We start from the raw sequence: 72,089 nt of genomic DNA, 5'->3' as shown, positions 1-72,089 counted from the left end.
CGTTTTGTAATTTTTTGTTTCTAGTGTTTCTTGTTTTTGCTAGAAAGTTGATCTTTTATATAAGCTTGTTTAGTTAGAAGGACTAAATGATAAACATGCATAAAGAAGTTTGAAAATAATTTCCTTGGCTTTTCATGGAAGAGATCGTAACCTGCCCTGTTATGTGTGCCACACTCCAAAAGAACTTGTGCATTTCATGAAGCACCAGCACAGGACTGTTTCAGTGACTGCACTCCGGTGGTTGTGCCAAAACATCACTAAGAGGCAAATATTTTTGTTTCTTTGGTTAAAATCACACTTGGGTGCAAAATGTTATACAATTGTTCACAAAGTTACTCAGATTAAGAGATGATAACGAGACTTTGAATAAATCCCTGACTGAGCGTTTAAGTTCAGGACCAAAGGCACTGAGAGATGATTAGTGGTGCCAAGACAAGGGAGCTGAAAGACAGAGAATTCGAAGCACAGCACAGGAAGGACGGAGATAAAGCAAACAGTGGTGAGCAGGTATACTTTGTGCAATAAAGCTGCACGTATTCCCCTGCCTTGATTTTACAGTCTTTCTGCCCTGCTTTCCAGATTTCAGCAGCATTCCCCTCCAGAGGGATCCTCAGGCAAGGGCAAGATGCGCACAGACTATGCTCAGGTGAGGAAAAAGTGCAGACCTTTATTTTACTACTATGCCTATTTGTGCATGTATTTGACGAATTAAACTCGGATTTAAAATGCAGTCATTCAGTATTTGCAGGATGTATTTCTGATCCCAGTAGCAAAACTTCTGTTAATGTCAGTGGAGCCTTAAGTCTTCAGTTCAAAGCAGTGCTTTCAAATCTTTGTTTTCTTTAAGTGTAACATAAAGAAAAGTTCAACGAGCAGGGCTTGTCACTTTACTATACCTAAGGGTTTTGGCTGTAAATGCACTGAGTTCAATTTTCTTTCTTTCTTATAGTAATTGTTCTCTATATGAGTGCTTTCAGGGTAAGAATACAGATATCAATGCTTATATCTGTAACTATATAAATAAATGCACTTTTAACCACTTAATTTTTTTTGAAAAAATCATTTGAAGGATTAGAATATAAATATTTTCTAGTTGTATGCCAAAAATCTCTTTTCTTTCTTCTGATGATAGCCTTGTTGAACTAATAGTTGTGGTCAAACTTACAAGTGATCAGAAAGGGGAAAAGCCAGATTAGGTTCTTGTCTTAACATGCATGTCTCAGCCATCTGACCCAGGCTTTAGAAATGACATATGTGTCAGAGTTACTGGGCAGGCTTTCGGTACTATAAAAAATGACACGGTGGTGTCAGTCACTAAACTGAAAAATATGACTAAGTTGTCTGACCCAGCATTGGCCTGAAAAAAATTTTAGGGTTAGAATTCAGAGAAAGAGAAAGCCTAGAGGCGCTGTTGGAGTGGGTCTGGGCAGGGGCTACTGCCAAGAGACCTGTCTTGTAAGGAGTTTTTCATCTAGGCATAAAATGGAGGTCTTAGACTAAGGATTGGCCTGAAAAAAACTTTTAGGATTAGGGTATGATATAGGGTCGTAAGAAAGACAAAGCCTAGAGGTGCTGTTTTAGTGCCTTTCGGTCTAGGGCCGATTTTGCTATCAGTAGGCATTGACTGATATCAACATAGATACCTCTTGATATCAAGAGACGTCAATGCCTGTTGATTTCCATATCTATCAATAGTCATCAATATTAATAGATATATCGACAGGGACTGGTATTGATAGGTAAGGAAATGGGCAGGCATTGAAGAGTCTAAAGTTGGGACGCATCGATATCGATACAATTAATGCTGCAAAGAGCAAAATCGACCTGAGAGCGAAAGTGCTAACACCTCTCGAGATTGGGAGGTATTGATGGCTATTGGCAGGGACCAATATTGATAGTTACTGATACCTAAAGCTCTTGATCAATACGAGTAGGTATGGAAATCAACAGGCCTCAATGTATATTGAGATCGAGAGGTGTTACTTTGTATGGAGAGGGATCGACATCTGTGGATGTCACACCCTAGCCATATGTATGGAAATCAATACTAATCAAGGCCTGTCGATTTAAAAAATGGTCAATGTCGATAGTCATCGGTGCCTATCGGTAGGGTTCAATTCCATTCTATTGATAGGTATGTAATTGGACAGGCATCGATGCTGCTTGGTGTCAAGAGGATTCGATGTCAATAGCATTCAATGCCTACTAAGATCAAAATCGGCCTGGGAGTGAAAGCACTAGATGCCTGTCGAGATTGAGAGGCATCGATGGATATGGAGATGGATGGATAATTATGGATGTTGTGCCGTATTGACACATATAGTAATTGATACTCATCAGGGTCCCTCGATATTGAGGATGGTCTTCTCTGTGATCCCTCTATTTACAAATTGTTATTTAAAATACCTCTTCTGAAGGTATAATTAATGCAAGAGATTGGTGAGGGCACGGATATAGGTTTTTCTTAGAGAGGGCTGACTTGTTTAATGGTTTTGCATGGCCCTTAGTGTGCTTAACAGATATAGGAAAAGAATCACTCCAAAAATGGCAAATTCCATTACTACTGATTTATACTACTTTAAGACCTGACTTCATTGGGCTTCTTTTCTACTATCAGAAAAACTTGAGTAAAAGAATTTTCCTTTGTCTAATTTTTTCTAACTGTGGGCTACAGTTGAAAGGACCATCAATTTCTGCTTGTGTCGTGCTCTGGTCTCAGAGCAGGCAGCTGGTGTTTCCAAACACCACAGTTATAGCTATAACAGCATTAATGCCACCTAATTAATTAATTTCCTTGGCATCTAATAAAGCAATATATCTGTAAATGTATTTTCTGTTTTTTTAATAACATAAGAATGGCTGATGTCAACTCAAACTGTACAGAAATTTAAAAGAAGCATCTGCAAATTATTTTGAAGCATTTTTGTCTCTTCTTTCTAAGGGAAGTGTCCATGGTTACTCTGCTGCTGCCAGTCATGCCAAGGTTTATTATCTAGGTCTGACTGTTGCAGTTATACATAATAAACATGATTATGCTTGTGAAGGTTTATCAGTCAAAATTATATTTCAGCTGAAAGGTTTACTAAAGACGAACTGGAATTTCACTTTGCATTAAACAGGAAAGAGCGTGAAGGAAAAATTATTATTACAATAACAGACAATGCTCTGTGTGTAACTTTAGAAATTTGACCCTAATTTTAGAAATGTATCTCTAATCTTGCTGTGCAAGCACCACACGATGCACAACAATAGCACAGCCAAAACAGCAAATTTTAACAAGTGCACATCGAGTATGGCAGACTTGCTTGGAAATGATCTAACTTTTGTGGACTGGGAGTCAGAGGTAGGTAAATATTAAAAGAAGACATGTTTACTGTGGAAACTGTATTTACCTCCTTTTAGTGTTGTACTACTATATCTCCTGTTTTTTTGTGAGTTTCTGAAATTTCCACTGAGACAAATTATATGGACAGTTAACCCGTTTAACTGTCCATGACTGTTGCTGGGCAAGTGGGTAATCTTGGGAATTAGCTTAAGTACATTCCTATGTTGCTAGGAGGTCATCTGGTTGTCTTTGATGCTTGAATCTTTGGCACTTCTCCATTCGTATGAAATCCGAATGCCTTGCAGGTTTTAATGCACCTATCCTCAAACTGCTTCAGTAAGGTAGGGTACTGCACAGAGAAAACTGAGGGCTAATTCCCTTTGGAGATGTGAGAATTTTATACTTGCAGATGAGATACCTAACTTTCAGGCTCCCTGACACCCAATTGAATCGATACTTCAGGTTTCCTAAATAGTTTACAAGTGCTTAAGAACAGGATTCCTAAAAGCTAGTATGCTTGGAGACACTTCAGGCAGCCCCTGGAAAATGCCCTTTCCATCAGGCACATGGTTTACTCTGTGCTGTGGGCAGGTGGCTTTATGCACCAAAGGCCCCAGTGAGGTGGAATGAGGCAGTGGTGTGGTTCTTCTTGCATGCCCCTCATCGTTAGGGTGCCAACCTGGATGAGAGACCAGGATTCAAAGCCCTCTTCTGCTAGAAATGCAGCTGTCCAGCCAATCTCACCACACTGTATAGAGCAAGAGGTATAATGGGCAGCATTAATAAAGACATGGGTATTTGAATTATAACGTCTTACTGTGCCTTGTCAAATCATATTCGTTTTGCTCTGAAATCCTCTAGCCTGCAGGGTGTTCATTCCTGGGAAGGGCATTCTCAGTCTTGCTTTCCTTTTCCTATAACCTAATTAAGTATTATTTGAAACAGGAGGAGGATGTCCATATTAAATGTATGACTGCGGTAATCATGCAACTTCCTTGAAATTAAAGGCAAAGATTCCTGTTCCAGTTGCAGGCAGTGCCATGGATACCAAGATATGTACAGTCCAAATTTAGTAATGGGTAATAATAGTGCAGCAGCAGTTAAGTTACAAGTACTAGTCAGTAGTAGTAATGCTGTCTCTGGCTCAGAAAGCAGTAAAGTAGTTTGTACCAAACTGTTTCAATAGAGGAGATGAAAGTATGTCTGCATCGTGCCGTGGAAGGGGTAGTACAGAGACACATAGCTAGTGGCATTCAAGCTGCTGCAGAAAATAGAAATAATGTATTTGCATCAGCATGTTGCAAATAAGATCTGCCAAGAGGACTGGCATCATTATCTAATCTAGTGATTATGGAGCTTAGCCAAGAGCGATGTGTTCTTGGTTCCAGTCTCTATGTCCTTGATTATTTCTGGCTTGTTTTTGTTTTTCAATCCAGATGCCATCTAATGTTAGATGTTTAAACACCCCAGGGAGCAGAAACTGGGTCCCAGGTCTCTTCCACTCAGATCTAAGGCTGAGCTTCTTTGGGGCTCTGTCGGGCCCAATCATTCCTGCATTTTCCTGCAGGAGATGGGAGCTGTAGTTTCAGCCCTCGTCAGCTGAGGTACACCTGGAACCCAGTTCTACCACTTCCTAAGCAAATACACTGCTCAGGTATTGCGCAAAATGTCATGGCTGTGAATAAAAACTTGGCATGCCTTAAGATTGTTCAGAACAGACCAAATAAATCAGACTCTTCAGGAGGGACAGCTAGTCTGTAAATCCCAAACAGCCTTTGTTGACAGAGAAATGCTTAGATTGTCAGCTCATCTTGGATTTTTCAAAAATCTAGTGCAAAATCCCTTTGTGTCTTCAGTTTTCATTACCCTCTGATCTGTGAGGCAGAGTATTCGTGTTTGGCATTCAGGATGAAGCGTAGTTCAGCTATTTGTCTGTCCGGGGTACCTATAGCAGCTGGGCCCCAGAGCCCTGTTAAAGGGTTTTGTGCCCAGAAAACAGGGGAGGAGTAAAGGAGGAAACAGTGCTACGGCTGTTTGCAGACACAAGCCTGGCAGCACGCAGGACCGAGTGAATTAGGATTCAGCACAAGGGTCTGGTGAATGTTTCGACAGGGAGAGTGCAACTAGATCCCGAGCCCGCTCATGTGTTCAAAAGCTGCTTATAAAAGGAGAAAAAAAAGGTTACAGGTGAAAAAGTTAATTAAAAAAATTACATGAGTTCAAATGGATGGTCTGAATTCAGCTCTGAAAGGAAATAGCCTCTTAATACATACATGAGCAGTTAACACCTGAACCTTCCCAGTTTCCTGATGCTTATTGCTAGCAAATTCAATGTGCTCCAAGTGGCTGTCCAGAGACTGGCCCGTACCTAAGCAGTTAGATAACTTAATAACAAGCAACAGCAGGTTCTTTTATGAAGCTATACTGCACGTGGCTAGCTGCTCAGGATGTCCTAGAAAATGATGTCTATTGTCAGCAGCATAAGTAAGACATTTCTCTAAGATGCATCTTGGTTCTTATTTCAGAAATGTGAGGTTGGAAAGCTTGACGTTAGCGTCCTGGCTACTGTTCACCTCCTTCTAGTCAGAAACTTCTTACTCTGTTGGCATCTTTTCCTGGACAGCATTAATTCTCCAGTTGAGCTACACAATGGTTTACATATGTTAAATCTAATTATGTGTTCATAGTATAAAGCTTGCCAGGCCTTATTTGCATTTGTGGTTTATAAAACCTGAACATGATTCCCTAAATGCATGATGGTGCCGTATATTGTACACCGATACGCTCTGAAAACCAACCTCCTAATGAGTTTTAGCCTATTCCTAAGGCTGCTTACTTTATTGTAATGTTGCTGAGTTACCTCTAACAGAGCCAGCAGATCACTATTGAGATTTCATTGCCCTGCGAGATGGTAAAGCAGCTCTTTTTCTCAGCTGCATTAGCTGTCTCACTACAGATAACTTGGCCCAGATCTCTATAGGTGTTGAACGTCTCAGCTGCATGTCCCAGTGGTTGCAAAAGACACTGGGGAGTGCTCAGCACTTCCTGAAAAATGAGACTATTCAGATTTCAGATTTACCAGTGCAAATTAGAAGAGTGAAAATTATGAGGCAATGAAGGATGGGATTTATTTGCATTCTCCTGATTCTAGCATACTGCTGTGACTACTAAATATGTTTTGAAATCTCCTGAGTGTTTGAGAACATGCAATATTTTTGTCTTAACAAGAAAAGGAAGAAAATCATGGATGAAATCAGACCTTACAAATTTTGTTTTAAACATGCCGTCACTGATTTGCATTTTATTTCTTCATCTAACTGGAGCAGGAAAAAGCAAGCGTTTTCAGCTCTGCAAATTCTATGATTACATGAGAACCCCTTGGAGAGCTGATAAAAACGAGTGTGACAACTCAGATAAATAATTGCTTCTGGCTAATTGTTTCCAAACTAAAGATGCAGTCATATCATGTCCAGTTCATGAAGCAGCTGTTTCTTATAGAAATGCTATGATTCGTTTTGTATTCCAGTCCATTATGGGCTCTTGTTGAATTTAATGCCATTAGGTGTAGAGAAAGATTTTTGTTTATTCTGAGGAAGGCACTGGAAAGTGCTGTTTTTCAACAGTGTGTTTCGGTGCTATACCATTTCCTCTCAACAAAAAGCAGCCAGAAAGATGTGTCGGAAAGACAGGTGTCTTTAAAAAGGCATGAAAGGTGGCACCCTGGTTTCAACACAATTCTGTGTCATTTTTAATAGTTTACTGTGATATTAACTGTTGCCTGTTCTATTTGGTACAGATGTTGAGAGGAAATAAGTCCAAAGCTTAGCAGTAGTATATTCTGAACAAAATCACTTGAGAGCAATTCTGATGGGCTGATACTTCTGGAGCAATAAGTAAACAAACTACCACACAAATAGAAAAGATTCTGATCATATTTGACTCTCCACCTGTAATAATGAATATGAGACTGAAGCTGTGGAGATCCTGACTCCTAATTTCCTGGGATTCCAGGTCTTACTTTCTTCCCTGTACAATAGGATCCTTCATTCCCTCAGAGAATCAATTAGGTTTTGTATCATCCTTTGGAACTATTAACTGAAGATTTCCTCTGTAGTTTTACCCACCTTCCTCTTTGTCCAGGTACTCTAGACTACACCAGGAACCTTTGTCTGAAAAATAATATTCGTTGTTTAGGAGCTGGTGGATGTAAAGCTGAAATTTTCCCTGAGAGTTTGGTAGAGAAGCTGAAACAGCGTCAGTAAAAAGTGCACCAGCTTGGTGAGTTTTATGTCCCTAAATTAGCACTGAAGAGAATAGGAAAATTTAAGAAGTAATTTAAGAAGTAATTTCACGGTAAAGCCTCAATACGCTGGTGAGTAGGAAAATAGAGTATTCTTCATCCATGAATCATGCTCACTCCTGGGGAGGAGAGGTAGATACTTAATCTACCTCTCTCTACATCTTGACTTTTTCCCTCTGGCCTGCTGTCTGAGGAAGAGTCATGCACCTATAGGCACATGTTGAAAATATCCTCTCTGCTCTCTTGAGCTGTTATAATGGTTAGAAAAAAGAGTTGTTGTGAAGGATTGCATTATTGTCACCATTTAATTTTGCAGGATGCCCTTTGGTACTTCTGCTGTGCTGTACAGTAGAGTTGTCCTGATTGATGCACACATCTGGTGGATACCAAAATAAGGCTGCTACTACTAAGAAACACTCACTGTGATGTCATGAATTAGGCCTCCCTCCGCTCCCCTCCCCCACCAAGCAAGGCAATAGGACCACTTTGGAAAAATGAAGTAGCAATACTTATTTATTTAGCAGCTACAGCACAGAAGGAGAGCACCAGAAGGCAAATAAAAAACCCCTAAAGTATGGGACTCTAGTGCTAGCATGCACCAGTTCACTGTTATCTCCTATGGTTACAGTTGGACGCAGCAGCAGGACTGTTATTTTCTCCCCGCATGATACGAGTTACTTCCATAGGAGACAATATGCAATCTTAAGAGCTAAGCAGTAGGTGTTTCATATTTTCTGAATCTCTTGCTTTGAGTCATTGATTTCTTTACATCGCATCTCATCTCTGGCCCAGTTAGTGAGCCATTAAGTGAGGAGTCTACTGTGTTGATGAAATAATAATTCTGTTTACAGAGTGCCTTCTCACCAAGGCAGTGGAGGTGCAGCACAGTAACTGCTTAATTCACATTCTTTTAATAATTAAAGCTTTTCTACCTAATGCCTTCATGCAAAACAGAATTCTTATGTTGTCTTCCACCAGAACCAATTGCAATGAGTCTATCTGGGGAACGGTTTCTAGAAGGTTGCTTAGCTGCTTAGTACAAGAGTATCCTCTCCTCTAGAATGAAGGAAGCGTTCCCTTCTTTTGAGGAAGATGCTCAGGCACAAGCAGGTCTGCTGAGAAGTGAAGTGCAGTGATAGTCCGCTATTGCTGTAGTTGTGTCTCCTTACGGACCAGCATATGTTGAAAACATAATTAATGTGACACCTGCATGTCTGTCTGTCCTTCTAAAAATTTGAGATGTGCTGAAATTATACATATCCCTCAAAGGATAAATTGGCTGATGTTAGCTGAATAAGATGCCAGAAACTCATTAAAAGTGAGAATTAGAACTTCTTGCCTCGTCCAATCCAGTTCAATCCAGAATGACTGGCACCATAGTGCCAGAATGGCAATATTTAGCTGAGAACTCCCTTGTTGGGTGTTCATACATAGTTTCAGAAAATCATTTGCTATCGCACTTACCCTTACCCTATTTTGATTCATGTGCAGTAGGGAAGGAAGGAGACAGGAAGCAGCTCAGATGTGCTGGCTAAGCAGCTGATGTGCTCTCCCTTAACATTAAACACTGCCGGCTTAATTATGAACAGTTCCTAGGTGCTTAGCTTCTAAGAATCCTTTGGGACACTTGCAAAACCTATCCAGGGATTTACTTCTGTGGCCCACTGAAGCACATTTTTGGATGCTCGGTGAATCTGACCCTGAAGAGAATAAAGATTTGTTACAAAGGCAAAAAAACCCACCACCACCACCACCAATAAAAAAACACCTTTAACCAGAAAGGCTTGATTCGCGCGCTCGCTCTCTCTCTCTCTCTCTCTCTCTCTCTCTCTCTTTTTTTTTTTAGTGAACATTCACAAAGTTCTTGTAAAAAGCCACATTAGGACTCTGGACCCACCTCAGGTAGGTGTAAAAGTAACGCAAAACAAAAGGCTGTGAAGGTACCATAGTCCTAAACTGCCATCACTAGTGATTTGCATCCCTAGATCTGCTCTTATGCTAGTACACTGTAATTAATTAGTTATATTGGCTGGATAAGCTGTGAAGTGACCATTTGCCACAGGATGTGAAAAATGAATCTGAGAAATCAGCTATGATACATGATTTTCGCACCTGGCTGATGTGACTTCCCTTGCCTGTGGAAAGGGCACCTAGAAGCTAGAGCAGTTCTTGCATCAGGGTTCAGGCTCTGGGTCACGTTCTCTCATGTATGAAATATACTTTGAGCAGGAAGAAAGGCTAGCAGGGAAAAGATGAATCTGTGTTGGTGTGAATGAATCAAATTGCCTCTTGTGCCCATGTGAACATTGGCTTCGGGAAGTGGTGTCCGTTCCAGCTGCCATGGTAGGTTTCTGGATGTCAGGGGATGACCTGCATGCTTAATACATTACTCTAGCTAGGTTGATACACTTTAGGAGAGTCCAGCGTGCTGTTCATGTGCTTGTACTTCTGCACCTGCTCTGCCTGTGTTTGAAAGGTGCAGGAATAGATAGTCATTTCCACAGCAATTCCATGCTGCATCCTCCTAAACACTTTTTCTGAAGGTAATAAGCTGCACCAGTAGATAAATCATTCTGGTGGTATTATCCCACTTCTGTGTAGTCTCTTTCATGAACACCATCATGTGTCATAGTGTCTGTGTCCTCGCAGAGGGCTCATGGCATAAGGGTTGCAAGAACCCCAGGAGAGGTGGAGGCTGAGAGTGGGCTGTTGTCCAAATGCTGCGCCCTTTCTGCACATAAGTGGCACTATTGCCTGTGTGAAGGCATGAGAGCAACTAAAACTTATAATCTCTTCAAACAATGCCTCTGAAAATATTTTCCTAAGATTTTTACTTTGCTTCTGTCACAAAGAGCAAGACTGGAAAATAGTTTGAGATAGTTTGAGAACTCTTTACGATAAATCCTTTTGTGCCTTTCCTACAGATGCAGGTAATTGCAGAGAGATTTGGGATCTGTCTAAGTCAGATCCTGCCCATTTAGAAATACATCTCAGGGTTGGATTTGACATGCAGTGTTGACATCCTTCTTTCTATAGTAAGGCAGATGATATGTTTAGCAGACAGCTACTTTGACAACTTCCCTTCTGAGGAGCTGAAGGAAAATGCTGAAAATTTCCTGTAGCTCTTGCTATTTTACGTGCTTGCTGGGCTAATCTTTACAAAATCCTGACACTGGGGAGGGGTCACACTTGCTGCTGCCAGAAGCAGATGCAACTCCAGACACATCAGTGGAATTGCATCTCATTAGAGTGGTGAAGCTGGACCTCCTTTTGAAGAAAATACTGGCTTTCCTTACATTCAGGGGAGAACAGACTCACGAGCTTCTGAGCTTCAATACCAATTCTGCAGTCTTCTAAGACTGTAGGACCTTTCCAAAACTATAAATTATTTCCATTAAGAGAATCACCTGCATAAACCTTTCAAGAAATTACCAAAAATTGTTTTTTCCTCCTAGTAGTTTGAATTACACTTTGAGTTATTCCCTATATGTTCGGTATGTTCTTTGCTTTCTTCCTTTCAGTTTATTATACTATTAACTACCTGCTGTATCCCAGTGCTAAAAGCCTGTATTATGTGAAAATGACTAACTCCAGAAGCAGACTATGGAACTGTTATGAAGAGCTACTGAACCAGACCTGAATTGCCAATGCTTTCTTTCCTTCAGAATAAGATGAAAACCAGGCTCGTGACTTGTAGAAAGAGTCCGTCTAGATTTTTCATTGTATCGCTTTCTCCTTTAATAGGAGATTCCCAGAGAGATAGCTCAGCATTTTTCTGGAAACCTTATGACTAGTTACTACGAATATATTTTCCAAAATCATTCTTTTCCACATGGAGAAATGGATCTAGTTTGTTCTCAGTTGTATTGATTTGACTCATATCAAGATGTATACCAGCTTTTTACTTGAATATCAGAGTAGAGTGTTTGACTTGGATATTTATAAAATTTTAAGGCCACGTGTAATGAAATGGCAATGTGTTTTGGCATAGTTGAAATGGAATATTTTTAGTGCATCTGATACCAAGCTGTCTGACGCAGTTACATTACCTTCTCTGAAAGTACGGTTAGGCAAAGAGGCTTCTTCCCATACAGTCAACCATAATTAAATTTGAATATATATTAGTGTACAGAGATGTCTTTTGTTTTGTTAAATGGCTTGGACAAGTTTGCCCTCTAGTGGTAGAGAGTTTACAAACTACGGACTCCCAGAAACCAGCACAGCAAAGGCACCTTACAAGGAACACAAGATAATGGATTTTATTTAACTCTTGTTGCTTGATTTATGATTCAGTCTATTTATCAGTCTCTTTGGTGAGCCTATAGTTCATGTATGTCCCTCCCTTTCCTGTTCAGGGAAGACTTTTTATTGCCTAGAGGTGAAAGAGAGACATGAGTAAGCATGCTTTCCTGCCTCTCCGTTCCCTAAAATGCCAGGACTGAAAGCAGATCACCAAGTCCCCTGTCAAGCAGGTAAGAAAGAGCAATAGCAGCGGGCAGGGGTGGTGGAGACTGCAGTTACGTTTCTGGGGTTTTGCTGCAGGATCCTGTTCAGTTTGTTGAAACATACTTGAGCAGGAAGTGCTGTCATTACAGCCCTGCTTTCTGGGTAACAAGGACAAAATAAGTCCTACAAATAGGATACTGAAGTATTCTGTCAAATAGAAGAACTTAAAGTAAGTCTGAAATTGAAGGATCTTCTGATATGAAGAAAATCTTCTGGGGAGGAAAGGGAGCGATAAAACCCAGTTGCTAGGAAATTGCAGTGTGATAACCAAGTATCCAACCTCTCAATCTGTTGTTCATAAAAGCTGTTGCTGTTTTCTGACCTGAGTCATTGGAATAGACTCTGTGCCATATACTTTGTTTTGCATGTGCTGTTTTAAATGATCTACCAACGTTTCTACAGCAGAGACTTTGTTATTTTTTTCTAGCATGTATGCTGATGTGGAGGAAAAAGGTAAAGTTCAATGACTTCAGTAGTGTTAATGCAGCTATTGAGGAAAAGATTGAAGCATGAGGATGATAAACTTAGTGCTTCTTCCAGTAAAACATGCAGTAGTTGTGGCTACATTTGTTTGCTGATACAACAGTGGTTCCCACCTGTTTTCATACAATGATTTAGTTAGCTGAGATCTGAGACTTTGTTTGTTTCTTTTTCCCCAGTTGTGTTTCAGAAGAGACAAGGTAGGTGTCAGAGCCTAGGAGAGTATTTCAGATATGGAATCCCATTCCCATGAATCTCAAAGCCCTGGAGAATGGCATGTGTATGATGACCTCTTCAGCATTTCCTATTGACTATCAGGTTAAAGAGGAAGATAGCTTAGATCCAACCTAAAGTGCTTAACTTTCATTAATGTAAGGAATGTAGTACCTCACTCTGGGAAGAAGATTGTACTCTGGGTTCAGATACATAAAAGTTAGATCTTGTAATACGGTGACTCATGCTATCAGAGACCATTGGGGTACTATGGAGCATAGTCTAGAGATTTCCAAATTAGGATCAGATGAAAGTAGTATAGCCACATTGCAAAGTCCAGTGAAACACCATTCAGAGATACCAGTATATCTGCATTGAGTCCAAAGTAATACAGACAGTCTGATGTCATCATGAGGTAAACATTCAGCTTCCAGTTCCAGCTCTAGCCTGAGCCTGCGCCGATCTCTAGTGCCCATAGCGAATCTAATGTGTGTTTCATCCCCAAAGTCTCTTGATCGTGAATAGATTTTGAATATTAGTAATTTTGTTTTGACCACATAAGCAGGAATGTAAGAAGAATTCTAATGCCAGCTTATTCGGCCTAAATTCTAAGCTGTGTTTTTTTTTGCTACAATTATTGTTTTATCAGCTTGCTAGGAAACAAAGCATCAAAGCAATTCTAGCTGGAATAAATTCTCAACCTCATGAGACAGATATGGCCACTATTAAACAAGACGTTTAAATATTATTTCATATAGTGTCTATAAAGAATGTCGAATTACTCCTACCTGTGAAGGTAAGAGGATACATAGAGAAAATCATGTGAAAAAATAATGGAGGTAGGTTTGAGGCGAGCTAGTCACAATATTTCATGCATTTTTCACCACTTACTATATTTTGAAATTCATTTCATTACCCAGAAGAAGATTTTGAGAGTCATGAAAGTGCCCTCAAGGTTCAGAACTGAAAGAAGCTGTGATCCATTTTCCCAGTGAGATAAAAGAAAGATGTGGTGAAAGCGCAAGGATTGTTATTTCAGCACCATGGTTTAGCATTATTTCTGTTATAGTAAACCTTACAGAGTTCATGCAGGACCTAGGGCTTCGCAGTGTGAATCTCCAATTACTATTCTTTCTCCAAAGAACTCACAATTTAAATAAAGGCAAAATGCGTCAAAGGCAATGGAGAGCATGGTTATCAGATAATAGGACCCAAATTTACTTGGACTAATGGTATGCACAACTTGATGGGCCCCAGTTAGCTGCTACTGTAAAGGTTTTGGTTTCACTTTGCCCTCATTATGCAGATATATGTGTATATATCTGCACTGATATGCAGATCAGTGTACTCCAGGATCAGCCAGAGAAGTCCTGGATGTTCAAACTCCTTCTGGGTCCTGAACTCCAACCTCGCATAACATCAGCAACCCAGCTTTAGCACAGCTACCGTGTCTTATACGGTCCCTGGCCCTTAGCCGGTTTGTAATCACCTAACAAGATTATTGCAGGTGGAGAGCACAGCGAGAGGGGAGAGAGCAAGTTTCCAAAAGTGCAAAAGCTGATGTTTTAACACAGGGTGCAACGTAAATTTTGAAGCTGCCCAAATGGCTCCTTGTCAGGGCACACCACAGGGTGCCCAGCGTACCGGTCGGGCGCTGGGAGTGATGTGTGTTTCTGCAGGCAGATTGAAGGTGCCCCGAGATGCTAGTGCTCATCCTGCTTACAGCTGAGCAGGCCGGTGTTCACGGAGAGATGGGGAAATGAGCCTGGGGTGACAGGTTTAAGGCAATAAAGGGAAGTGCTGTGACCAGATTGAGCTATATGTGTATATAACTCCTGCTTCCCAAAATCCATCTGAAAGAAAGCTTAATAATATTAGGACAAATAAGTGTTCACTATGAATTACAGCTAAGTGAAATGCTAGGGGGGAAAAAAGCAGGGAAACTAGGTTTTTTTGGTACTTTGAAATGATTTTAGGTACCAAAATAACAACCCCATGCTGACTGAGGAAGACGCATAAGCACTATTTTCAAACAGCTTTGGATTTTCTTAGTAAACTGTTCTCTCAGCTCTGCTTGCGATGTAATTACTTCCTGTCCAGCAATAACAGAAATGAGAATGTCTTAGGCAATGTCTTTTTCCTCCAGAGACAATGTGAAATGGTGTTCAGAAAGGTACAGAATTGTAATGTAGTCACAGGAAAAAAACCAGTAATCAAGCGTGGAGGTTAGAGGGGGAAAAAAACCCAAACCTTGATTAGAATGTGTATAAAACTGCCTAGAATGTATCAGACCTATAAATAAACCGGAGGAGAAAAATTTAAGCCATTGTTAGTAAACAAAGGAGCCAGTAGATGGCATGAGAGACCTCGAGATTCAGCACAAAGCTCAGACAGGGACTAATAGCTACCCTCCTCTGCTACCTTCTGTGCTGTCTCTGGTTTTAGGCCTAACTACTGTATTTGCTAGATTCCTGAGGTTTCTTATTCATCAGCTACACTTAGATCCACACAGTACATTTATTTTTAGGGACAACTAAAGTTCATTTAATAACTGATTTAAACACGCTGAGTAAAAGCCTAGCTCTATTGAGTTTAACCATTGATTTCAGTGGGGTTAGAATTGTACCCGTTATCTTTTTTGAATGCTCATACTGTGGAGCAGGCATTTCATTTCCAGGAGGGGTCTGATATTAATGGTTTTGTCCTTTCCTATCATACTGCAGCTCCTTTCTCTGGAACAGAATGACCATGCTTTCCTGAGAGTCACTGTGTCATTTAAAATTAGTGAATCAAAAGAGCCAGGTCTGATGGACAAAAGGTTTGTTGTCTTTGTCTAGAATACAAAAGACTCCGTCTCCAACAGCTTTTTGCCTGTTCCACTGTAATATCAGGATCCAATTCTAGACTTTTATGAATAATCTACTAGGGTTTAACCAAAGCTGACCGTGAACAAATTAAGTACATTGTTTTGATTTTTTCCAAATGTATAGTTATTTTACAGCTGGATGAATCTGAAAATGAAAACCTTCAACTTAGCAATAAAATACACTCGTGTGGTTAGGAGATCTAGTGGAAAAATTTACTTTTCATCTCTGGAATTGCTGAAGAACTTGCAAAAGACATACAAGACTATAAATTTATAAGCACTTCTCACTCTGTCAAGTAGGTAAGTATTCATATCCTCCTGATGCAGAAAACGAAGCAGGGAAATCCCAAGCCTCATGGAAAAAAGCCACATTACAAAGTTGCAAAGCCAGGATTAGAACTCAAGCCTGTCACATGCTTTGCACTATGTCTTTTTTTCTGACACTCATTTTTTCAAACAATACTGAAGTGCTATAATTGCAAGGTCATTTTCCTTGATTACTACAGTAAAGTCCGAAGTTGATTTATTTGTATCATTGAGAAGCACTAGTAAAGAAAAATAGAGTGCATAAAAGCTCAGACTGTGAAATACACATTTTAAAACTCAGTAGGCAGCATAACTTTGGTTTGCTTTATAAGATAGGGCAGGCATGATTTCCAAATGAGCTTTAAATCTGGACTCCAGATATCCTCCCAGATGGGTTAGAAATGTCTGTGTGGTATATTAGAAACTGCAGAATTAGCTTTTTCACACGTGTACTGTTAATGCGCCTCTTAGTTCCTTTGGCAAAGTGGGCTGTTTCTCAGTGTTTTCCTTTGATGTGCCCAGTGCCAACCTCAGGCTTTTCTGAGTTTCATTATATTTGGATTTTACCGCTGCAAAATCAGTGAAGTCTTTCAGTCAGTTAAATATATTCAACTGTCTCAGTAAGAGGGCACTAATGAACAGGAACCAGACAAAATGAAAGCTGCCCCTTCAAAATGGAAATAATATGAGATGTGTCTAACCTGTGCCCTGAACAGCCTGCTGAAATGAGTATGTCTTGGTTTCACTAGTGATTCTTTCTCATCTGGCTGAGCTCGCATCCTGAATGGGGACTGTTTTACTGTGTGCAGCGATGGTGAGTGAATCCCCTAGTCGTGGCTCTGACGTATCCCTCCTCTGAAGGGGCAGAGCCCCGGATCAAGATGGGGCCAGGTTGCTGGCAATTTCTGTGGAGTGGAAGCATTAAGGGAATTGCATGTCCGCTCTGTGAGTGAGCTTCGGAGGGGTGATTTGTTAGAACTGGAGTTGAATTCAGCTCCACCTCTTGAATTTTGTCTTTCCTTCCTTGTGTCTGGGACTGTGTGGGAACTCTGCATTTCTTTAGGATTGCTGGGCTCAAACCACCATGTCACCCTGCTTTAGGAGCATTAATGCCCAGCAAGCAGTACAGCTGACAGAAAGGGCTAACCGAGGTGGTTCTGTTGGGGGAAAGGCATACGCCAGTGGTTTTAGCATGAGCCTGATGCCTTTGTTCATCCATGACAATTTCGTAGAATCACAGAATGGTTGAGGTTGGAAGGGACCCCTGGAGATCATCTAGTCCACCCCCCCCCCCCCCCGCTCAAGATGATCTCCAGAGGTCCCTTAATTTAATAGAAGGAGATATGTAGGTATTCAAGGAGCTTTCCTGGTGGCTCCCTCTAATTGTTGGGGCACCGGAGGTGCCTTCTTGTCAGTGCAGAATCTAAATCAGGGCTTCTGCAAGAGCAGGCCTTACGTGGCACACTTCATGGTTTATAACGCTGCACAATATGTATTATTATTATTGTTATAATGTATTGTCATTGTAGGAAAAACTAATTTAGAACTTGTGATCAGTCTCTCTCCTGAAGCTTTTTCCAATGACTTTACCAGTCTGCAAATTGTTTCCAGAAGACATTTGCCTTTATGAGCTGCTTGTATTTTTCATACTGTACATCCCAGCATGATCATTGTTAATTAGTGTCATGCTTCTATGTAGATGACTGTGTTTTACTACAAGCAGAATTACTTCCCTTACTAATGGCTCTTGCTGTTACTAAATTCCTATTCCAATAAGTATGGAATAGCATGAAAGTTCATTTTTTTCTTCCCTCATTAGATCTCTTCACTACCTTTGTCTTACCTGAAGTGGTTGACTGGCAAAGTTTCTCTTTTGTAAACAAATGGATTAAACAGAAAGGTGTTGGATTAAAGATGACAGACCCCAGTCTGATCCTATGAAAGTCAATGGCAAATCTCTTATAAGCCGCAGTGAAAACAATACCAGGAAGAAAAGAGGCTCTCTGGGTGTAATACCAGTGTGATTTTTAAAGGAAAGTGGAATGTAATATTCTTCATCTCCTTTCTTGTTTTGGGCTACAGTTCTGCAGGGTAGCACTTCTGATGAGTTAGCGAGCAGCACGGCTTTTGAACAGGGATTCTGTGAATGCTTTATTACAAATAAAAACATAGTGCAAGAATTCATGCTATTCATCTTAGCTTGAACATACTTGAGTGGAAGAAAAAAAACCACTGAGCAGAGCATTGTTTGTCTGCATAAAGGCCTACTACACGTGAAGCTGCTCAAATACATCATATAGACTAAATTAGGGCTGAGGAGGGAGAAAGAGGTAAGTAACCCCCTCGTGCACTTTGCAGCCCTGATTCAGCTGGTTAACCTCAGGAAAGAGGCACAGGGGAACAGCGGCAAACACTGACGGGCAGAATGCCGTAGGGTATGCACCAGGCTTCAGAGCTCATCCTGATGGCTCGAGGTTTGGACACACTCACGACTGCTTATTTTCTTGCTAAGTAATTAATTGCAGTACACTGAGAGTGGCCAGCTCTCCATCATGCAGGAAACAAAAAGTCTGGCAAAACCTGGATAATATAGGGCAACAAGGAACAAGCAAATAATTTGGGTCTTAAAGGTCTGTCCTTTGAAATCTTAGATTGTCTGATGTTGCTCTCTTTAATAAATGGATATTTTCTAATTTCAAGTTAGTTACAAACTGCAGAGAAGGAGAGGGGTAAGGGCGGGGAGAGAAAGATACTGCTTTACATTACTCATGTTTCTGCTCTTGAAAGTAAAGCACTGGAAAATGTTATTCTGTAATTGTTCAGCTATTTAGTCTTCAGTTCTTCTTTCCAATAACTCAATTTTTAGGAAGAAAAGTATTTTATTTAATGACTTCTTCACAACCTTTGAGTTGAATTATACTTTGCTCATACTAAGGTTTCTCTTGAAACAGCATGCTTGTGGCTATCCCCTATTATGGAGCGTGTATCACGATTCAGTGTGTGGCTGATTAGTGTACAAGGTGAGGGGATATTGTGCCATCATGTGGTGTTTGAAGGTGTCACCTGTTCTTCGTCCCCTGGAGCGAGAGGTAATTGCATTTCTGCCTAGGCCAAGTGAAAGCTAGCAGATCGGCATTTCACTGGTTAAACACAGTCTGATGTCCTGCTTATACTTTATTTTAGGTTTATGATGCTATAGATCTTACATATTTTTCTATATATTACTTTTTGGAGTATTTGGAATGCTACTGGAGGTATTATTGTTCCCTAAAGTTTTTGCAGGCACCTTTTTCATAGATATACGATAGGGAGTGGTAAACAACAAAAAAAAGTTCCTATTCATACTTTTAGCTCATGAAGTAACAGCACATCCATTGAAATTTAAATCAAAATGGGGACTGTGTCACACACTATAGCTCTCTGGAAAGCTACAGTGGGAGTCTAGCAGTCCAATTCATTCCTTTGTACAATGTACTAAGGCTAATGGTCTTGCTGGGAGTAAAATGTATTTTTTGCAGAACAGTTTCAAGAACAGACTCTGCTCTTTACCAGAAAACATAAAAGAAAACAAATGCTTACTGTGTCTTTAGTATGCTAAATATGAAATTCTTTACACAATGGAATGTTAGCAGTAGCCGTAATCATGTTTTCCTTTCATCACCTAGTGAATATAATTTTAAGAGAGGACTGCTGTAATTGTATTTCAGATAAAAGGAAGCAGAATTTCTGGATAATACTATAGTTGGCCTGATTGTTTTGTTGATAAGGAAAAATAAAGAGAGAGACCACATGAATACTTATTTAACGAACAACATATTTATTAAGCAGTGCAGACTGTACAAATTGCATTTGACTTTGGATGCAATGCAGTAGGCTTATTTGCTTCAAACACATTTCTCAATATTTTACTACAGCTATTACACTGCCGTCTTATCTGTCCAGCTATTCAATTATTTGTATAGTACGTCTATTGCACAACACTAAAACATTTAGCTTAACTACAGTCGCCAGTGCAGGTACAATCAATGTCAGCATCCACAGACTCCACAACATCCTCAGATGCAGATTTCTTATCACTGCTTCTCTGCCATTCTAGCAGGCTTACAGCAGTATCTGTCAGAAGAGCGAAGGCATTGTTAACTAACATCAAGCAAATTAACACGTTTCAAGGAAATACTGTTTTGATGGCTGCCAACTCTTCATCAAGTAAAGAATGAAATCCTGCCCCCACAACTGACATCTAACTGACTCATTGACTTGAAGCAGGATTTTCATCCATGATATAATTACTATAATACTTCCCTAAAAACAAAATGAATAATATTTCATGAAGCACAAAGACAACAGGCAGGAGCCTGTAGAAGTGCTGGAGGTAGCCACCTTCAAAGCAAGACCACCATGTATAAATACACACCAGCAATCTTTTTTTGTGTTATTGCTGCATATCACTGCATATTTCAGCTCACTATTTGTTGAAGTTCATTCTGAAGGATAAGCCCTTTGGAGAATTTTCAGAGGTTCATAAACTTCTAATTAAAGTTTCCCATATATTGTGAAATCTGGCCGAGCATTGTCAGTTGCAGTATTAACCTTACCACACTGCTTTATCAACAGCAGCTTGAATAAGCCATATCCCTTAGTGCTGAAATAATGTCAATGGAATAATAATATTCATCCTCCCAGTAAATATTCTTAGGTAGATGGAGGTTTATCATTGCATCTGGAAGAATATTACGACCTCCATTTAGATTAAGTTTGCATAATGAGAATGTGCAAAGCTTTCATAATTTTATCTCTTATTTGTTTTATCCTTCAGTTGGACAGTACATTTATAACATGCCATCTCTCTTCACAGGGAAGTCTGGAGGCCCCTGTATAGTTTTGGGTGGTATCAGTCAGTTTTCTCCTGAAATGCTAAAAGTCTCCTTGGTTAAATTACTGTCCCGCCTGAAGCATGAGTTTTACATAAAATGCAGAATCATAAATATTCCCTGAAAATTGCTTGCAATGCTTTTTAAAAATATATAATATTTTCAAGCTATGAAATGAGAGCTGCTATAAAGAAGTCTGAGTTCTGTTTTTTTATATACATTAATTCTTGTTATGCCTCTTACTTGTGTACACTGTGGGTTTGATCACATTTATATCCATGTAGGAAATAGTTCCCTGGGCAAACTGGATCATGACAGAGTAACTGATCCATAAGGATAGGGCCTGTGGCACGTTTGAAACATAAACCAGTACGTGGACTTAAGATTGGAGTGAAGTCTGCCTCAGTCAAGATCCTAAGACTACAGACTCCCAGATTTCAAGGATAGCAGGGGAAACTCCGCATCCTTGTACTTCATTTTGTCCTTGCTCCACTGCTGACAGTGATGTGGTCCCATTCTTTTGAGACAGCAGACTCTCAGGTCTGAGTTCCCCTATAAAGAGCTGAGAGAAAGTTTTTGCCCTGTGTATGCAAACAGAAGTTCTCAACTTGAGAGAGAAGGAGATTTTGTTTCTGCTGCTACTCTTACTCATCAAAGAAAGAAAGAAAAAGAATGTTTTTTAAACATTGGCATCTTATTCCTATTGATCCTTAGCCCGAGGAAAAACAATCCATCTATCTGTTATAAAATACGAATGGCATCTTTTCCCTGCCTCCTCCTCAGGATAAATAAATAAATAAAGCCCTTGATGAGGAGTGCTGCTAGCAGACCTCCCAGCCTCTGGTTCAGTAAATGAACCAGAGAAGCCTGCAGTCAGTGCAGCAGTGTAAAAGCAGCACTGGCTGCGACAACTAACATATCTTTTTTTCTGATTTTTCTCTTTTCCTCACGCTTTTTTGTGAAAGAATAAGACAGCTTTATTATAGCCTAATATTCTGAGGCAGTGAGTGGCCTGGGGTGATGACATTTCAGAGATAGACTTGGACACACAAAGAAATCTGTGAAAGATGGATATGACAAGATTTAGAAGGGTTTTTTGTTGAGGGTGGGTTTTTTTCTTTTCATAAAAGGATGCATCTATTCACATCTCAGGGAGCTGTCAGAAAACTATTAGCACTCTCTCTGTGCTACTTGTTGAATCAGTTGTTGGAGAAGGCTGACTATTATAGAAAGATACTCATTGCTTTTATGGGCTGATTCAGCACATTGTGAATATTAATGATATGAGCAAATTGTAAAGTTCTGTGTAGATGTTGTTCAAAATCGGACATAATTTCCCTTCACTGTAACTCAACATAGAGATTCATTGCCTTCTGTGAAACTACACTAGATTGTCCCAACTGTTGACTTTGCTAGCATGGTTAACAGAAAACAGACCAGTTTAGTAGGTATTCCCTAATGGTAGGTTACCTTTTAGGGTATATATGCCTGTGTGATCCATTAAAAGACTTAGGAAGGAATGCAGCAAAAATGCCTGTAGGTTCAAGGCTGGATTCTCCTCTCATGCTTATATAAGTTTAATGTAAATCTGTATTACAAAATATATTGCCTCCATGACAAATCAGAGTAAGTGAAAGGAGAAAAAGGCCCAGTACTTTGAAAAATCTTGAGCACAAATGTGTGTGTATAAAATATCTTCAGAAAAAAAACCATTTTTTGGAAACAATCTAGAGAACATTTCAGCAATGTGTTTTTTGCTGATGTATTGCATGGTGGCATAGCATGGCAGCCTAATCACAGCAGTCATGTCACACTACTTGACTGACTTTCAATTGCCTTGCTTGCCCTGGTCTACACAAAATTGCAGGCTGTAATGTGCATAAAAGGACTTAGTGCTGCTTATCACAACTTTATGGAGATCCTGAAAATGTGAAAAACATTTCATCGATGACTGTTGCCCCTTTTACCACCTCTGATGTTTTTCTCAGATGATGCTACCTGCCATCATCCAAACTAGCTTTTAGCTACCCAGTACTGTCAGTGGTTACAGCAAATACGAATGGGATTAAAAACAGCAGCTCAGGGAGCTGCAGCAATACAGGTCTGTGCGTGGCTGTGCTGTGTTTTGTTCTTTCGAGTATTCTGACAGAACTCCTACAGTACATGACACAGAAAGAGAAAAAAATATCATACCTTTTGGGAAACAGTGGAAGCCAACCTTAACTGAAGCTTTTTCAATTGGAGTACAATCTTTCATACATTTCAGTACTGGGTCAACAGAGTAGCACGTAGATTCTTCTCCATCAACAGTAGGATTTCGATTCAGCTTCACATAACTGCGCTGTAGTTTGCACCCTAAGAGGAAAAGGAAAGGTAGTTAAAATTGTAGAAATAAATCCCAATCGATCCTTACAATAATAAAGGTCCATATTTTCTCTTCAGCTTTTATTAAAACACAGGTCCCCAACAACCCATTTTCACAGTAGTGAGGTTATCAAGATAGGATGATAATAAGTAGGGGTATAGAGGAAAGGTTTTGAAAGGGGAACTATTTTTAAAATCGAATTGCACAATATAACCCAAATGGAATAATGTATACCCAGTTTTTTAGAACTACATAATACACAGAAAATAACCTCTCATATCTGAAAGCTATTAAGAATAGATACTGTCATCACAATGGCTACTTAATTGCATTACGAAAAATGTCAACTGTTGTGAATGGATAAAAAAATGGCAGCATTTATATAATAACATCAAGGATAATTTTTGTATTGGATGATTTTTATAATGTGGCAATTATCTCACTAGAAAGGTATAATGTAACTTAACAGGATCCCAGCTATGACTGTTTCCTGACATACAGATAAGTACAATTCTGCTGCTACTGAAGTCAAGGAGAGAACAGCCATTAACTTCAATAAAGTTGTCTCAGGTCCAAGGTAAATGGAGACGTACGGAAGAAAACTGTAGTGATGTTAAGGGAGACCATGATTATTTTTCCAGCTCCACATGACAGGAAACTCTTTTGCCTTAGGAGTATTTCTATTTCCCTGAGATTGCTCCCTCAGATGGTGCAGAACAAAAATGAAATTGTGTACACTCTGAAAATTTATAGAAACTTAATATCTGACCTACTGCATTCATATTCATTCTGTGTGACCTTTATGATGGTTGCAACTTGTTTGATTAAATGAGGTCTACAGACAAAAGCCGAGACTGCTTTGATTGGTGAAAATTCACACTGACTTCAGTAGGAGCAAAACTAGGCCAGATTTTGCCTCCTGAAGAAAGAAACTACTCCGTGAAAGAAATTATAGTTGAATCAATTGCTTAACGTTGAACTGCACATGAGATAAAGACTTTTGTTGAGTACAAACTCTCTGTTCACAGGCAGTATTTTAAACAGTCAGTAGTTAATGAAGTTAAAATGGACATGTACTGCTATTGTCTTTTCTAAGTAAAAGATATCTGCTGCTTTTTTAAAAAAAATCTTTCCAGCTATTGGCAGTGGGAAAGTGAAACTATTCTCCCCAAGCATAAATTACTTTCAGATCTACTCACCACCAGAGCAGGTTTCTTCTAGCAATACCCATGAATGAACAAAAGCAGAACAGCTGTGTGCCAGCTTATGATTTGGCATTACGAGTTCATTGTGCTTTTCTCTGTCATTATTTCCACAAACTCCACAGGTCTTTCCTCTCATCCATGAAGCAACAGTAACCTATAAAATAGCACATCTTTGTAGTCCATACTGAAGCGTTGGTCTGTTACATTGTCAAGGTACTAAACAGAAAGAAAGCTAGTAACCTTTAAAAAAAAGGCCATTACCTTAAGGATCACCCCATCAAAAGTCACATTCTTCAGTCCATGTGTTGGAGCTTCCACGATAACTGTTGTCCCATTTTTATAAATTTTAACATTGTCTGTAAAAAGATGGTTCATCATAAGGTAATCTACTTAATTAAAAAAAATGGAGAAACTGAATAGCACAACATACATTATAATGCATTTTCTTTTGCAATAATTTTTTTGCTGTCACACATGAAATGTATTTCCTTCTGCAGATATAAAGAAAAATAGAAAAAATGATCTCTTCATTTGTAAAAAAATCTTCTACTGTTGTTTCCCTATGGTTGAAACTGATTTTTGTATCCAGCTTATTAAATCCGGAAGTGATAATGACATCAGTGAAGCTCCAGCTAAATATCTGGCCAAAAGCATCTAACTGTGATTATAACAAGCACTTGCTTTTATGCAGGCACCAACATGGGCGTACCAGATAAATAAGAAAGGGCTTTATTTACCTCTCAGTTATGCTAGTGAAAGCTAAGAGTATATCTACTATAGGAAATATAGGAACATAAGTCAATGCAAATCTTAAGAAAATGAAGTCTGTAGTTTGTCTTAATCACACTTGTATTTTCTTTACATTGAGATGCTTCTGTAAAGTTTACAAAAATACAGTCTTGAAGATATTTCGTTTGTAAATCAGTCCTGGAAAGGTGGTATTGCGGCTTACCTTTTTCATACTCAGCATCTCCAGTGTGTGTTAGTACTGGCTCTTCATTGCATGCCACAAGGAGAGATGAATCTGGTGCAGGACAGATTGTGATGTTTCTTGAGAGAAAAAAAGAAAAAAAGTCATGGTTAATTTAAAATGTGAAAAGCATAGATATTCATCACCAAAGTGAACAAACAACCAATCTAAGCATCTGGATTTTGAATGAATGAATGAATCGCTTTCTTTCCAAAGTCCAAAATTCATTGTGACTTTGGCTATTGAGATTCAACTTGTAAAGCAAAGACAGAATGGAGACTTGTTGAGCAGGTCATCAGATAACTGATGGCTGTGAAACAGAAGACAAGGGCAACTAAACAACAGAGTTTCAAATGAGGATTCCTTCTGGGACACCTCTCTTTCCCCAACATTTGACTGCAAACTAATTTCACGTGGGGGCGAGACATCTCCCATCCCCAGACTAACGCCCTAAAGTTTTATATCTAATTCTTTAGCCTTCAGATAAACAGCACTTACAATGAGCTTGTATTTATGTGAACCTCTCTTGAGAAGGACTTTGGATCAACCTTTTTTGTAGTAATGATGAACTTTGGATGTTCGGTACAGTCTTGGGCCACTATTAGGCTGCAGCTTTTACTGAAAGAATATGTATGGTTCATATGATCAAATGTTTTGAAATCTCCCTCACTGACTTCACATGTGGCTGCAAAACAAAACCGGAAATGAAATGGCAGATGTAACAACGGCATGTGTGTTGCTGCGAAGAATCTGAAAACTACCTCGGAGATTTGTTTATCCAGAAAATAGGAAAGAAATGTCATGTCTCCTAAGCAGAAGTTTTCAAAGCCGCCTAAGTCTTTAAGGACAGCATAGCATTACAGAATAATGAAGAGATGTCGATTTTGATTACATGCTAAATACAAAACTCAAGCTAATAGTGATTGAAATGTACTAAATTCTTGAAAAACCACGATAAAAAAGTAGTTAACGTTTCCCACAAGTGCTAGACATCAGCCAGTAAAAATACATATGGCTCTTTTCTGAAGAAAATAAACAGGACAGAAATTCATGATCTGTCTTTACCCATCATCTGATGCCTTTCAATGCAGAGATGGCAGCTTCTTAGAAGGGGCAAAAGACAATCTTCACTGCTTGCAGAGAGGTGTGATTCCTGAACTCTGAAAACTTATATTAATTTGAAGTCTCTTTATTCACCTGCCAACAACAGTGCTTCCAAGTCATGGAAAGAGTTGTTGACAAAGCAGATGTTATGCTTCCCTTACAAAGAAAGGCAAGGCCCAATGATGGCAGAGGATGGATCTACAAACATTGCTTATTTATGAGACAAGTATACAAGTAATACTTACATTGATCTTCTTGTGCTATTTGTGAAGCTATTTCAGGAAGGAAATTCCAAGCAGTAATATCTCGAGTCTCGTAAGTTGGAGATGGGCCTAAGGGCAGAGTGAATGGAATTCGGAGTGCCTGGTAGTAAAGCGTTACCTGCAAAAGCAGAAAGGAGAATACATAAGAACCATATCATTCAATATATGACTGCAAACAAACAGGACTCTTGAAAAAAAAAATCTTGAAGAGGTATTTATACAATTGCTGTTGTGTTAGTCTCTTCAGGATGCACCCAAACCTTAGGCTTTTGTGAGGAGTCATTGTCTTCTGTTTTAGTCTCACTTCCTGACTTTTATGAGTAATTGTTAAGGACGCTGGAAGCTAACACAAACAAATGAAGTTTAAGTGATAGTTAAGTGACTTCTTAAAAAACAAGTTAAGTAACTGGGTAAATAGAAGGATGTGTCTGGAAAAGTAGGCAGCATCCATTACAGGCTGAAAACTGGCATGACGTGCCAAAGTGGTAAGATCCCTTCCCGTAGTTACAAACAAATTACATTTACCAAGAGAATCAAATTAATGCCTCATGTGCCTACCGCTTCATTACCATATATTAAAGATCCTGCAGTACTGAAGCACCATTTAAGGTTAAAGACACACTAATTTCTCTGTTTATGAATAGCTAGCTGTTATTAATTTGCCACAGATACACAGGGGAAATTTTTCAAAATGGTACACAGGGATTTGGTGGACAAGGGCCAATTAATCATTGGATTCTGCAGATAAAGCCTATGCAAGCTGCTCTGAGAGTGCAACCTTTCTAGTCTGGTTAAGGCAGAGTTGTGTAAGTAGATGTAACAACTTGATCTTGCCTGTCTCATCAGCTTGTTCACTGCAGATGTTGGACTGACTTAGGCACAAACCTGGGTAGAGGCTCTACATGGTTGCAACTGAGCATAACGTAGATTTTGTCAATATCTGTTATCTGCTCTTCAGCTCCATATACCCATATACCACACAGGACTAGTCACACTATGTAAAAGTAATAAAGGTGTGAGTGCAGAATAGTCACACTTCAGGAAATTTGAGCCTAACTGCTGTTCGCTGCGTGGAAATAAAGTATTTGACTACAGAGTCTAATTTGCAACTTCAGCTTATTGCTATGTTACACCAAAGCAGTAAAAAAATCAAGGCCCACATATTTCAAAAACCTATATATTCAGGGATATAGTAGCTTCTCTAAGAGGTAATGTTTTGCATTTTTTTTTCTTTACAGTAAATATCAAAATGTTTATTAGCTGAAAATCCATTCAAGGTGAGGAAGGGGAAAAAAACTGACACATACCCCTGGAACTTTAATTACTGTATCAATTGTCCGTGGAGATGTTGCAGCTGCCCTTACTATAAATTCATGAGATGGATTTCTCTGATGTGCTTCTGAGAAGCCCAACATGAGTGCTGCTCCAGGAACGTACTGCATGAATCTAGAGATTAACAAGATGTGACAAACTCAAGTCCATGAGCAAAGCATGAGGATTACTGGCAGTTCTGAAAAACTGAGAAAAGAATGGGTGAACTGAAAAGTCAAAGAAATATTACTTTGGGTCAAACTAAATGCTTGGTTTTATCCACGGGAAACACACTGTTCTAATTTTAATCATTTTAAGTTTTTTCTTTTTAGAGACAGAATAGAAGGAAATTTCAAAACAAAAAGCCATTTTGAACTGAAATATCAAATAATTTAATTTTGAAAATGAAATTAACTGTGTCAAGTTTCTAAATACTTGAAGGATATCTTTTAATATGAAACACGTGAGAGGAAATAAAAAACATTCAGAAAATATTTTTGTGCCATTGAACTTGTGTTTTCCATCAAAACAAAAAAGTTTGTGTTGAAAAGTTTCATCCAATTCTTTTAGTGTTTTTATAAAGCCCAACTACTGCAAGGTGTGCCACACAACAACGTAGAAGAGAGCAAATTACATACGCCATGCCCGTCTTCTTTATCCAGGACGGAAGATTTCCCCATTGCACCTTCAGCTGAACGGCCGGTTTCCTCGCCAGCTGGCCCGTGGTAGCCCTGGCTTCTATTCTGTAGTCTCGACACTCCTTGCCCCATCTCAGTCTGGCCTTTACCAAGCAGAGAAATAGTCATCCGAATTTCAGAAAAGAAATCGCAGCACAACTGAATACCATTTAAAAATGCAATGCTTTTCTGAAACTTCAAAATTATTCTTGGTGCTCCTAAGTCTGTCTTTTGCTCTAAATATGCTCATGGAGAAGTTTTGACTACCTCTGGAAAAATCTGAGGCTGAGTAGAAAATGAAGTTCATGATGCTGTGCTAAGCTACATGTAGATGTTTCTTTTCCAAAGCAGCCACTGAAACATTGTGACCAACAGGAAAAACTGCCGGACTTCTAGAGAAGCAAACAGGTATTGAAACAAATAATGAAGAAATAATAAATAAGTCAATTTTAAAATTTTCTTCATACTTCTAGAGGTCATATTTTGATGCATCTTGAAAGTCAATGTTTTTCTGGCCAGTTAGACAGTGGTTGCTTTTTTCTTTTTTCTTTTTTTCACTTTGAAAGGATAGCAAAAGATATGAACATTTTTTGAAATGTCATGAACATGTTGTGAAACACATTTCAAAATATGTATGGTTTCCCTGTTTGATTATTCTAATCAGCAGTTGCTATATGGTTATTCAAAACATTCTACGCTGTCTGGAGCTCTCGCTTGGCAAAGTTGACTGTGTGCTTACCTGTGCTTTCAGAGGCAGTATTACAGCATCAGCACATGCTTTCCAGCTGGTTTCAGCCAGCTGAACCACAACTAGTTGCACATCAACTTTGGCAGCTTCAGAACGAACATATGCTGTAGCTTGATAACCTTGATTTCTGTTGTCACTCCTTACTGCCTGTGCCACAATCGTAATGCCAGGTGGAATTACATCTCCCAGGAAGTTGCGCTGAAAAACAACCCCCAACCATCTGTGCTTAAGTATTTCTCTGTATTCACTTGGGAACCTACAGTCCAGTTTATGCTGCACTGATAGCAGGAAGAATTCCTTGCCTTTCATCAGTTCGGTTTGTCGTGTATATTTCTATACCCCTAATATTTAAGAATAAATCTGATTAGAATCTTAATTATTTCATTACCACCAGGAATTTTCGAAGATGTGATTGTTTTGATGTGGAATCCAACACTCCTCTGAACTACATCTATGCACTCATTAAGATTTTGTGTTTTATTATAATATCGGAAACAGATGCCTACAATGCATACTAGATATCTTCATTTCAGTATGTGCATTCACAACATAAGTTACTATAGAATAGGTTTTTCAAGACAACTGATTGTTTTGAAATCCTTCTGAGTAGCAGAGTTTCCTTACACATTGATTGTATTTGCAGGGCTATTTGTTCTATTATTATGTAGATACACTTACTTAGTACAATTATAGAATACTAAGTGTGTACTAAAGATCAGGATGATCAGTGCTTAATGGGGCTCTTTATTTCCCAACCAGTAATGAGCATGAAGATTCTGATTTTAGTTATACTCTACATGCACTCATGACATTGGATCTACATTTTAAAATAATTTGGAAGACTTAAGTTAAAAAAATCTTTAAGTAAAATCTATTTATTTCCTTGCCAGTTGCATTTTTATGTAACTGTAAAAATATTTTCCATTTTGAGGGTTTCATAGGAAAAAGAAGATTCTTTCTCCTTTAGCTTATAACTCCACTCCCTTCAATTTTTATCATTTCCAAATCCAAGTTTTCACATGCTGCAAACATCAAAGGAAAATTTACTCAAGAAACCAACAAATGAAACCCCAAAGCCAAGGGAATTCGCAAAAATGTCAAATTACTATGACTTTTAATTTACAAACTTAGCACGCCAAGTACTTCCTGGGCCTAACTCGGTTAGGGTACAGCCATCTCTAAAGCTCCTGCTCAGCAGTTAGCAAAGCCCTGCCATTTATATGTACAGTGCAGACACTACCTCATGTGTTAGGCTGGAACCACTGCTGTGATGAATGCCGATTCCTTTGCTAACGTGGTGCCTCTTAGAGCTGCCGTCAGCATTTCCCCGGTGACTGCTGCTGCTGCTGCTGCTGCTGCTGCTGCCGCTGCTGTCGCTCTTGTGACTGCTCCTGCTGCCACTGCTGCTGCTGTTGCTGTGGCTGCTTCCTGACTCAGAGGAAGATGATGATGAGCTGCCTGATATCTTCCGATCAGGATGCTATGGAACAAAAATATCTTATGAAGCTACGACATGGCTTCTAGTTCTGGATCCAGGAGAGATGAAAATTGTCTGCTAATGGCAGCTGTTACTTCTTTAGCTTTACAAATGCAAAGACACATAGAGGTATGTGTATAACAGTACTACAGGTCAGGATTCATCACTCTATACTTTTACACTGTAGACATCTACATCAGAGTTATCAGTATCAATGTGTGGAGAGGCTCGGACATATTTGCAGTGTGATTCTTATTATTCTAAATATGAAATACACTGGGTAGGAATGTGCCTTGAATCCACCTGTACTTCTGTGCTGATGAGGAAGGTCATGTAGACAGTGACTGTAGATAGGTTACACTGTAGCAGTCTAACATTAGGCAAGATGAAACCCATACTTACTAAGTGGTCAAAAATTTTTAATTTTAATTTTAATTTAAAATGCTGCAAAACATCTTCCTATTCATAAGCACGGTAAAAAACAACTTTCCAGGTAACACCTACAAAAGCCACTATATTATCATCCTTTCAATACATACTTAAAATTTCTCTGTGCCACAATGCATAGTCAACCCAGTTTCTGATACCATCCACATACATGATGAGTTTGCTTTACTGCTATGACTGTCTAAAAAATGAGGAGTTAACAATTCCTATCAGAAGATTTTCTGGTTTTTTTTCAATAGTTCCTCCATGGACTTTCTTGGCTTACCTTTCACTGTACTGTACAGTATCTAGCCCAAAGGTGTCCTGACCAAAAATTTACGATTGCAAGTGCTGCAACAACAGAAGACTGTAACAAGCTGGTATTTTAATAACAGCTTAGCTTATTTTGGTCATCCTCAGTGATATTACTGAACAATAAATAAGATAGATAGATTCTATAGAATGCTTAAGTGAAATGAACCTAACAAATCCCTTCAGTGATACGCTTGAACTATAGCGATAGGAATGCACGCTTGAAGTTTGGACCTACCCAATGGATGTGAGCAGACCTGAAGCGGAGCCGGTACACTTTGGGAAGGTGATTCTCCTGTAAAATTCCAAAAGAAGTTATAGCCTGCTGCTCAGTGAGGATCACCTGCTAGTAGAATTCATAATATTATAAAGTTTTACCCATTCTGTAGAAATGTCATAACTACTGTGACTGTTAAATTGGGACTTGACATGTTTTGTCTTAGCTCGTCTGTCATATTTGCTGGAGGGCTCCTTGCTGTGGCGATGGGATACACTAGCACTTTCGCTGCTGCTGCTGGTTCTGCTGCTGCTGGTTCTGCTGCTACTACTGCTGCTACTCTGTGTTCTAGGCTTCTGGTTGTGAATGCGTCTCCCTCCGTCAGCAGTGCTGGCACGTGGAAACGACGCAGGCTTGGGATGCTTTTTACCCGTATGTTTCATATCAGATGCTTTGCTGCTGCTGCTGCTGCTGCTGCTGTTGCTACTGTTACCTATGCTGCTACTGCTGCTACTACTGCTGTTGCTGCTATTACTACTACTCCTGCCTTTCCTCCTGCTGCTGCTTTGGCTGCTGCTGCTCTTACTACTGCTACTACTGCTTTTGCTGCTGCTACTGCTGCTACTGCTACTACTGCTGCTTTTGCTGCTGCTACTGCTGCTGCTGCTTTTGCTGCTGCTACTGCTGCTGCTGCTGCTGCTGCTTTTGCTGCTGCTACTGCTGCTGCTACTCCTGCTTTTGCTGCTGCTACTTCCACTACTACTGCTCTTGCTGCTACTGCTGCTGCTGTCACTGCTACTACTGCTGCTGCTGCTGCTGCTACCACTGCTGCTGCTGCTGCTACCGCTGTCCCCAAAGGGATAGAATTTCTTCCCTTTGGCTTTAGGCTGTTTTGTTTTCGGATTTATCTGGGTGCCTCCCTGTGAGGCCCTGTTGTCAGAGTCACTGCTAGAGGGGCTGCTTGTTGCACTCTCCGTGCTTCCACTGGTGCTGCTGGCACTGGATGATGAGCTTCTTAATTTTCTTGTTCCCTAGTAAAAAGTACCATTGGAAAAAGAGAATTATTTTTCTATGTCTCTGCAGAAAGCTGTAAGTAAAATCACATATAGAGAGCTATGAATCTCTTTGCTGCCTCAGAGGGTAAGAGGTATGCCTGAGATAGCAATCTTGCAATACATCACAATAAAACCAATTCATAATAATATGTTAAAAACACACCTAAGTAGAACTAGCCCCCAAACCCACGTGTGATAATGAATATGTTTAGAAATTATTGCTCATACAGTTATATGTAACTAATGTTAGTAATGACAGTGCTGTAGCTGTGACTATCTCAAGGCTGTTTAGGAGGTATCATACCTTTTTGCAACAGCTGCAGTAGCTGGAAGGAACAGACAATCTTTTGGGCACACAAAATCTTTAGGCCTGACATAATTGTGCCAGCGATCTTCAGAGAAACCAGCAAAACCAACCAGCTCTCCCTAATCTCCTTCACCTCACCTACTGCAAAAGAAATGAACTCAAACAAAAGACCTGCAGAAAGAGTTGTGTACCTAAAAGCTTGTCTTTATTTTCCAATTTTTGTGTACTATCTAAACAGTGAAGGCTACTTAGTAAAAGAAGTATAAATAACCGAGCTTTGTATGCCATCTCCCAAAATCTGGAAAGTGGATTTTTACAAAAGTACCTGGTCATCAGTATCATCAAGGATTTTCTTCACTCTTTTAATTGCTTCTTTGCTGGAAGATACTTGCGTCTCTGGATCTTCAAATGTTACTAAGCGTACCATTTTTGTAGGAGCTTGGGTCCCTGCTTGAATCGTGACTTGTATTTTTTCAATAGGTGCCTCTGTATAGACTGAAATTGCACAAAAATCAATATTACTACACTAATAGCTGTCACTAATAGCAGCTGAATAGTAGAATAAGCCAATTGTTTCTATAATTTATTCAGACATTCTTTCACACCTGAAAATGTAAATGCTCATTGGTTATTTCTGGTTTTGAGTTACTGTTAAAATACTTCCATAAGAGCTGAATGTTCATAAACAAATTTTACAAAGTTAACATGGCACCAGATTCTTTTCCAGTCAAGAAACAGTGATCAGCAGATCTAAGTCAGTGAACTGGATTGCTTAAACAAATAACACTGTGGGACAGCGAGTGAGGCATCAGAAAGCAATTGAAGCTTGACTCCTGTCAAGCCTTCTTGTAAAGAACAGCCCGATGGCCGTTAGTCTGATACTTAGGAGATCTAGATTCAGTTGCCTGCTGTGCTTTCACTTCTTATGATCATGGATTAAGATATTAAGGACTAGATCGTGGCAAGGTTGATCCATAATTCCTTTTAAGAGTCTGGGCTTTTAGAGCGTAGCTGCAGGACACAAGAGCGTAGCTGCAGGACACAGCATCAGATCCGATGGCCATGTCCAATTGCTCTGTGCCTGCATCCCAAATCCAATGTTTTGCGATATACCAGACACCCTCTGCAGGCACAGATCAAATCTGCCTGGCACTGACTGAGTGTGCAGAGTGGAGCTGTGCTGAATGGCCAACTCATTCAGAGAGCTGGGAAATCACTGGTGCTGCCAATACTGGCAGAGTTGAAAGCTCTAACAGTGGTTTTAATGGCACTTACAATACAACAGTTATATATATGTAGGTACCTATACACAAACAAAAACATATGCATTACTTTCTTTTTATGCACAATTGTATTTACCTGGTTTGAAGCTCATTCTAAGTGCATGTTCTCCAACTAGGTAATAAAGAGGCACATTTTTGATAAAGGCTGCATGTACGCTTTTCCTCTCAGTGCACACTTGAACTCCAAAAGTACTTGCATTGGAGCACATGGAGTGAACAAATGGTTCCTTCCGGGAAGATGAGTGTCCAAAGAAAAAGGAATTTCCTGATGAAACATCTTCTGCAGACTGTCTGTCCTATTAGATAATACACAAGTCATGCTGGACAGCACTAAGAGAAATTCTAGCATGCTATGACTTCTGTTTCAGTAATAGAGTTAAATATATTTTGCAAAAGGAATTAACCAGTTTCCTTGAGACTGTGATATAGAACAACTTGGTTTTCCATAGCAAGAAGTTATCAGCTGAATGGATGGATTACACTATCTAGGGCAGAAAGAGCTTCAGGATCTGGAAAGCTATATCACAAAAATACTTCTAATTATTTCATTTTGTTTTCCCTGAGTATTAAACTGCATTAACAGATTCTTGATGAATCTGAATGTGCTCTTGACCAACTGGAGTTCTTTAATTTATGGTTGGGTCAAACTTCATAATCTTTATCCAAGTCCATGCAAATTCTGTCTGAGTTGAGATCTGACATGAATGTAAGGATATATCAAGTAAAAAGACCACAGAGATTTCCTAGATGGTCAAAGCATATCAGATGTTAGAAATTTCTGCCTCAAAGTACATAATACACATATGCTAAGCAATGCGTCTGGAAGAATGAATTAAAATTAATTAAAATAAGAATCAAATCAATGAAATCAAAGCTATGATTTCCTGGAGCAATGAAGCAAATAGCTGAAAACACATAACCATAAACTTTCATTTTACATGTTATACAAGGTTTGCAATTAATTTTTTACTCAGATTATTATATCTGACAAGATCCCCAAGTTGTGTGAGTTATACTAAAAAAAATGGAATTTTAATGCTAATCATTTTTTTTCCAAAGGAAATTCTAATGATACTGGAAAATGATCAAATTAGTGCCATTTTTCAATTTAAGATTAACTGCAGAGTGCTATATTTTCAGGCTGCGTAACACAGAGGCACAAAGTAGAACAACCTGGCTTGTTCTAGCATATTGGAAATTTCTGCAATTGATAGCACGTTTGCCTATGGACTTCTCTGTAGGAAAATGCTGTACTTACCCTCCATTTTTCTCTTACTTACTTACTTTATCTGAAAACCACTCGCAGTTGCAGGACTACAATGAAACTGAAACGGGGCAGTGTATTCCTTGCCCTTGTCAATCTTTCACTGAATTAATTGTCATGGTGATGTCTTCATGATGCTGCCCTTAGTAGAAAGCCTGTATTGGCTTTTACTGAAAGCTGTAGCTCATAAAGTCATTTGACTTGACACATAAATTGATATCCACCCTTGAATTAGGAGAGTCTAAGCCTCGAAGCATTACATTTGGTTCCACTAGTTGAGTACTTGAGCAGTCTGGTGGAATAATTATAACTGTCCCAGGGAAGTCATGATTACTTAATGGTTACAGTGGACTTTAAGGATTGTGAGCCTATCCTGTAGATGGCAGTGTAAAATTAATTATCAAAGAAATGCTCTCGCTTCTGAAAATGGTGATGCAAGTTGGATGTGATTACACTCCAGCTTTTAAAATAATGTTACTATAGGGTTATTTGTGTTGTTAGATTGAACCTGACCTACTTTGAGAGATGCAGCATTGGTCAGAGGTGAATCATACATTTCTCCTATGGACAAAAAGAAATGGTATTATCCCACTAATTAAAAGTCAAAAAGGAATAGTCAGACCCTACATCAGTTACCCTGATGTTATCAGTCTCGCCTGATGCAGAATCTGAATTGAAGGGCATCTTCATTATGTCAGGTACTGCTTCAGGTAGAAGAACTGGAGTCATCTTACTAGCAGCCAAATCCTCGCTATTCCGTGTAACAGCAAATGTCTTAGACCTGCAGAATAAACATTAGGGGGAATCTGTATCGATAAAGCACTGCTGAGGAAAAGACCTGAATCATGTCTTGTAGCACATACTCAGCAACAAGTATCATACCTCGCAAATTGCTTTACAGATATTTACAGCATCTTTCCTGCTATTGATATTTTCAAGGACTGCAAAGATTGAATAAAAACTTGGACCAATCTCAGGGCAGATAGCTCACAATCACTCTTTCAGAATGTCATGTATAGGTTAAAAGCATTGTAGCTGATGGGATATTAGTATGTCTAATGCCTTTAAGAATAGGGCACTTAGAAGCCTGGCAGTGGATTAAGATATTAAAATCTTGGGTCTCTTGTTTAGATATTTTGTTCTTTAAGATATTAAAATCTTGGGTTGCTTATTTAGATATTTTGTTCTTTAAAATTTTTGAACTCATGTTCTGTGCCTTTGCAGCTAAACTTGGTTCTCATTTCCTTTAATGTTACAGTTAAAAAATACTGCCGTAATTCCAAAAAACACTAGGGAGAGGTGGCTACTAAATACTGTTTCCTTTGCATCTTGTTAAACTATAGTTAAGAAAGAAGCCTAGAGTCATCAGAGCTAGTGTCTGGAGCTTGATATAACTGCACTGGTACAGATTCATGACTTGGCAAGACATCACAGAGACATATGAGAAGGTTCAAAGCCTATTTACTTTAAAATGTTCAACACATAGATTCTTATGTTGTGGGGCTAGAGAGTGTTAGGATCCAGGTCTAGCAGTATAAGATGTGACATGAAACCGAGACTCTCACAGCTAAATATCCTGACATCCTGGCTACTTTAGGGTCTTCAGAAAAGTTGTTACAGTGCTGTAACAACTATAAATTTGGTCTTGGGTCAGGGAAACATCTTGAATATTAAACACTTTTGAGAGAAGAAACCTCTTTCTCTCAGCTAGCAACATTTGCTAACTCTGCCTTATTAGCCATTTATCATCACTAGCATCTAGCTCAAAATTCCCCACATATTGTTGCTTATGTATGAAGTGCCATGGGGTCGCTGTGGCCTGCCAATGGAGGTGGCCTTTGTGACAGTGAATAGAAAGATGGCCTTCAAAATGGTCTCTATATTAATATGGTCCACGCTGTACTAGTGTGAGAATTTCCAATCTAACCTATTTGAAAGATGAATTTGTATTCATCTGATAGCGCTCTCTTCCTCTTGAAGGCTCCTGCCGTGCTGTGTGCACTGTAAAGCACACAATTGCACTTCATGTGGAACACCTCAATAAAACGTGTGTCACCTGTGGGCTTTGTTTTCTTTTCCATCTCTCTCTTTTTTTAGATAAGGACATGACAGCAACGCTCCACGCTGGGTGAGAGTAGAACCTTGAAGAATGAAATCTGAAATAAAATATTCTTCCTAACAAGCTGAGTGGATAAAAGAAAATACAAATCAACTTGCATTTCAGATGGCTCATCTGGGCAAAGGGACAAAGAAAGGAAATGGCTTTTATTTTAATCCCATTCAATAATTCAAATGACCACTGAACTGCAGGCTGGGTCTCCAAGGAGAAAGCTCTGGGGTTTCTTTTCCAATTTTTTTTTTAGTATTTTTTATGCCAATGGTCTACTCCTGCCACCTAATGAAAGTAGAGGATCGATTCCTCCCTGTTGAGCACAGAGGGCTGACAAATGTAGCAGCATCACAGGTGACACATGTCAATGTCTGCAGAATCACACGGCACAGTAAAAATAGGCTACAAGAGCCAGCTCTGGTGCTTTAACAAGAAAAACAGTCACAAAGAAGGCCTAAAGCTATGGTATGAAAGAATCTGTTCTCTCTGTTCCCACACAAGGGAGAAAAAATAAAAGGGAGATTTTCCAATATGTATTAGTGTATTTTTTGGATAAGAGAAGAAGCTGTGCTATAGTATAAGCCAAATTCATTGCGTGGGGAAGGGGCAAGCAATTCAACTGTGTTGGGCCCGTTAATGTTTCAGTGAATGTGGCCTTATATGCATCCCTAACTTGGGGACAGACGAGCTCAATGTCTGTTTAAAACAAAAAAAAGCAACCTCAAACTATTTTTAATCAGGTTTTAAAGCACGGCGTGACAACATATCTAAATAAATGAGAAGCAAGTGACAATGCTAGTATCAGATCCTCAACTCTTGTTCCACTGCAGTAGAATGAAGGTTCCTGCCTTTCCTACCCAGCGTCCTCCTGACCTTGGTGCAAAGGTGTTACAAAAATGAAGACGTGGAGTGCACTGTCATTTCCCTCCTCCGTCCCCAAACACACAGCGCTATCTTGTGAGCTCACGCATCACATGCACTGGCTCTTTTGCATTTTCCTTTATACATGTTGTATACATGTTGTATACAGTGCTGTAATTTTGTAATTCATATTATAAGAAGCAATTTCTGGTTTTCCTACAGTTAAAACAAGCAGAAAAGCCCCATGATACAAGCTCTATGCCAGATTATGCATATACTTCAGTAGCCTGTCATTATGAAATGTGATATATTTGCAAAGTGCATTCTCTGGCAGCTCTCCATATTTATGCTTTAATCACAGGCCTCTAATTTTCTCTGAAATTTACTTCTTCCTGTAAATTTTGTTAAAATGTATGTTTAAGTAGCCATCTGCAGTATACCAAATAATTATGTTAAAGAGCTTTAGAAATAACTATTATTTTTAATTAAATTTAACTTTGATAGGATTGAAATGAAACACATGCTATATATTGTCTACATAGCATGATTAATTATTTTGTTCTGATTTTGCCATAAGGAGAGTTGAGTCTTTAATTTTGTCTTGGGAATGCAGTCTTTCACTCACCAAAGGTTTTTTTTTTTTTTTTTTTTTTTTCCCCAATGGAGTCTGTGATTTCTCACCTGAGTTTCTCATTGGCTCTTGGAAATTCATATAAATCCCACAGTTGTCACAAGTTATAACCTGTGTGGTATATATGATATAACTGAACTTAATGCTATTGAACACTGTTTGCTTCTCTAGCTGGTGTGAGAGATGATGAGGAAAGTAATATTACATCCTGACTGGCTTTAATATCACAATACAATAGGAGGAAAGTCACTGACCATCAAGAAAAAGTGCCTAATACTAAAATATTTTGAACATAGTTCAAAACAACATAGTTCACAAACAACTGAAAGAGCAATAGATTTCTAGACTCATTTCTTTAAATGAAGAATTTAAAGCTCACAATGGACAGTGTCAGAATATCTCTAAAATATCAAATTCTTTATTCTTTGATGGAGCTATGCAAAACAAAGAGAAAGGTTGTGTTAAACTAAGCTTTTGGACTCATTTTATACAGAATATATATGCATTCTTTCTCTCTCTATGCCTATGCATTCTTTCTCTCTCTATACCATGCCTACTTGTTTCTCCTCATACCTTTCAGATTTTACTTTGCTTGTTCTTTGACCTCCTCAGTGATGTGGTTCAATGTTACATTCTCCAGTTATTGCTTTACCTTCACTTGTACTCATTGTTGTTTCATTGTTCTGTGTGATTTCTACTGATCATTTGTTTTGTAACAGTGAACTGGAATGCTTTTTTGGAAAAAAGAAAAAAGGATGCTGCTAAAAGTTAGCTAGAGAGTATTATATGGTTGGCATTATAGAGCTATTTCCAGCTGAATACTTCACTTCATAGATGATAATGCTGCAGGGTCTAGAGCGGGGCATGGGCTGGAACTCATAGGCTCCTCAGTTGTAATCCCCTGCTGCCAGTACTGATTTGGTTTATCCTTTTTGGCATGGCATTTAACCCCTTTGTGCCTGATTTGATTTCCCCCCCCAAGTCAAATGAGGAAAATAATTTTTATTTTGCTGTGCAGGGAGGATCATTCTGCTAGCACTGATAGCTCAACTTCAGGCTCTAAATTCCATATCAATGCCCAATATTCTTATTTCAGTTCAGTATCCTTTCTGAGTTCATTGATGTCCACGTTGCCCTCTCCAATGCTGAGAGCTAGTGAAAAGAGCTGTTTGCCATCCCAGATGACCTTGGGAATTGGCTGTAATGGTCTTCACAAGAAACCAAACAAACTTTTGGGTTATGGTGCCCAAGAAACTCACATGCACCTAACCATTGCTCAGTGAACTGAAACACTCATTCCTCTGCATGGAGAACCCGATTACAGTCATGTTTGAATGGAGTGGAGGACTCATATCTGGGAGGAGGTTGCGATGTGGAATGCCTAATAAGATGGTCTGTGACCACTGAAGAGCAAGAGAGAATAATGATTAGCCTCTATGGTGGCTAAACTGAAGAGACCTGCAGAACTCCTCTGGGCCAGCAGCCATGAATGCTAATTACAGCCGGATCAAGCAACTGAGCTCTTTCGTTATGGCCATATTTCTAGAGCAGAAAGTTGTTAACATTTCTGGGGATTGTACAACAGCTGATTTGTGTTGTCAGTGATGCTTTTTCCTTTGTAATGAATTTTCAGCTTGTCTTCCTCAGTGTTTTTTCGTGTGTGTGTGTGAAGGTTTTCTAAGTTTTGGTCTACTGCTTTGATTCCTTGGACATATTCTTTCTGTTTTCTCCCTCTCTTTGTGCTTGTATTTCCATCTGTTTTCATTTGTTTGGCATCTGGCTACAATAGTTTTCCAGAGTGTATTGTAATTGCATACACTGATAATAAATCAAGTAGACCTAAGAGGCAAGAAAACCAGATGCCAGCCACAGGGAAACCAGATGAAAACACAAGAAACACCAAGTCCTCTACACTTTAAGGCACCGAGCGCAAATATATACGGTTTAAGGCACCAAGTGCAGATATATATGGGTTGTCTTTTATAACTGATAGGATTCCTGTGGCTTATATCTTACCTAGTGTCTTCAGTACAAATACATGTATTGGGATGGAAATTTTATGCCATGTGTGCTTTAAGTAGCTTGGGAGTCTGAAGGCCTGAAGAAAAATGGTTCTAAAGATGATTTTCAAGTGAAGATTGCAGCAGATATAGCATATTTCCAAGCAAAGTGTTGGTTCACATCATTCTGCTTAAATTAAATAAACTACACCAATCACTGCCAGTTACCCAAACTGTCAGTCAAAGGCATGATCCCTAAGCCAATGATTCATTTTATTTGGAAAGATTCTGTACCGCTACATAGAAAGATAATAAATGCTACGGCCTACCTTACAGTAATAATGTTAGTTTCTTCTTTACATGGTGGAATTTCAACTTTGATACTTTTTTCCTTCATATGGACGGTGGCAACAACATTCACAGGGACATGAGCATTCATTTTGGTATGCGCTTCCAGTCCTGCCTGGATCATATGTGTATTGATCCCCATTACAAAGGTCATGTCCTTAGCCATGCTGAAAAGTTAGAATGAGATTGTAAAATTATGTACATACAGTAAACAGCTGTTGAATTTTTAAGACTGGCCTCTGTCACTTAGAAATATGATTTTCTTATTTTATGCTAAATATTTACCTTAGACTCACTTTGGATTGCAGCCTAATGTTGGCATTTAGTAACTCAGTTAGTCTGAAATCAGACTTTGGAGAAGGTGTAATCTGTGCTTGAACTATTTTAAAGAAAGGAAACAAAGTGTTAAAAAAAAAAACCCAGTCCTGACAACTATGTTTGTATTGCCAAAGTGCTGAAATACGTTACCATTTCCTGCCACTTTTGTGATAGATGTGTAATAGAAGCTTGTCTCCATTGGGAATCCAGTGCAGGTAGGTACAATACGGCGGATCTCAGAGGACAGTAAAGCCTTGGTCCATTGCCTCCCTACACCACTTTGAAGGCTACTGATTAATCTCCTTATTGAAGGGATTTTTTCATCAGGTCCATACCATGCCTGAAATTATAGAGTGCAACTTGTCTACACAGAAAAACTTGAATATCACGATCTGTTTCATTAACTGTGCCTCAGGAGAATGACTGCCAGCAATGATTATAGCTAATCCTGATCAAAGTTTGAACTTATTTGCCTTGATTGATACTAAGGACAGCAAAATCTCTTGAATTAAAAAGTTAAACAAGCAAAGGAATGTGTGGAAGAAACAGTATTTTAAAGCTTTTGATGCTTATCTGGTGATGTTATCCAAGTGATGATACCTGCAGTGCATTTTGGATGGTGTTTCTGTCAAGTCCGCCGAAGAATAACTCTTGGCCAAACATCTTCAGGTAGCCTGATACAAAAGGTTTGTCACTAGAGAGGGCCTTCCAGTCAGAAAGCTGCATGAGAAGAAGGACATCTGATTCTTCATAAAATTCTGAGGATAGTAATACCTTAGAGATTTTCTTTTTCCTGAGAATTTACCGTTTTCAGGATTTCCTTGAAGTCATAGTCAGTCGTCCAGTCCTGGTCAGGGGAGTAACCTTTAGCAAACATCTCCTGCAGTCCTTCAGCTGTTATTCCCACCTGTGGGAAGAAGAAAAGTGCCCAATTGCCAATTGGACAATGTTCAAAAGAAGGGGTGAGGGGCAAACTGTGGGTAGACCCAGTTACCTCCAAGGGATCAGCAACTCTTCCAAAGAAATGTGTCCGCAGCTGGGACATTGCCATTGTTGGAACTATGCTGCCTGCATTATTCAATACTAAATATTTAGCTGCCAGTCCAGTCATAAGAAACTCTAAAGAGAAACAGGTAGTAAAACACAGCATAGTTAGTTTTTTTAAAGCTAATTGCTTTAGACAACAGATACAGCATGATATGAGAAGGGCCAGAAAATCCAGCTATAAAACTGATATTATAAAACAGTCATAAACAGAATATTCTGCATATTTGAACTATTAACGGACAAAATTACAAGTTCCCTGCTCACTGCATAGCAGTTACGCTGTTTTTCCAATTGCTTCTGGTAAATCATTTACATCCGGTCAGATTCTGTAATACCAGCTTATGAAATGCTTTTATGAGACATCATTCAAGGTAACTTGACAAAGGGGATCAGAAACGGAAACAGATTTGCCATCGTTTGCTAATAGTTTAGGGAAAGTGATATAGATGTCTTATAAGGACAGATGGTGAGGTGTAGATTTGTCTCCCAAATGACTAAAAGGGAAGTTAACGTATCTACTTCCCAATGCTATAACTCTTTTCATGAAATGCTCCAATTATTAAGTAAATGTTAACTATCATGTAAACTCGGAACAAACCTAATTTGTGTGTATTTTCTCTGCTTTAGATTTCTAATCATCTATAATGTTCTTAGATAAAGACAATCAGTGCAGAGCACACTCATATATTTTCTCTGATCTTGGTACAGCTCTATACAGCCCAGTTTTCTGAGTTAAAGTAATTCCAAGGCTTTTCTAAGTTTCCTTAGGTTTCAAGACCAAAAGAATATGTAGACATCCTTGTCATGCTTCCTTTCTTCCACCTCTCCTGCCTTTTTTCTTCCTACACTAGTTGGAGGACAAGGAAGTGTTTTAGGAGTCCCTACGTTAAATTTCTGCTATCCGCATGTCATATACTAATTAAATTGGGCTCAGAATCCCAGCAGAATCCCCTGGCTTTGGAAAGCCAGTACAACCAGGGTAATTGCAGCCCAATGATTTTAGTACCAGATCCAGCTCAACAATATTAGTACATTTACAGAAATTACTTATTAATATATTTTCAAAAGTTATAAGAGGGAATTAATCTTTGACCTTCTTCCAGAAAAGGAGTGGCCAAACTCCAATAAATTACATAGCTAAAATGTAAAGATTAAACAAGGTTATTATTTAGTTCACAAATGTGTGGCTTTATGAGTATCCAAGCCCAGACTTCTCTAGTGCTTCTGTTCTGAGTTTCAGATAACCTCCCACTTGTGGATCAAGCACCTTGCTACTCCTACTGGAATCTGTGCACGCAGACAGAGGTCCAGATGCATGTTCCTTGACCCCTGTTTATCCCACACACTGAATTATTCAGTGTCAGATTTCTGGGACGATTTTGATTTCTAATATCTAGGGACAGATTCCAATTTTTAATGTATTTGAAAACCAGTTTGGCTGGAAAGGCAACAGATTTAGGTCTACTAAATCTGTATGAACTGACGTTTCACTAGGTCACCTTCACTCTTTTGCTGCATTAGACTCCTGTATTTTCCCAAATGTGCTAGGTGCTGTCTAGTTACAACATAAGCAGTTCAGTAACATACGCTGTAATTGAAATGTAGGTATTTATGCCATCCCATTGATGGCAGAGGAATCAGTGGAGAACATGCAGCAGGCAGTAAGGGAGAGATGGCAAAAGCTCACATTTCAATGCTGACTCTGTAGAAAATAACAACTGAAGTGATGCCACACTGGGGCATATAAACTGACTTCAGACTTCAAAACAAGAAGCTTAACTTTTCACTGAATGAGCTTAGCCAGTCCTAGGTGTTATGGAATCACCACTAGAATCAGATACGGTACTTTTAGCCAATTTGTTAAAGCTGTTTTTTGTGTGTTCTCAACCATGGTATCAGGTAGTTAAAACAAATATGGTACTTTCTGATACTTAATAAGAAGTGTTGCTCATAAATGATTAAATGATTATACAGAATTCATCAACTTGAGGAGAGCATGGATATTTTCCATACCTCAAGCATTACAAAGCTCTAATGCTCTAAGGAAATATTTACCAATGAAAAATCATACTGACATAATCAGATGATGCACTGTAGCCACTTCATTGCAAGAGCTTGATGACCCCTGCATATATCTGACTAAATACCATGCCCAAGGAAGAGGGAAAGAAAAGTCACTGATGAAAAAAAGCAGTATTTGATACCTCCAAATATTAGTATATAGATATCTCATCACATAAATTGGTAAAAAGCTGTGCATATGGAGAGTCAGATTCTGTCAGTCTTCACATTGAGTAATACCTGGGCCATCCCTTTGACTTCAGTTACAGTGTGTAGAGCATAAAACACTCATGGTGGCCTAGTGTGACAGATTCCAGATGAGAGATACTTTCAGCTGCTTTTAGTGATTGTCATTAAAAATTCAGTATCTAGCACCACAAAGATCTGATGCTGAGGGCACATTTTTGTTTTTAGCATGGGAATAGGTACTGCATTACTGCAGTCACTATGGTAACTCCTCTAGAATGGACTCATGGAAATACATTTCACCTATGACTAGTGGTGACAAATCAAATCAGAAGGGTGGAGGATGGATCCTCCTCCACGCCAGTGTAATATAGGACTGACTTCATTTAGCCAGCTGAGTTATCTAAGTATAAAATTAGCATGTGTGAGAAAATAATTTTGTTCTTTAGTCTTCAGGAATAGGAGGTCTAAACATGACATCTGCATACTAACCAAATTCCTGACCCTTGTCTTCACCAAGAAGGTAGCAACATTAGACTGATATGCTGCATTCCTAGGCTATAGCAAAAACAAAATAATTCATTCCACATAGCCCTTTGCCAGTTACCCTGATGCATACGATACCCTTCTTTCTCACTGTGTGAACACTAAGACAGTTTCATTTTAAAAGCAAAAATAAGAGGAGAAAATGAGTACCTACAACTAGAAACACGTTGTTTTCTGCTTATTACTGGAAAATATATCTCTCCCTGAATGCATTTTAAATGCTAGAAAGTTCACACAGTGCATATTAGTAACTGTATTTCTTCAGGCACTCTCTGTCTCCATCTCTGAGGTAGCAAGCATGTGTGTTATATATAGCTGTGGTCACTATGTGGTATATATTATACTTATTTTTATTATACAGTAGATTAAATGGTCATGTAAAATCCATGAAACAGAGGCAGGGCAACAATAACATCTACGGAAGTGTTCCAAACTACCTCCTCCTTCAAAAAAAAAGGCAAAAGTACCTGTACACATAGCACTGCAGGTTTCAGATGTTTCAGAGCCTCTTTTTCTATTGATTACTTTGAAAAGAAGCTTTACATGTGCTGATAAATAACAAAAGTGCTAAAAACATCCAAGAGTGCTCTTGGATAAACAGCATGTGCAAGAAGACTGTGTTTGTGGATATAATCTCCCTAGTCTGCCAGCTACATATGCCAAATCACTGAGGCTGCCATGGTCATTTACATAGGGGAGTTGCTTAAGAAAAATCTCTCCTGAGAAATATAACATGAATGGAAAATGGAAATAGCTACAGTTTGGCCCAGCAAGAGCCAATCTCCTAAGCTCGTTCTCTCCCTTCTAAGGAGAGATGTTCTAATGTCTAATGTCTAATGTCTAATGTTCTTGATTTTTACATGCAGCTCCCATTGATATAACTGGTCTGCCTCCAGAACCCACACATGGATCTGCTCATTCTAATAAAGAATGCTGGTAGGAAAGTGCAAGGAAAATCTGTAGCCATAAGCCTGAGATGGCTGCTCATGGGTGCAATGAATTGTCATGTCTGAACATTTTCAGAGTTTGCTGTGTCACTGGGCACTGCTGAGGGTGAAGAGCTTTTAGCATCACATTTGAATTCAGCAAGAGTTGTAGGTGTTCACACTGGTAGAAATTAATCCACTTCAGCAGTAATTTAGGTCCCTTCTGTTTGTTTGGTGCTGAACAATGATATAAAAGTGTTAAGCACTGCTGAGACTATGGCATTTGATACAAGAGCATGTGGCTCACTGGCTAATGCATGTGGAGAGAGGAATTTGAACCTTACCTTTGAACATACTGAAGCGGAAAACCTTGCTGAATTGATATCCAGATTTGTCAAATTTGGGGCTTAATACTCTAATAGCCATTCTGCAGGCAGAAGCCCTGAAAAGATTCAGTGAGCACATTAACACCTCAGTACGTTTGCAACAAGTTCTTTTAGAGAAGAAATGCAAATTTTCCTTACATTGCTTGAAGATCTGGAGCTGTGCTTCTACCCAGAGCCCTCAGGTGAGAATACATGAAACTTGCAACTTGCATGCTAGGTTCCTTCAGCACAGCATCAGTTAATGTCATCAGTATAGGAAGACCTGGCCTGCTTTCAAGCAAAACTAAGGCAGCTAACATTCGGAGCCGAGGATGCATTTTGTGATTCAGGAAAATCTCAAGAGTAATAATCTGTACCTGAAAATAAAAGAAACATTTAAATTTATCATATGTTTGAACAGTTTGCCAATAGCTGTTCATCATAGGTAAATGATCTCTTCATTGCTGGTAGAGTACAAATCTGTATTAACTTAATTATTAGGGCAAGAAAGTTTCTGGTTTCATGGTGTGAAGGCTGGAAAGGGCATTATGGTAATTTAGTCTGACTTCCTACGCAATCCAAGCCAAGGAACTTCTCTGGATAACGTCTACCTCAAACCTTTTCTTTTTTGAGCTACAGCAAAATGTATCTGCAGCATAACCACTCTAGGCAAAAGAGAATTCGAGAACCCATCCCATGCCTGAGAAGTGGTTTCAGTGATCACTTATCCCTATCCATAAAGGTATACCTTATTTCTGATCATTTGATTTCCTGAGGCCCTTTATTCTAGATGAAAAATCAAGTTTACTACCAGAAATCTCTATGCCATGTAAAGCAATTTAAAATTGTGAATTCATGTAACAGATATAATTTCAGAGTACTATTTGTGACCAATGTGTTTGACCTCTACAATATTTAATATCAAGACTAATTTCACACTGGAACATCTCCAGTTTCCAAGAGCTGCACTCCAGCATTTTGACCCCAACCTCAGACTGGGCTTGGACTGTGTAACACCCTTCTGGCCCCCATCTAAACAGTGCAGCTCCTGCTTAGGACAGCGCAAGTCCATGCTCTCTGATGAAAGGTCTCATCCAACAACTTCAACAAACTTCAGAAACACCCCCGGTTGGTGACATTAATTTAACTACGGTATCTATCCAATACTGAGGTAAAAGCAGTGGCAAGGATGCAGTAGCCTTATTCTAAATGTAACTACCTTTCCAAATTAGGCAATAAAAGTGACAGACCACGTAGTAAGCCTCTTTAATGCAATGTGGGTGTGTGGCTAGCCACAAACCAGGGATTAAACTGGTTTCTGGACAATGAAAGATACAGTCACACTCATTAACATGCTCCAGATCAATTTTCTGCAGAGCAAATGCATAGAAAATGGATGCTAAACAGTGGTCTGGGTCCTATGTGGAAAGCTGGGCCAAAGGGCAGCCACAAACACAGCATCATTTTCAAACATCAAACCGACTTTTTTCTTTCCCAGCAAATACCCCAGCTCCTACCCTCACTAGTCTCTCCTCCTTCCCTTTTCCTTATCTAGCTCTTGCATGTTAGTACATTGTTTCTTTATTCTTTTGCTTAAAAGCATACCCTGGCACACTATTGTCTGTGGATCAATATATGCACTCAAACTGGGAATTATATGCAAAAAATGAATAAAATGCAAAAACTGATACAGATTAGTAGGAGAATGCTTAAATAAAGCCTTTTATTTTCCTTTTTATGCTACAAATAGTCTTATGTAAAATAAAAAGTTTCAATATCATGAAAAAAAAAACTTGAAAATGCAAGGGTTCCTTTTAGAAGCAGATTGTTTTCAGGTGAAAATGATAGTAAAGTGATGTCTGAGAGATTATTATGCCTGTGTAACCATTGTATGTGATATCTAATCATTATCTTGTTCAGAGACAAAAGTCACATTTAGTAAATGTTCTGTTTATGACTTAAGCCCACACAATGCCTGTAAATTTGTAATTAGGATGCAAACCTCTAGTATCTATTTACAATAAGATCTGGTCTTGAATTACGATTAGATGTGACACTCAGTATTAAATGTCAATTCTCTGAAAACCTTGTTTTGTGGTTCTCTCACATACCAAAATTGAAGTAGCACTAAACACATTTGGTCAATAATTTAGCTTTAGGTCTAATGTCCCTGGAAAATAAATGTTTGCAATGGAAATATTGCTTTGTCTTCAACAGCAAGGTAATGAGTGTACCCTTTTAATGGCATTTTTGCTGCATTTTGAAATACTAGAGGTTAACATCAAAAGGAATAAGACATGACCACTTAGGAATGGTTAATTATTTTAAAGAAAACATATTACAGCTATATTTGAAAAACTGCTGCTTCCACCCTCTGCCCCCATCATCAGTTAGGAGCAATATGTACAGTTATTGTAAGGGCAAGGGAGACAGATAGTTCTTCCTTACCATTTTTGGGTCTCTCACGCCTATGTTTTTCAGGGCCATCACAGCAGTTGCATGAACCCTGAGCGGCAGATCTGAGGCACCAGCTGCATAGCCTGGCAAAAATTTTTTGATGTGCTTGATGCTAGCTGGATGTCCCACATTCCCAAGGGCTTTCAAGGCCAGGGAAATTTCTTCTGTGTTAGACTTGCTCAATGCCTCTCCTGCAAAGCCATGAAGTAGCTGAAAAAAGAAAACAAATTTTCTGTTCAATTCCAGCTCTTATCAATATCCTATCCCCCAAGCTGTGTTTGAGGTTTGACTTTTCTTTGATAGTTTCAGTTTGTTCAATTCACTTATTTTAAATATTTTAAAATTCTTTTTGTTCTCATGAATAGGACATTTTATTCATAGAACAAGTACAGACAAGAAAGCAGCAATGAACAGCTTCTACATCACTATGCCTTAAAGTTATTGACTAGGATTTTTAAAGACAAAAATAATGGTTAGGACCTAGTCCCCATTGCCTTTCAGTGTGGGTTAGGAAGCTGGCAATAATGACTTTTGGATATTTCTCCCTACTGTTTAAAGGCAAGTGCAAAAATGCAGATACAGTTTAATCCTTCATACCCTAAAATAAGATTCCTGAAGATGCAGCTAGTGGTACAGCCCTTCGCTTCCAGCTGTGACAGCAACTTTTTAGTATGGATTAACAACTGGGAATGAGATCACCAGGTCATTCAACAGCCTTCCTTGTAAGCAACTGGATCACATTTTATGTATGTGGCAAGATTAGAAATAGTTGTCTGAAGACTCTGAATATGAGAAAAGAACTAAATCCTCATAGAAAGCTGCTTTCAAACAATACTAAACAATGGCTCTACAGAAGAACACTAAAATATCGCAGTATAATTTCAATACTACTCCCATGCTTTAAAATAACACATTAGAGATCCATTAATGTTGCAGAAACAGCACATTTGATATTATTAATCAAACTGAATGGAAGTTTGAAATGCATTGGTGAAGAATTTTCTATTCCCTGGCATTGGGCTTCCTATATTTAATTAGACCAACATTGTTGGTGGCAACTCTAACATAGGAGATGCACATTGGAACCAGAGGAGACTGTTTGGGCCTTTTCTGCATACCACAGGAAAAAAATCATGACAGGCACACAACATATTGAGAACTTCCTGCTCTTACTAGCGATGGTGGGTTGACTAGTGTGCAAGCCCAAGAACACCTGGGTTCTCTTTCCATCTCTATTGCTGGCCAGGTGGATGATCGCCACAAACCACTACATGCATGTCAAGAATGGAGAAATACTACTTTCTATATTATTTTGAGGCCTACTGATTAAGAGCCGTGCAGAATAAGTTTGTATTACTGTTATTTAAACCTTGTACTCTAAGTAGATGACTGGGTTCTGTTTCTGGCTGAGAAACTGATGGGCTACACAACTTTGGGCAAAAAAGAGGCTTTTGTGTCACTTCGTTTACATATCTGTGAAGTGCCTGTATTTAGAAGTGTTTCAGAGCAGTGCTGTGGGACTTCATTAATAATTTGCAATAAAGCGCTCAGAAACACTCAGACAGAAAGTGCCATGAATTACATGCTTTTTCCTTTCGCTCTCTTTTCTGTGTTAATCTAAAGATAAGAATGCCGTATTTAATCGACTGGGGTTCCTTTCCCCAAAGGGAAAGTGAAATGCATATCTCTGAATATTGAAGAAAGAACTCTAGGCTTAACTTTTCTTTTAAAAGATAAACAAAAATCAGGTTACCTGGAGACATTCAGAGCAGGAATCTGATGAGGAGCACTGTTTATGGCACAGTGATGCATAGCTAAGATGGCAAACCTTTCCAAGTACAGTACTTGAGCGTGGGCAATGTTTTTTCACGATGAGCTAGGGAGAAAGTATTTGTTTATTACCACAATTAACAAAGAAGCAACAATTTAAAAAAAAGTACATTTCTGCCAAAGGCAAGGCAATACCCAGCTTTCAATATTTTTGTATTGATGGATTTATGGTTAATCGGTGGGTATTACTGTATTTGACAATGCAATCATAACGTAATTCTAAGGAACATCTGGAAGGCAGATCTGTAGCTTTAATAGTGTTCCAGATTTTAATTTTGTATAGGCTATAATCCGAAGGGAGAAGATCACCCAGTTACAGAATGGAAAACACACATTATTCAAAAAGCACTCATCATTGTTTTATAATTGCCTGAGCTATAGGCACAAAAAACTTGTGATACATTCTGAGTGGACTTCAGTACTTTGGGCAGACAGGAATATTTCATATGAATCTGAGAGCTGACAGAAGGTAGCAAGCCTCCACTTCCTCAAGCACAGCATTACAGCGCAGTAACAGCTGAGCTGAGATGGCCTCCACAGAGGGCAAAGCTCTACTCTGAGATTCATGGTCTCTACCCAAGATAGGCAGAGAGAAGTTCCTGTGTCAGAGGATAGAATTTGACCCTGTAGAAGAGGTGCAAAATTGTAAAAATCATTATACTTTCTCCTACATGGGCTCCACATTGGTAGAGTTCCCTTGAATCAATAGATCTGCTCTGATTTACATCCATTTTGCTAGGTCAGTCAAAACCAATATAACAAATGTATTTCTTACTCCCTAGTCTTTGCAGAGGCTCTCTGTTAGAAATCCAATCTGATGAAACTATAAAGCACATTTGGACAAATGAAGACTCGAAATCACTGTTTGCAGCAGTAACCTCTGACACTGAGGGGAATTTTACTCTTTCTTTTCTATTTTATTCTGGACTCATTTTTGTTCCTTTGGTTTGCATTTGCCTCCCCTTAAGACAGTCAGGAAATAAATTCTTTTTAACCTCACGAGAGGATATAAAACCTTTATATTTTCAAAGCCTTTGTAATCTTGTCAAAGGAATAAATATGACAGAAGCTGAAATTAATAAGAACAATTAGATAGTGTTTAAAGAATCCTACTGTGGCTTCCTCCATCACATCACGAGTTGGCACGCTTGAGTGCAAACCCACAAGCACTGTCTGAGCTGCTTCCCAGTTGGTGAGTTCTTGCCTTTCCATTTTACGCCTTAAGAACCTCAGCGCACGATGAGTGGCAACTGCAGGAACTATATCCAAAAGGTAGCGCCTGTAATGAGAAAGGCAGTGATCATTTTCCAGATCTGCATTTGAACACAGTAATGCCAGATTGTCTGCAACAGAATTTTTCAGAAGAAGAATCATCACTGTATTTTTTGCTACCTGTATGCTGGTCGGCTTGAGAACTGTTTCCATACTGACTCGTAATTCTCCTCATTTGCTGCACGGAAAAGGTGCATAAGCTTGAGGGCTTTTGCAGGTGCGTCACTGGCAACCTGTTCATATGTGCTCTCTATGAGGTCTTGCAGGCTTTCTGCTATCTGCAGGAAGATTAAAATACACAAAAGTCACACGTGCTTTTTTCCCCACGTGCACTCATTCCAGCTTCCAGCACAGAATCTGTTCAGTGGCTGAACCTTACCTGGCTTTCCACATTTTCTATTTTGAATAAGTGGACAGGAAGCTGAAGCAATTCACTGCCAAACTGGTACTGAAGCGACCCACGTTTCCAGAATTCTTTTGGCGGGATCTCAACCATGTGCTTTTGAACATCAGTCAATGCAAGTTTCTGCCTGGAATGGAGGAACCCAGAGGGAGAACATCACAAGATGCAGGGTACAAAATAAAGAGAGAACAGTATTCTGCCTCTCATCATTGCAATATAAGTGCAATTGTTTCAAAAGGGTTTTGTTGTTGAGAGGCAAAGGTACTTTCAAAGAGATACATTAGGACACAATCCTCAGAGCCTTACTCTGAAAAGGCACACACAGGGCTCAAGATCAGAGCGAGCCATTGCCCTCCTTAGGGAATAAGACGGCTTGAGAGTTTAAGGAAGAAGTGGGAGGTGAGAAGCTGTGGCTTAAATAAGATCACAGGAACTGTGCACTGTGTCTTAAGGAGTAAATTAAGCATTGGAGAAGAATAGCTGATGGGAAACTTTTTCGGAAATTATCACTTAATTTCAACCTTTTAAGAAAAAAGTCCTCAAATGCTTCCTGGAAGCTTCAAAAGAAATTGAAAATTGTTACAAACCATAAGAACAATTACAATCTTCTTACTTGAACTATTGCAATTCCCTCCCCCTTTTACCTGGCAAACTGAATGTCCTAGGGACTACAGAAGATAAAAGGGTCTCATGAAGCTTCAAATTGGATTTCCCCAACAAAGAGGGCCAGATAAATTCAGGATTAGACTTTGGAAAAGTACTCAAGTTTTTGGAAACTTTTCAAACCGCACCAAACCTTCAGCCTTTGTTATTAAGAATAATTCCAATGAGAGACTGTCTTTGTAAACATTTCCTGTGTGTGCTACATTTTCATTTAAAGGGATGCATCCTATCCTGCCAATTATGTTTAAAATAGGTCATTTAGGACACTATAATAAAATCACTATAATAAAATACTGAACATCTGAAAACATTCCAAAAAGCAATATCATTGTACTGCACAGTATCTCAAAATCTCTGTTGAAAATTGGTATGTTCATTTTGGAATCTCTATGATGATCTTTTATATCATTTCTATCCACTCCTTCTACATGGATTTCATAGAACTGCTGCAGAAAATACCATAGAACTGCTTTGCAGCGAAGCCACTGGAATTGGAATAGAAATCGCTACAGAATCAACCAAGATTTTTTCTCTCTTCAAATTTTATACAGTATTATCGGAAAGGCATTTGGGTCAGAAAGTATAATGCTAGGTGCACTTGGACAGATTAACTCCCCTTTCCAGAACAAGATGGATCTATTATGTCTTCATCTTCAGTGTTTTAGGAAGAGATCTATGTGCCTAGAATAGATGGGAAAATGTTATACTCCATACAGAAGAGCAAATGAATACTAAAGATAGGATTAAAATGGTGAAACAACAGCAAAACATCTCTCGGCTTCAAAAGGTGCAGCAAGAGGGTTATGCTGAACAGAACTGAAAATTCAGTTCCAAATATTTTAAGTCTTTGATGTTAGATTTTCATTTTACAAGGAAAGTGCATTATAAAAAATAACTTCTGAAGAGTCGTGTGACATATCCACATCTTCTCACCTATCATACATTTGGCCCCCTCTGCTGGGCAATGCAAAAGACCCAGCGATAATGGGAAAGAATAAAGTCATTACCCCTTCTGGGGAGGTCAACACCTGAGGAAGAATAGTAAGGAAGACAGTCCATGCAGGCTTGCAGGAAGAAAGTTTAAATCAGCAAAGGTTCATTGGTTCCAGACCAGTGCTGCCCCCAGCAGCCTATAATTTGATAAAGGGAGTACAGTCATATCTATCTTCACCTTGATTGCATGAGATAGTAAAGCTGCTTTCACCTTTTTATTTTTTATTTAGCCAAACTGAATATATTCATCATATTAATTAAAGTAATCAAGGATTTATTGACATGAATTTTCTGATGTTGCATTTTCCGAAACTGTACATGCTGCAAACCAGTAGATTTTAACAGAAGTTAATGGAGCAATGCAAAATTACAGAAACTGAGGAGGGAGACTGAAGTATATTCTGTAGTGACCTTTAGGCAGAAAGCCTTCCTCTTCAGTAGTGTGTGTAAAATGACCCTGCCTACAGAGTCCATCACTAAAGCAGGTAAGTTAAAAAAAAAAAAATCAACAGATGACTTCGATATAGATGAAAAAAATATTCACACTCTGAAAGTTTGGGGGCTTGAGTTAGAGAGGAGCAGGGGCTTCATTTCTTAGAAAATCATGTTGTCATTTTGCCTAAAACTTGCTTAAGAAATATGCAGAATTTTCTGTGGAAAAGCAAGTACGTTTCACATGTGCCCAATCTTTTTGCAATAAAACCCAACTTCCTATTAAGAAACAGTTTTGCTGGAAGATTTGCAAGCAGCCCATAGTACTTAGGAAGTATGTTGGAATCCAAAGTCATATCTGGGTTTCTTGAGAAGTAGTCTCCAAGGTCTCTTACAGCATTATTATTTTCGAGGGAATTCTCTTTCAGTGAGTAACTGTCTTTCAAAGTATTTTACTGCAAATATATTAGTTCACAATTTTTCAGATGGAATTACATTTGTTTTGGCTTTTATGACATAAATCAAATATCCCTGAGAAATAAAACAGTCAAATGCTGCCAGGTTTAGCTAACAAAATTTGGATAGTGATGTGCATGTTTCAGATTTACAACTAACAGTGAAGGTTGTTTTTATGAACTGTTTGGGGTTTTATGTAATTAAATACCGGCAAACAATAGGCCGTGGAAATAAAGGATTTATTTCAGTTATGGAGTTTGACCAGATTACTGAGATGCTGAGTTGCTGAATTAAAGGCGTATGTACAGTACCTTGCTTCTACTATAGCATTTCCTCCTGTTATCTCATTGAAGGGTGCAAACTGGTGGATTTCCTCAACATCAGCTTGTGTAATTACAGCTTCATTACGTGCATATTTAACTTTGTAATTGTAAGTAGCAGTTGCCCGGGAATTCTTGTTTCTCTTTATAACGAAAAAAGTGACAAAGAAAATAGGAAGTCATTTAATTTTTAAATTCTGTGACTAGAAGCTATTATATCACCCACTTCAACCTGCTTATTTTTCAGGGCTGTTTTGCTCACTGGCCACATTAGCAGTTTTTATGAATTCTGCAAATACACTTCCACAGGAAAGGTCAGGCTTTTACTGCTAAGGAGTGTTAGCTTCTTTTTCCCTTCCCCAAATATAAGTCATTGGTTATTCCCTTGAGAAGGTGAAACACTCCCTGAGCAGCAGCCACACAATTTCTCATTTCAAAGACAGGAAGCTGAGGTAACATGGCCTATGCTTACACTTTGCATTGTAACATGACACAGAAATACCTGTCTTGAACACCAGAAACTGGACATCACGGCTAGCTTTTTTACTCTACAGAGGAGATGAATTAACTCATGGTGATAATTAATGCTTTTCAAGCTAGCTGGTTTAAGCTAGTTGGAGTATCCCTGCAGTACATGACAGTTCGCAGCATAGATCATTGCTGCTCCATGGATAGGATTTTCATGTAGAAGAAACTGTAGATAACTAGATGCAACAGCTCTGACTCTTCCCTCATTTTAAGGGTTACAAAGCAAGAGATAATGTGGATGCCAATGGCTCTATTTAAAATATGTAACATACATATCTATGTTTTATATATAAAAATAAAATAATAAAATAAATATGTAAACATAATCCTTCTAATTTACCTGCTGGCAGGTCCGGCAAGGATGAGTGTATGCTGAACCAGTGACCATTTGAACTCTCTCTTCACAGCTGTTCAGGTCCTTGGATTTGGTCACATAGATTAGGTTTGCTCTCTTGTTTTCCTGAATTGCGTAGGTAGTATTACAAATTCCTCCGATGCTAGCCTGGCAAAAATTAGATGGGATCAGAGGATGTTTACCCCTAAGCAGAGCTCCTTGAGTTCCCCATATGAACCTTCCTGTTTAACGCTATAGCTTCAAAATCCCTGTTAGAAGTGCATACTTTTTTAGCTATAGTACTCTCTGGAAGCCAAACTAGGATGACTTTACTTCTCTTTCCCGTATGTACAGGTGAATGCACGCGCAGTAAGCCAAATCAGAGTTTCACTGAGAGGGCTAAAATTCTCAATAGCTTCATTGAGACAAGATTTGGAGCCTCAGAGAAGATGGAGAGTAATTTTCAGTTAGAGCTGTTGATTATGAAATATGATTTGAGTAATATTAATAAAAAGAGCCAAAATAATGTGACCAGTCAGAATAAAATCTCAACAGCAAAGTATTTTAAGGTTGGAAATGACATTCTGCCCCTAAAATTTGCTTTTATAGACAGCTTATAAGTGCCTATGGAACAGGCCTTGGAATACCAGGCAATCTATCACAATATGAACAGCAGTAATTAAAAAGAATTTCAGAATAGCAGAGTTCTGATTGTAGGTTTTCTTGAGTTTGCAGTTTTAACTCAGATCTTCAATAATATTTCAAGTATATATATTTATAGGAGGTCTTAAATCTCCTCAGCCAGTTAGGAGATTTTGGAAAGAAAAATATTTGATTGCATTTTAGGAGGAAGGGTTATTTTCATGATTGTTTTATTGCTACTAACAGTGTAGCTGTTCCAGAAAGCAGTTCTGGGCTATGTCAACTCAGCCAAATGGTCATGTGATGGTTTGCAAGGCAAGACACACCCATTTTATCTTTAATTTAAAAATACTCCTGAAGGCACGTGGCACCACTAAGGGCTAGAGGTAAGAATAAACACCAAAGGACTTGTACTCTGCAAATACAGGTATGGGGCTACTCTGCAGACTGCAGGGTGAGGTAGAGACATTTAAACTTAAAATGGGAATGCCCAGCCCACAGGGCTTAGCAGGATAAAGTAGCCTTCTGCTATAGCCGGACTTCTAGTAAGTGCTATTGAGATTATGGCTCGCTCAGATATCTTACCCTACCCGCTGCAAGCTGTGAAGCAGACTTTCCCAGGTTAGTCGTCTAAATCTGTCTGCAGCTCAGATTCACCTTCTGCATTTTGGGACTAATAATGGTTATCTTCCCTTATAGAGTGATTTGGGACTGTCAAGCAAAGGTGCCAATGCTCATTAATCACTGGCTGTCTGAGAAAAGCAAAGAAAACTTGGAAGAGATTTTAGGAGGTGAAGTCACGTATATTGCTCAGGAACGAGAACAGGAGATATTGCTAACTGAATTAGAAAGAATGAAGATGTAAAACCAGACTATGAGAAAATAGCGCTGCAAAATATGCGACACCACCACCCAGGTTTTTATGTGCAACAAGCAGCATGAAAATATTAAATTATATAGTTCCTTTCCCAGAAACAACTCTATTCATATAAAAATATATTTAAAAAAAATTCAAGTTGCTCCAGTCTGCATTTTCAATAAAAATAACATGAAAGCACAGTAATTTCAAGGTTTCTGCTGATCTCTGAATCAAATACAGTCTAATCAATGTAAATACAGTTTTGCAAAAGCTAAACACATTGCAATTTCTATGGTGAACAGTAATATCAGATGATTTACCTTGACTAAGATATCAAAACCTGAAAAACAGTGGAAATTCCAATAGAACAACAACTGCAGCTCTCAAAGCTGTTACAGTAATATCATATATACTGTTTTCCTCCTAACAGGAGAGCTAGAAGAGATTAAAGTATATTTGATTGGTAGAAAAGTCAAATTGATGTTATTTTAGCTTTAATCTTATGTTGCACATTTAAGCTTGTTTTAACATAATATTCAAATTTTATGCAGGCTTCAGCTTCATACGAGCTTACTTTTGCTAGAATCACAAGCCAGATTTTCTAAAAGTCTAATGCTGCAAATGCATTTTCTGAAATAATTTGATCAGCTAGATTAAAAACCTACTTATTTTGCTGTCCTGTTTAGCTACAGTTCCATCCAATGTTGTTCCAAAAGAATAACTTAATGATGATCTCCCAAGCTTAGGTGTTTCTTTTTACTGAAGATTATGTCAACAGGGGATCCAGAAAATGCAGTAAAAGAATCAGAAGAGAGGGTTATTCAGTGACAAAGCAACCATAATGGGCAAGAGGAAATGCTCACCTCCTGTAAGCTGTATGAGTTCTGCATCTTCTTTATACTCAGCTCGAGCACATTCAGAACCCCTCTATAGATGTTAAGACCATCTTCTGAGACAGACTCAGAAGCCATAAGGTTTCCAACATGGCCATTGTTATACTCAAATTTGATGGGATTACTTAATTGTCCTGTTAGCGCCTGCGTCAGTTTAAGTGACCGAGAGAATGAGCTTGTAGGCCAGATGCCGTTGTATTCTGCTGCTTCGATTGAGTGAATCTAGAACAGAGAGGGAATATAATTCCTCTAATTTTTTTCTACTAACTTTTTTCAATGCATATAAATAAACAGTACAAATATCATCTATAGTCCTACTCCCTTCAAAAATATAATTTTAAATAACAGAGACTCTTTAATGATACAACTTAACTTTAAGGCTGCATTTAACATAGCTACTACCAAAATACATGTTTCTATATATACATGGAGAGAAATGCAAATAACTGTGATATTTCCACGTCACTGTACTTTGTTGTATTTCACAGATAATCCATGCTGACAAAGGTTGACTTGCATGAAAAAATGAGCCAGAGAAGAGCTGCATGAAGCAGGTTGCTATCCAAAAGCAGGATGGAAGATCTGCAGGAAATTGCAGGAGAAAGTTAATGTTGCATAAAGAATCATTAACTCCTGTTGTGAACTCTGTCATCTCCCTCACTAGGGTCGCAGAGCACAGGCAGGAGTCAGAAACTAATAACAACATGGCTGCTGGGCCAGCCAGATAGTCATAATTAGTGGAGCACTGGAGAGGAGGTTACAAAAACTGTCCTTCCCTGCATATTTTTCTGTTGAGTGTTGAAGCCGAAGGCTCAGGCCAACTGGTACAAGCCCTGTTCTGCACTTTGTCCTCTAGCCTTAGCCTGGGGCAAGTCCAAGTGAGTAGAAAGTTATACTAAACGATGTATAACTTGAGCTATTTCTACCCCACAAGAACGGGGCATGTTTAGCTTAGTTTCTAAGCAGCCCCTTCCCCCCTATACATTTTAAGAATTTAGAGAGGCTTTTTTGTGGCACCTTAGGCTGGCAATGTGATACAAAACTCTGATTAATTTCCCCCAAAGCCACACAAACTAAATTCTCATACACCAAATCGCTAGAGACTTCACTTTCATATTTATTTTTGTTACTGTTCATGGAGATCGCCGCCAACCCTAGTAAGTGAAGCTTACAGAAGACGCAGTTACGGAGCAAGTCCCTCGTGCTGCCTCTTAGACATGCTTCTGGCATATCGTATACGGGCAGGCTGAGGACTGTGCTGCACGGTCACTTCCAGTACTGTTCCCCAGCCCTCAGGGCCCAGTCAGTACTTATGCTGCCTGCTAAGGCTTCGAACACAGCAGGCGATTCTTACTTGTGGGTTTGTGATGAAAAATTTGTCAGCTGGAAACCACCCAGGGACCAGGGCTTTTTACTTGGGAGGAATGAGAACTAGCAGCCTAAAGATGAAAGATTAATTCCCTGAACCATCCCTCCGAACTGTCTAATTTAAATATAACAGCAGCAAAATAAACTTTTCGCAGTGCAGACAGGAATAAATGTATCATTACCTTTCACTTAGAACTTGCCCAAAATCTCGTGATTTTTTTTCTTTTCTTCTTTTTCTTGCCAGAAAATGTTTATTTTTCACACTGAAACTTTTCCTCAAATGCACTAGAGCAGGTGAAACAGTATTGGAAGGTTTTAGGGAACAAGAGGCAATTTTTGGTGAAGACGTACCCCAGCACACCAAGAACTGTTTCACCAGGACTGGTGGGGCAAAGATAAGACCTGATTCTGCCTCCTCTCTGCCACGGAAGTCTTCTGCTCACCAGTGCTGACATGTGACTTCCATTTCCTTGGGTTTTGCAAAAAAATCCAGCCACTTGCAAAGGTCATGGAAAAGCAATGTTTCCTGTCTAGATCTATTATAATTTGAACTTACAAAAATACCTAGTAACAGAAGGCTAGTTCAGGCTTGAAGGCGACAGCGTTTACAGGCATTTATCAGAGAGTCACCATTTTTTTTCATCTGCAGTTTTCAATTTGTCAAATAAAAGCTTTTAAAAAGACCATTTTTCTTCCACCTATACAGAAGACTAAGCGGAGTTTTTGTAAAGCAGTTGAGGGGTATGTTTCGATACATTCATTACAAGCACGTATAGGCTTCTGTTAAAGGCAAAAGTGTTTTTCACATAATCAGAACTCTTGGTAATTACTCAGCATGCAGTAAAAATATACAATTGAGGATGACAAAGGATGTCATTTGGGACCCTGCAGCAAAAGAAGCAACCAGAAGACATTAATTATGCTAAATATTGAATCACATCCAGCATGTTTTATTGCTTTTCACTTTCTGGTTATGAAATCAGTTGATTAAATAATCCTAGGTTGTACAGTTTGGAACAATTGGATTGATCCAGTAATAAATTATTGTGCATTTCAAATTATATTCCATTGTCTCCCTGACCACAAAGCAGAAGAAATCCTTCAAGCCCAAGGTTAGCTTGAGCTGAGAATTACCTGGCAAAGTGCAAATAGAATTTAGGGCACTGCATAAAAATAATAGTGTTAGTTACATTCTGCCTGAGTAAGCACAACATATGATGAAACTTAATTACTTCCCAAAAGCTTAAAAAAAAAAGTAAAGTATGAGGGTAATTTTACCTTTGAAATTGGATACATTTTCTTACCCTAATAAGACAAAGTTTTGGCCCAATACCACTAATTTCCACTTTACTTTTTATTCTTATTCCAGCTCTGGCAAGTCCTTTCTCTGGAAGTCCACTGAGAAGTACACTTTCATAATTATACGTATAAGCCTTGTTTTCACTGAAATCAGGTTCTGCAAAGAAATAGTTCCCACAAAACATTATAGAGACTGTATGGAATATATTAAAGTACCCCTATTAGAATGTATGAAACAGAAAAGATGAATTTTTTCATTTTTGTATTGCATCTGAAGAAAATTAGCAGTTGCAAAATCATATTAAACATTGATATACTTTTCAGATTCTATTTTGAATTTCACTCATTATAATTATATTAGCTGATAGGAAAATTACTTACGATAATTAAGATGCTGGCTCCCTGAAAGAGAAGAAAACAGAGTAATGAAATGACAAAACAAAAATAACCCAAAATGTTCATATATTTTAGTATGAAAAGCTACATCTGAGCTCGTACATATGGCAAAACTCTTAGCAATTAACTTTCCTTCTAAGTCAGCATATAGCTAAAAGTCTCTTTTTCCTACACAACAAAAAAATTGTCGTAAATTGGATTATAACTTTAAAGCTTGTATTTATAAATGAATCACATTTAGATTCTGAAACCTCTTCCTGAATCTATTATTTTAAATCCATCAAAGCAGATAAGTTACTTACCCACAAGGGTTAAAACGAGGGCTAAAATCAACCCCCTCATGGTGGGGATAAAGTAAAGGTGAACATGTTGCGTTCTCTTTTATAAAGGCATGCGCTATCACATGTTTCTTTTGGCATGCTGGTTTGACAAATAAGTGTATTTTAGTATGTGTATTGATCAATCAAAGAATAAACATTTCTGAGAGCATGAACGCTGACAGCCTAAAACAACTTCACGATGTCCACTACTTTTGCTCTGTATGTGAAACAGAGAATTTATTTTTGAAATATCTTGCTTTCTATATTTTCAGTTTCTGCACATAGTAGTTATACAGTAAAATAATAATTTAAAATAATTATTTTAAAAAATCAAAATAGCTCCTCGATCATAACTGAAATACTTTGTCTAGTCATATCTCCAACCATATTTTTGATGTCCTGTTGAATTACTCTTGCTGAGGATCCCAGCTTTGGATACACACCTTAATCCTTCAAGAAGAAAATCTACTTTTAGAGGAAAATTTGTGACTGATTTTATAATATTATGAATGAGATACTTTTAAGCTCACAGCCATGCAATGAGAACCATCTTTACATGGTATCTATCATGGCTTTCTTTGCAAGTATATCTTGTTACCTTCATCTGGGAAAAATCTTCTCAGTATGCCCTTCACAGTAGGTTCTGGCTAATAATCAAGGTTTATACTATAAAAAAAAAGAGGAAAATTAATTTATTTGCTTATGAAAAGATTCTAATAAAAAAGAATCGTTATGTTTCCAAAAGCACCTCCATGAGTTGGGAGGGTCAGGTTCTTATTATTGAAATCTTAATGGGTTTTGGCTGCTGAGACACTTGGGAAAACGTATTTAAAATTTCCCCCATGTAACAACATTTAGATCAATTCTTAGGAAAAGTATACATTTAGTCATGTGTGAGTTTGCTCCCTAAGCTCAGTTACACATACTTTTGGAAATGATTTAGCATTCATTTTGACCTTAAGCTTGCCTTTTGGTCAAATGGCAAATTTAATATCACGTAGAAACCATCTCCTTTCAGTGTCCAGGCACAAAGGTTGTTGAGGCATGGAAGGAGGTCTCAGAAATGTATGTATGTTTGGTATTTCCTCGAGCCTGTCAAAAGTACAAAACACTCGCAAGTAATGCACATAGTCAGACAGCTAGACTTTCTCCTCCAGAAAGAATAAGGTTTTCTTGGGCTGCTGCTATTCACTGGGGACGAGAGGGGTGAAACCCCTCTCAGAGGCCTGAGAATGCATTTACTGCAGGCAACCTCCAAGAGTCGCTTTACATTGTTAATACATTTATTTTGAGTGATGCCACCAGATTGAGGAATAATGAGGCTTATTACTGTGCTGCCAGAGCACTCGAGACGGTGCTGCTCTGGATGCGGCTGGAGCGTGACCTGGGCTCGCGGCACTCCCCAAATGCGCACCACAAGCTCCTCCATGCAGCCCTTCACGGTCACGATGCCCCAGCCACGGTGGCTCCTCCACAGCATCCCTGGAGTTGGATGGTGGGGAAGACCAGGGAGACCAACAAGCCAAACAAGGACCGTCTCATCTGAAGACCGTCATTACCAATTCCTCCAACAATCTTGGCAATTTTTAAATTGCAGTTTTCTTTCATAATGGAAAAGATGTATATCTGGATGAATACTCAGATCTTCCCGGAAATGAGATATATGTCTAGTAAAATATTTAAAAATATGTGATAGACTTTTGAACTGTTATGACATATTAATATTTTGGGTGTTGGTTCAGCACGAGTTTAGAGGGTGAAAAATTAAGTGCACATGGATCCCCCCCACCTTTTTTGAGTGCTAACTAGCTTCTCTTGCTTTTTCTTGTGTAAAGTATGACGAGATGGACTATGCCTGCAGGCCCTGTGAAATTCAGTGGCATACCTGTGCTGGTACATATGCATTGTCAGATGCAGCTTAATAACAGATTAATTTCTGGCAAAACTTGTAGAAGATAAAGCCAGTAGGCAGCAACAATAACATCAGACAATGAAATGAGAGATGACTTCAGGCATTAATAGCAATTATTACCTATTACATACCTAATGTAAGGAGAACATGTGAATTTTCCTAAAATGTAATAATGTTTTGAGAAGTTGGAGGATACGAACCCAAGAAGATAGAATACTAGACATGCCTACTCCCTCATTACAAAGTGATCATTTCATATACCTTCCATTTGATTCACCCATTTCTGATGATGAAGTAAATGGAAATGGGCTATTAAAACTCTTTCAGCTGTAGCATTTTCAGACTTTTTAACCTTTGGTTAAACTGGGTTGTGGTTACACAGTAGTGATCTTGGGAGGAAGTATTTCATAAAATGCATACCTATTCACTAAAGGAAGAAATGCCTTGTCACAGTTATATCATTTGCAGCCCATAATGGAAGGAGATGTATAGCAGCAGTGTAATACTCTAACTGGTAATATGCAAAACACTCCTGCTTCAGCTACCCTGTTTTTATGGTACTGCTAATCAACGATACAGCTTGACCTCTGCAGTAATATTGTGCTGTCATGCTGAACTGGCCATACTTCCACAGTGCAGAATACAAAAACTATGTAAGGAAGAATATTAATTTAAGTGATGTTATTAACAATGTATTGAAATAATGTCTAAGGGACACTTACAGATTTTAATTTGGAGCTATAATATCTTTCGATTTTAATAAAAGGCTTTATAATTAAGATAAATAGATTTGTTCTAACTGGATAGTGAAAATACTGCATTTCTTTTTTCTAATGGGAGAATATTGAAAGAGTCTAAGCTTGCAATCAGCATGTAAACAGCTGAATGCTAGACTAACTAAATGATGTTATAATATAACTAAATATAATAACTAAAAATGTTATAAAAATAACTAAAAATGTTAGACTAACTAAAATGATTAAGATTATGCAGGACCCCCGCATCTGCCACATGTCCTCTCTTTTTTATTAATGGCTCCTTTCTCTCCAGTTTTGAGTTCTTGGGGGTGAGGAGAAAGTAATCTCGAAATTGTTGTACCCATTATTATTTTAAAAAGACAAGCTAATAAATTCAGTGAGTGCAAAGGAGAGACCTCTAGAGTTGGAGGGTCACAGCACTGGGCTCTAATTCTCCAAAGCAGACACGGTCTTCCAGCTAGCTCTAAGAGAATAAACAAACAATCATCTGTCACTTTAAGAAAATGAATGAGAAGAGAAAAGGTGAGAGCCACATTTTTTTAAAGCAAATATGATGTCATGGTAGTGAGCATGAAAATATCAGAAAAATAAATAAAATGCAATTAAACAAGCCTTCTACAAACAACTTGTATGTGCCTAATTTGGTTGCAGAGGAAGGAGTTTTGATGTGGGCATGGACTTTGTACACAACCCGTATCATAACTTCTTTTTTGAGCTATAAACAATGAAGAAAAGGAATTTTGAAAAAGTGATGGGAAATATCTTGGGATCTTTTTTTAAGGGAAGAGAATATATGGCATTGAGTGTAATAGAGAGGATGACAGCTGTAGTAGGGCTGCAGTAAGATGAGGTGGGTTGCAGTAAGATGAGGTAGGCTGCTTTGAATTTACCGGGTACTTGTACCATAAATGAAACATGAATGCAGCCTAATTAACCTGATTAGAGCTATTGCTTCTACACTGCAATTGTCTTTACATAACACATTCTGCTTGGGCAACAGAGTCTTATTATCTGCTGTTGTATAGCTGCCGATAGCTCTGCACTCTCCTTGTTCTGTATTCATGTTGCTGAATTATGGTGCAGTGATGCCATTTCCATCCTGCTAATATATAGCCTAACGACAAGACAGGGATTAGCAAAACAGCTCCCAAGCAACCACAGCAGGTTAAAATAGATATAATCAGTTGGCTAAGCTAAGTGATTTTTAGCTTTCAGCTTTCTTCATTTCTAAAGATGAAGAAACCTTACTTAAAAATTATAAAAAAACCTCATACCTATTTCATATTTAACATGCATTCCTTGACATTTTTTCAACATATTCAGCATTTGCTGTTGTAGTAGAGTCTCCAAGAAAATGTTTGATATTCCCTCTGGAGACTCTGGACAGTATCTAATGAATAGGAATGTGTTCTGGGTTGGACTAAATTGCCATATGCTGATTCTAGTACCTTCACAAAGGGATTTTGTTACATTAGCTTGATTTAAAAGGTACTTTTTTTTTTTTTTTACTTCCATTCCTTTTACCAGAAAGAAACCAACAGGCCCTACTGTTATCCCAGTTTGATGCTGGCACACCACCAACAGAGTGGTAACTGTGGGAATCAGATACAGCGTCTGCAAAATGAAAGAAGTAGAAATGCTATTTATATTTTGTCTAGCTCTGGGAATATGCATGGTTTGAAATAAGCTGTTGATACAATTTTATAGTACAGCTGGTAGAATTTATTTTTGATAAATTTGATTTTCATTAATACATGCAGTTAAACTGAAACCATGTTTTTGTGCATTTCAATGAACTTCTTAATGGGATTGTTTCTGATGTCCGGCATAGTTTTGCCTGTTATTTCCAGAGAAAAGAATGAATGTGAGAAAAAGAGAGGAAGACTGTGGAATTGAAACTCTAGCATTCTCAATCTGAAAATGAATTAATTTGATGCAACTCAGATTTATTAAAATGTTCAAAAGTTTTTTTAAAAAAATCAAATACAGAAAACATATTGTGAAGCTTTGCAACTCACCATCATTGCTATCATCATTGCTTCATCAGCTAGCATACTAATTAAGTAGCTTTGGGATTTTTTCCTTCTTTCAGTATATACTATTTCCCAAGTCATTCATTAGGGTTAAATGTCAGACAACTTGTCATCTGAGACTTGAGTCACTTCATAGTTGAGGACTGATGTTTGCTATGTAATTCTATTGCACTAGAAGATAACTTCTCCAAGTTTATCTTAACCCTAATTTAGACTTCACGGTCACAGAGTGATTAGCTTTTGCGACATTGGTACTTACAGGAAATCAGGTAGCCCTTATCCTGAAATTTAGCCTTACCATATCTCTACCTCAGTCATCTCGGGAATGAAATGGTGACTGGACAAATAGGACACCAGAGAGTTTGTGTGCACTGCATTCATTCAACATGGTTCTTCTATAGGCTGAGGTACTGTTTGCAATTGCATTCTTGGTTAGAGCTATAATGGCTAACACATTATTCAGAGAGAAAAACACCTGTGTAATGTTTATTTGGATATGCTCTGACTGTTTATTATAAAATGTCAGCACTATGTAATGGCTTTGCTCACTGTCACCTGCAGTAGGGAGGTGAGGAGGAGCCAAGCCATCCTGTATGCCTCAGCAGCAAGGAAGGCAGAGCATAACCTGGCTTAGCAGAGACTCGGCAGCAGCCGTTTTGCAGGAGGTACCGTGAACAGATGAGCTACAGCGCAGCCAGCTCTGCAGAAAGAGGCCCACTGTCCTCTGTAATCCACCCCCTTGGTGAGGATCCTCTATCTGCAGAACAAGGCCTGAAGCACTGGTGGAAAAGAAGTTTCAAGTCTTTCTTCTTCTTTACACCAGGCCAAGTATATTAAGACTGTAGCACTGCAGACTCGCTTGAGAAAGGATTTGGGTTTATTATTATTTTTTTAAGTGTGGAGCTGTACAAATATATAAGGAATTCCTCAAATTGTTACTCATTTTGTGGTTTTACCTAAAAGGTGTAAGATTCTTTTTGAATGAAAAGGGAAAGCATTGACTTTTTCCCCAGAAGCCAGTATTACCAGGTATAATGATCATTACTTTTCTCTTTTGTGGACCTTCACCTTAGTTATGTACTCCCTCATACCACAGGACCACTGTCAGAGCATGATGGATCTGGATCATTTTCCTGTATTAGAGAGTCAGATAAGTCTATGACATCAGGATGCAAACTCCATGTAAACTTACTCTAGGTACAGAATATATGAGGAGTGTGATGCCTTCATTTCACAGCACTAGGTCACTGTGACACTAGGTCATGAGTCAGATAAGATATGCAATGTATATTATTCCCAAGGAAGGAACAGATAACACTTTGCCAGTTCAAACAACAGGCATTGACTTTACCCTCAAAAAAAAAAAAGCAAAATCACCTATCAGTATGTAATCTATGACTTTCAAAGATTCAGGGGCCTAATCATACAAAAATAAGAACATGATTTTGTTTTTAAGTTAATATGAAAGTTAGTTCACTAATAAATTGAGCATCATATGTTTCGTTATTTTGAAAGAAAGTTGCTACATGCTTATTCCTACTATAGTGTGTATTAATCATAATCCCATTCTCTGTGTGAAATAGTTTTAGGTTAGAATATTAAATGGAGCGCTGGTGTGCATATCTATTTATCAAGCAAGCATATACCCTCCACAGTGCTCTGTTTCCACATTGCTCATAAATGGCATGGGACAAAACTAACTCTTGAATACACCTTTGGATAAGACTATGAAGAATGAATTATTTTTCTTTCCAATATAAGGAATGAAGGCTGAACAAATTCCTATATCCAGGAGGTGTAGGTTCTCGATGTGGATCCAGGTCTGCAATTTACAGTTGACTGTTCTTCTTATACTCTAAACAAATGCATTTTCTCCCATGTTGCGGAAAATTTCTTATCCATTTGACTTTGTGTTGGAACGATTCCTATTTGTTGTGATGAAGACTGCCCTTTGCTGCAGGAAGAATTTTACATGAGCAAAATGATACAAATTCCATCCTGTAGCATGGTGCGTGCAGCCTTAATGTTTAACTGCTCAAATTCTATTTTCAAGGCTTTTTAGCCTGAATATAGGCAAAAGCTAAAGGCAGATTCTGGCTCACTACCCTCTCTACTCCATACTGAAGTTAATGGGATCTGTTCACTGACTTTAGCTGGAGCTATGTCTAGTATTACTGACACTAATTTGCTCTTCAAGTAATTTCTGTAACTTTATTGCTAACACTCTTGGAATAAAATAGTTCTTAATATGAATAGGGCTTGAAACATTTGCTCTATCACATCTCAGAGCATTTTTAAAAGTTCTTTAAGACTTTATTTCAGAAACTATCCAGTTTCTTAACTGTATATAGATATATGTTTTACAGTACTACTTAAATTCATTTCCTTTTGCTCCTCTCTGGAGAAAACACTAGGAAGATTATTATTTTCTTGGTAAGTAAAGGCAAATGACAGCAAAAGCCACTTCTGAATTTAATTTTCAAGCAATTCCTGCACTGATCAGTAAATAATGTTGGTCTCAAAACTGAAATGGGACATAATTATTCAATTCTTTAATTCTTCAGGGAGGCAATGGAATAGAGCCAGCCAGAGAGATACCCTGACAGTTTCTGTAGTTTTGTCCTGTTAGCTTTCTTTCCTCTTCTGACAAGTTAGTTGTGATTCATTCACAGGCCAAGAGTTTCTTCTGGGAGAACCTCACGTAGTTTAGTGAAAGTACATGGAACTGGGTCAGTTTACCCCAGCTGAATATCCAACCTAATATTTTTAATTTTTTAACTTAGGAAGACATTGGTTGATGTTACCTTTTTATTTTTCTAGAGGTTTTCTAACAACTAAATTCCTTTGCACTGATTATTAATGCCTGAACCCTGTAATTGTTCCCTAGAGCGCATGCTGAAAAATACAAAGAAACACAAGAGAAATCATGTAAGTATTATCAAGTACCTGCTTCCAACATTTCTAACATTTTTCCCAGAGTTTTTGGACACTGTGACACTAAAAACAAGCAACGGCAGAGGTAACAGTAAACAGAGATTTGGCATCCTCTTCATTTAAAGTCTGAGTTAAGACCTGTCCTACAGCCAGTAAAACTATTTGGATTCATTCATCTGTGAGCTTTCTGAAGTAAATTAGTCAACTTTACGCATACCCTTAATAAATATGTACTGCATATAAATATCTACAGTATCATAAATATATACATTTAAACACATATATTTATTTTAATACTTAAGTAGTTACAAAACATCCTGTACCACTTTGAGGACCACTAGCAACTGTTCTACAGTGTAGGTACCGGTGACTGTTGCCTAACATGCAGTTAAAGCAGAACTGCCAATTAACAGAACCAAAGAGTTTTAACACAAATTTTTTGTGTATGTATGAAGCTCATATCTCTTTCTTAGTGAAACTGTCACTTCAAAAACATCAATGATTTTTTGAAATCTAGCCATATTTAGGCTCGGCAGACAGCTTCTGGGCTTTCTGTATTCCCAGTGTGCCTAAGCCATTGCTCTAATAGATTATAGTGGTGTCATTGTTGAACTTAGAGTCAAAAGATGTGATCATTTTAGGTAGAAGAGTTGGTACTAAATAATTCAGCGTCTTTCTGGAAGGTAACAGCCCTATAACCTCTTAGTTCTCCTCACCAACCAGTCTACAAAGAAATTTTGCTAGGAGGAGTGTGGAGAAGTAAGGGAATAGCTCGTCTTCCAGGCGTAGGAATAACTGCTGGTAACAACAAAGGGAAATTAAAATACAAGGCATACAGCTGTAAAAGAAAATATGCTCTACATGAAAGCACATCAGCAGCTCCATCTATAAATTTCCATTCACCCAACATGTTGAGAAATGTATAGAAAAAGATAAAAGGGAGTGACAGCAGTGGATGTACCAAGACTTAGGCAATGTTTGAGGAGTGGGTAACAAGTGCTCTGTGTTAATTAAGCATGGAAAAGAAACTGATCTTGGAGTATGGTTTGAAAGGCCAGGCCAGTCACCTGGGAAACAAGAAGAAGAAACACAAGCAAATAGGCTATCAGCTCAAGCCTCACAAAGCATTCACTAAGTAAAACTACCATATACATACAAGTTTGTGGTTAATAGGCTCTAAAATCACAGAACAGTCTACACTTCATGTGGATCCACAGGCATGTGAGTCAAACTTAACATCAAAGAAGGTAATTACTGAAGCAGCAGGTTCAAAGTATATTGAAATGAAGAACATTAAAGGTATTTCTAGAAATGTCTCTGACTCAAAGGAGCAGTTTAGTGATAGTCTTGAAATAATCTGCCTTTTCACCTTGAAGTCAGAGTAAATGAGAGTATGCTGCCAATTAACAAGGAGATTGCCTCTTACTCACAGGAAGGGCAAGACCTTCTACACAGATCTTCAAAAAGGACCTGTATTAAGCCCCCAAAACTTTGGCTGTGAGAAATAAGGTGCCAAGAATCACCACCAAAGGCAAAGCAAGGCAGTGTGTTTCTTCAAAAGCAGTGGGAAGCATCGTCACAGAAGTTGTCTTGAACCGCTTGCAAGGAAACAGTGGCACGAGGGGGAGAAGAAGGTCTACAAGAGCTGTATGAGAGGGCAGCTTCAGATAAGCGGCCAGATTTTTCAGAGGGTATCCTCTGACTTTGACAGGTAGCTGCAGCGCACCTTCACTAAAG

The 72,089-nt window shown here is 38.6% G+C and overlaps 1 protein-coding gene across 1 annotated transcript; it reads right to left on the bottom strand.

Annotated features, from left to right (window-relative positions):
- Window positions 1-19,792: 19,792 nt before the first annotated feature.
- On the bottom strand, window positions 19,793-62,737 carry LOC104141472 (vitellogenin-1-like). Its single transcript, XM_068952728.1, has 35 exons — window positions 62,698-62,737; window positions 62,381-62,401; window positions 62,005-62,156; window positions 59,303-59,554; window positions 56,945-57,106; window positions 56,068-56,219; window positions 53,189-53,339; window positions 52,930-53,087; window positions 52,651-52,816; window positions 51,461-51,583; window positions 49,699-49,917; window positions 47,410-47,627; window positions 47,230-47,327; window positions 43,114-43,238; window positions 42,925-43,026; window positions 42,720-42,839; window positions 42,270-42,459; window positions 42,087-42,180; window positions 41,783-41,968; window positions 36,488-36,632; window positions 34,664-34,883; window positions 33,630-33,799; window positions 32,104-32,973; window positions 31,964-32,020; window positions 30,751-30,990; window positions 29,502-29,708; window positions 28,724-28,866; window positions 28,082-28,220; window positions 26,757-26,892; window positions 25,906-26,092; window positions 25,390-25,487; window positions 24,699-24,793; window positions 24,432-24,591; window positions 23,061-23,222; window positions 19,793-20,109 (listed from the first exon to the last, which is right to left on the bottom strand). Exons 1-35 carry the CDS (start codon window positions 62,735-62,737, stop codon window positions 19,991-19,993), a joined length of 5,877 nt encoding a protein of 1,958 aa, XP_068808829.1. The 3' UTR covers window positions 19,793-19,990.
- Window positions 62,738-72,089: the final 9,352 nt, after the last annotated feature.

This window comes from Struthio camelus, chromosome 8, assembly GCF_040807025.1.
Source record: "Struthio camelus isolate bStrCam1 chromosome 8, bStrCam1.hap1, whole genome shotgun sequence".
Lineage (NCBI taxonomy): Eukaryota > Metazoa > Chordata > Aves > Struthioniformes > Struthionidae > Struthio > Struthio camelus.
This window is presented reverse-complemented; position numbering and strand designations above follow the sequence as displayed.

Excerpts from the sequence above, each read along its gene's own strand:
- LOC104141472 (XM_068952728.1), bottom strand. The coding sequence starts at position 62,737 with ATGAGGGGGTTGATTTTAGCCCTCGTTTTAACCCTTGTGG. Across the intron at positions 59,555-62,004 it reads CAAAACTTTGTCTTATTAGG|ATTCACTCAATCGAAGCAGC; the intron begins GTAAGAAAATGT and ends TCTCTGTTCTAG. Across the intron at positions 24,592-24,698 it reads TTGATGGGGTGATCCTTAAG|GTTACTGTTGCTTCATGGAT; the intron begins GTAATGGCCTTT and ends GCTATTTTATAG.